The following is a 60,948-nucleotide window of genomic DNA, read 5'->3' as shown; positions in this document are numbered from 1 at the left end:
TTATCTTATGATAAAATTCATTTGCAAGCAAAACATTGTCATGAATACTTCTCTTGGGTAAGAAGGCAGTCTGAAACGGACCAATAATTCTCTGAAGGATAGGCCTCAATCGATTGACAATAATCTTGGAGATAATTTTGTAAACCACATTTGTCAAACTGATTGGTCAAAAATGTTTCGAGAGTGAAGGATTCATGATTTTTGGAATTAAGGCAATGAAGGAATGATTTAGCTGCAGGGAGAAAGAGCCAGAGAGGAAAAAAGACTTGACTGTTGCACTTACTTGATCCCCCACCAAATTCCAGAAATGCTGGAAAAAAATTGATTGATATCCATCCGGTCCTGGAGATTTAAAGGGCTTCATATGCTTCAGAGCAGTGACAATCTCGTCATTATCAACTCCTCTAACCAAATTGAATTTTTCACCTTCATTAAGACATGGAGCTTGAACATTGAAAATCTGTGACATAAGATCAGGTTCCGAAGTAGTCATTGTCTCCTCAAAAAATTCACTGAGCCTATCACCTATCTGTCTCCTTTCAGTTAAAATTCCACCATTTCTATCTCTGATTGAGTGTATATAATTTCTTTGTCTTCAACAGTTTACCATGTTATGGTAGAACCTTGTATTATGCTCTCCAAACTGGAACCAATCTAGACAAGCTTTCTGCCCCCAATGATTTGCTTGTTGTACCAGGATATCATTATGTTCCAGTATCAATTCATTCTCCACCCTGAATAACTCCTCTGTCTCATTGTCATTCTCTATTAAACTTTGAATCTCTCTCGGCCTCGTAAAAACACATTCCAACTTATGTTCAACCTCGCCAAACACATGCTTATTCCACCATTTTAAATTTTTTGACAGGGTTTGAAGCTTCTTACATAAGACAAAAAGAAGGAGAACCCAACAACTCATTTTGAAAAGCATCTTTTATCTGTTCCTGACAGCCACCATGTTGCGCCCACATTATTTCAAACCTGAAAGGCCGTCTAATAGTTACCCTGTCTTGTATCAACTTTAAAATCAAAACTTATGATCAGAACTAGTGGCCAACTCATGATGAACTCTACAATTAGAGAATCTTGAACGCCAACCTTCATTTGCCATCATTCTATCAATTCGTTCCCATATTCTGTGACGCCCATTCTGTCGATTTGTCCAGGTGTAAATACTACCCACAAAACCCAAATCAAACAACTCACAATCATCAATCATATCCAAGAAAATCCTAACTTTGGAATAATTGAAAAGTTTTCCTCCACATTTTTCTTCGGGACATGTTATTTCATTAAAATCTCCCATGAGCAACCATGATTCATCATTTGTGGGTTTAAACATAGTAAGAACAGGCCAGTGTAATCTCCGAATGCAAGACTTAGAGTTTCCATAGACACATGACAAAATGAAACATTCTTGTACTCCATTCACTTTTACTGAGATTTTATAGTGAATGAACCAATTGTGGTCGGACATCATTACTTCAACAACCACACTTCTTTCCCAAAAGATCCACAACCACCAGACAAACCTTGGCTTGGGACTACAAAAGACTTGAAATCCCCTAATATTTTAATTAAACTGACTCCTTTATTTACAGAACACTTAGTTTCCATAACAAACATAAATATAGGCCTGACATCCTTGATTTTTTGTTTCAGCTCCTCCATCATCGAAGGCTGGCCACTCCCTCGACTATTCCATGCTAGTAGACTCATGGAATCCTTGGGGTCTGCTTACGGCTAGAACCCTTAACCGACTGATGTTTTTTTCCTTTCCCAGCTGAATTCTTCTGCAGTATATTAGGAAGCACAGCAGCCACCTCAACTTCATTATGAACAGGAGTTTTTCTTCTAGCTTCTCGATTTTCCTGAAAGAAACTTTCGACCATTTCATTGACATTCTCCCTGTCTTGTTTCATCGCATCTTTGGCTGCTACCCCTGCGATATTTCTTGCCTTTTATAAGAGTATTCCTCCTACTGAACAGCCTGATCATGTAGTTGAGACAAATCAATGAAATGGAGCTTCTTAGGATCAGTTGAGATCTGTGCAAATCCAGGCGGGCATTCTAGTTCATGTAAGGGATGAAAATTTTGAAAATCCATTTGAGTTGAGAACCCCAGCTGTCCAGTGTTGTGCGCTTCCACTGTTAGAGGTAGGTGATCGTGTGGATTTTGCCATCCAAGGTCATTGCTAGGTCCAGCAGTCGCATGCAGTTGAGGTGATGAAATGTCAATGATCATGGGTCCTTTTAAAGGTTCAGCAGATGTGTTCATGCGCTTTGAATTTACCGAAGAATCAGCCATATTTGTAATCATCGGAAGAAGTGGTTGGTTGAGATCAGTGCCAAACAACAAAGAGAATCCAAATACAATTTGGTCTCCAATGGGTTTTGGAACAATGTGAGTTTTGGAAGAATAGAACTGAAACCTTTGTCCTCCTGGTGAAACTCTAACTTCATTCCCATGACTTGCTTCAGTTACATTACAAGCTGCAAAATGATGTCCAATGAAGCCACACTTAAAACAGAAAATTGGCAGATACTCAAAAACAAAAGATATCCAGTCTACTCCATCAATGGATTCCGGTATGAGAAAGCCAGGTGGAATTGGTTCATGAACATCAAGCAACACTTTAACTCGAACACAACTAGGTTGTGTTTCTGTCTTAGGATAAAACTCCAGAAATTTGAGATCAGACATATCAAAATAACCAGATTCAACCAAGTTCCCCTCAATAATCTCCTTGTCCAAATAAACCTCAGGATAGTTATGTAAATGCATCCACACATAAAACTTTGAGAAATTTAACTCCTTGGTTTCATAATATTCCATCCATGGTATAATCTGAAAAATGTGTTGAGCTACAATCCAAGGCTGCCCCAGCAGAAGTGCAGCTACCTGTTCCTGAGACTCCATCTTGATTTGAAATATTTCACCTTTGTACAAAACCATGTCTTCAATCTTAAAAGGGTACCATGCTTTTTCAAGAGCTAATTTGATAGTGCTCATATTCAGCCTTCCATCCAGAACACGACCAAACAGAGTCATCTTATTATAGCCCACGTATTTACTCTTCATTTTCTCAGAACTGGTTATCATTGGAGGATCTGTATAAGGCATCTTCATCTTGGCAAAGCAAAATCCATAGCAAGCGGTTCAATGTAATTTGGGTTTTGGAGGAACGGAGAACCTTGTTTGTGTTAGGGCTCATGTAAAGAAAGAATTGAAAAAACTCGGTTTGAAGAACTGTGAAGAACCACTAAGCTGCCAATAACATTTTATACAGCCCAAACTCACCAGCATTCCAACCATATTCAAGTAGTCTTAACTCAACCTCATTTCTTACCCATTCATACAAGTCCATCTGTTTGCAAAAAACCCCATAATCTATCCATAATCTCCTTGGTATAGAACTAATCCGCCAAATGGCTACCTCTTCACTCAGACCATCATTGCCCAACATCACTCTCTCACTAAGGTCCAAAGTTAGGAACACGATTTAGTAATTGTTAGAGTTGAGTTCTTAGGGGTTTTGGTGCTTATATTTCCCATGCGGCACATGCAAAACATGATTACATGACGGCCAAAAAGTGTACACCTTTAATAGCAAAGATGACACAAACACCACTAGCCAAACAGTTTGGGATGTCATCTGATACACATTACCGTATTAATGTTGAATATAACTTGTATTGGGCGAATAGGATATTGTACTCCTCTGCCAAACACAACCTATAAATTTATCAAGTTGGAATTACTAATTTTTTACTATATAGCTTTTCTTTTATGTTTTGTACTCTAGAAAAAAGGCTCAATCAGTTTAAAAGCAAAACAACTCTTGCACAATCTTGATGCAGCTTAAATCTTGTTCTAGATTTTTTGAAACAGATTAATCTTTCGAAGTATCTTCAAATATTTGGTCAAGAGAACGTATGCCATCTCTGTACTTGTATCTCCATTTTACCCAGTTCTGTGCTTGTATCTCCAGTTACCATAATCTTGGTTGTTATTGTAGATTGATTAATTGTCGTGCTCTTTTGCAGATTAATATGGTTGGTCTAATGTACTTTAGGGATGTGGATTTCAATGCTCTAAATATCCCATTGGTAAAGCTTTCATAAATTTATTGTTGTGCCGATGTTTACTGTTTCACTTACTTCTGTTGTCATTATCTACGGTACATTAGTACCAAACCATGCTTGCTTGTGTTACCTATCAGAAAAAACATGTAGTTTTTTTAGAAACCAATAGTTATTTGATGTTCAATTTGTGCAGTCATAGGTAAGAGTGTAAAAAAAAACCGTTGACCCATCATCCAATAGGGTACCCGGTCTTCACCCGCCATCCAAACCCGCACCGACCCGAAAATAGACCCGCCCTGCCCCACCACCGTTTTTACGCGGTCGGACTATGGATGTACGTTTTTCGCAACAACTTCTTGCCGTGAGTGATTTTTTATCTCTACTAGTAGTATCTCCTATAACTAACATAGACTCTTAAATTCATCCGGATATTTTTGTTACCCATAATATCCCTAGACGAATAATTAAATCAAATACTTAGATATTTATTAATGAGGACTACTTGCTCTTTATTAAATTAAAATGTTGTTTCACATATTTGAATGAATAATCGGTCCTTTCAGTGAATTAAAAAACCAATTCCACGCCATATTGAATTGTACACCCCCACTAACTATAAATGACATTTAATTAGCAATAATTGGATAATTTAATTAGACGTTAAAGAAAATGAAAAGTCGAGGGAGAGAATACGAAGGGATGGAAACTCAAATATTCATTTCTTCTCGCCGTCCCTTATAAACCCAAAATCTCCCCACTCTTCCGACTCCTTAGGGGCTATTTGTTTTTTTGGGTTAAGTTATAAGAGGGTCTTATAAGACCATGTGTTATAAGAGGGTCTTATAAGATGGTCTTATAAAGTGGTTTGTTTTTAATTTTAAGTTCCTCTTATAAGCACTTGTAAAAATAGAAAAAACAAATACATGACATCTTATAGATGGTTATTTGACAAATATAACCCTACTTTACATCACATTTAACTTGAATATATTAATTTGAAATAAACGTATAGTTTGATTTTCGGTTTCAAATCAATTTTGATAATTAGAATATCAATTTTAGGAAACTACCTTAATTGGCGGTGGTAGTGGTAGTGGTCTTAATAGCACGGTGGTGGTGGTAGTGGAAGTGATGATATTGGTTTTAATAGCATGGTGATGGTGGTGGTAGTAGAAGTGGTGGATGTCTTAATAGCACGGTGGTGGTGGTGGTGATAGTTTTAATAGTACGGTGGTGGTGGTAGTGGAGGTGATGATATTGGTCTTAATAGTACGGTGGTAGTGGTGGTGGTGGTGGTTTTAATAGCACAGTGGTGGTGGTGATAGTCTTAATAGTTCGATGGTAGTGGTGGTGGTGGTAGTGGTGGTGGTGGTGGCAGTGGCGGCAGTGGTGGTGGTGGTGGTGGTAGTCGATGGTGGTTAGGGTAATGGAGTTATTTGGAAAATAAGATAATGAAAATGGAAGAAGAGATAAATGAGAAATTTGGGGTATATGGACGGGGTGTTTGAGTCATTTTTCAAGTTATAAGACTTATAGAATTGAAGTAGATCTAATTTTGGTACTTATAGAATTGGAGCCTCTTATAAGACATTTCTAGTAGAATGCCTCTTATAAGAGGTAAAAAACAAACCAAAAAAATGTCCAAAATCACTGGGCCACATCTTATAAGAGGTTATAACTTATAAGACCTCAAGGTCTTATAAGAGGCAAAAACAAATGGCCCCTTCCAATTCTATAAGTACCAAAATTGGATCTATTTCAATTCTATAAGTCTTATAACTTGAAAAATGACTCAAACACCCCTGTCCATATACCCCTAACCTCATTTATCTCTTCTTTCCTTTTCATTATCTTCTTCTCCAAATAACTCCATTGCCCTAGCCACCACCGGCTACCACCACCACCACCACCACTACCACCACCATCATCACCACCACCACCAAACTATTAAAACCACCACCACCATCATCACCACCACCACCAAACTATTAAAACCACCACCACCACTGCCGCCACTACCACTACCATCATCACCTCTACCACCACTATCACCGCATCTTATTAAGACTATCACCACCACCACCACCACCACGTCTTTATTAAAACCACCACCACCACCATCACTATCACCGCTTTATTAAGACCAATATCATCACCTCCACTACCACTACCATCACCGCCACTACTACCAGTAATATTAAGACTATCACCACCACCACCACCGTCTTTATTAAGATATCCACCATTTCTACTACTACTACTACCACTACCACCACCACCGTGTTATTAAGACCCAATATCATCACTTCCACTACCACCACCACCGTCTTTATTAAGACCACTACTACCACCACCGCCAATTAAAGTAGTTTCCTAAAATTGATATTCTAATTATCAAAATTGATTTGAAATCGAAAATCAAACTATATTTTTGTTTCAAATTAATCTATTCATGTTAAATGTGATGTAAAATAGGGTTATATTTGTCAAATAACCATCTATAAGATGTTATGTATTTGTTTTTTTTATTTTTTACAAGTCTTATAGAGTTAACTTAAAATGAAAAACAAACCACTTTATAAGACCATCTTATAAGACCCTTTTATAACACATGGTCTTATAAGACCCTCTTATAACTTAACTCAAAAAAACAAATAGCCCCTTAATCTCTCCATCGAAACGCAACTATTATTTGTTCATTAAAGTTTCTTGACTCTATAAGATCTTTTCGTATCCATCACTCCATGGAGGAGGTGAGATATTGTTATATTTGTATTCATATATTTGTCTTCATCTCTTTCAGATCCCTCTTCCAGTTGTTTAGTGAATTTGAAATCCAATTATTTGTCAAGTAAATTCTTAGAAAGTTATTTGTAGTCAGATTATTTGTTTATATTTAATATGTTGATTGAAGGGTCCAAAGAAAGAAAATAACTATATAATATCTTCTCTAATATGACATGCATGCTTATGAAGTGATTTTCTTCTTCCCCAAAGCTCTGAATACTTCACATTTTTTTCTTCTTCTTATAATGCTTTCATAAACTACGTCTCTATGCTGATTTCGTCATTAGGGTTTAAACCATTGGTTGAGCACGTGATTTACAGTTCCTTCCTTAAACAAGAGAAATGGGCCCCTGCAATCTCTTGCTATCCTTTGAATCTTCTTAATGGTAAATCAGCTTAATAAGGGGTAGTTAATTAGCTCAATTGTGTGACTTTGAAGTTGTTTGAATTTGTCATTTACAGATAATAATCAGTTCCAGTTAGATTTATACTTGCCCAAGTATGCAGTGGTGTTCATTTTTTTGTCAATGGCCTAGGTTTCCCTTTTTGCATTTCTTTTCGGTGTATGACGGGCTGACGGTCTTATGGGAAGCATTTAATGTATTTTGGCTACAAGAGATTTAAGAAATGATGCGTCAAAGACAATATGAAGTACATATGATGGTATTATTTCTGTCGATGGTGTTTGTTATGGAACAAATGATGGTGTGGACTAACTTATATATAGTGTTAAGTACTTATGGATTAATGGGGAGCAAACTATTGGGAGAGAATGGGTCTATCGGTTCAGAGCGTACATAATGTTGCTGGCAGTTGTAGTAGCAATAGCATTATTTATTTATTTTATTTTTGATAAATTAGTAGCATCGGGTTTGTCTGGCTTCGTACCCTACAAGGGAGGAGCGGAACCAGCCCAAACATGATCCTTCTCCTCCTACTCATGTGATCTCCCCCACCCCCTCCTACCCCCTTACTACATACGTATTCCTACTGTAAGGGTAGCACCTGTTGTTTCATATATGAATATGATAGGTATTGCATTCCATGGGGATGATGTGGACTTGGAAGTGCTACATGCTGTGCTGGTCACAATAGCTGTTGTGCGCATGCATATCCCTTGAAAGCTGGGACTTACCAAATAGTATCTGATTACACATTCTTACTCTCTGGAAACTTTCTAAGATATATTACTTTGATTTTTCAATTTTGCCACTTGGAATAGATCAAAATAAGATTTGGTAATTGCTTACAGGTTTGATAATATTTGCTGGAGGAAGATCCAAATGACTATTAATTCAGGATCTCAATGGAGTTAGGACGAAAGTAATATCTCGAGGTATGTGCAATTAATCCACTAGACTCATTGGAATTCAATTTCAATGGTTGAAATTGCAGGCTTAGGTAGAATCATTTGTTCAATGCAATCTAATTTCACGTGTTCCACAGTTTACTTCATTCGGCATACAAGTTATTATTATTATTATTAAAAGCCTCATATCTATTAGATTAGCTTGAGCCAAGCTTCTAAACCTACAATTCATATCCTAATTGAGATTTGTCCATAGATGGGTAAATTAGGATTGATGAGGTAGGTACCGATCGACGCAGTTACGGCACTGACCGAGTTTATTTAGAAATTGGAGATAAGAGACTGAGGTAATCATGGTGGCAATGGATTAGTTGTGTGGATATTCTTAAGAAATAACTTATTATTTGTTGAAGCATGGTATAGACATTGCTGTTGTGTGGAAAAAGATTCTCCGACTTTCGCGAATTGGGATTGAAAGGGTAGTCAAATACCCTACTCACCTTGCAAGTTTTTGCCAGTGTATGTATACTTCAAGAGTTCAAGAGGTGTTGCAAGTTGGAATTGTGTCCCAGTTTCTTTTGGTACTTCAGATGGACCATAAATAAGTATCAATTTAACTTGAAGAACAATTTATTCGGTTGTTTATATTTGTAATTTTATTATATTATTTATATTCAATAGCGTATGGCTATGCAGAAGTTTATTGTTCATGATATCCGTATTATCACTTAAAATTATAACCAGCAAAAGAGGGTGAATATTTAGAATATTCTAAAAACTTTTCTATTTTATCATTCCCATGTGAATGCTTAGAAGATGGTACAGTTAGGAGGCACCATGCAATTACAAATAAGTTGCATACTCACATTGTACAAACGCAACCTTAAATCAATTTGACGCCGATAGGGCGTGCACATGCTAAACATATATTGATTGGTTCAATTCTTTTGTGCAGGTCCAAAATAGGAGCCAACAGATGAGCGACAAGGCACTTGTAATATCGCAGTCTTTTCAACGAACTTCTTATGTTCCAATGTCTAAACCATTTTTTCACATTCCAATTTATACTGAATTTTGTGTCCCAGGTGTGCTGTGAGTATAGCATGGCTAATTTCAGCATTGGAAATCGTATGAGAAAGCCAAAGGGTGACATATATATTTTCTTTTCCTCTTTTTTTATATGATTTCTGTTGTTAACATAGTTTAGCATACCTTTCAAATCCTAAATGCTAAACATGCACTTACGAAAGACAAAGCACACAAAATTTCAGGCAGTAAAATAGGCATAAATAAAAGAAAAATATTTACCATCCAGATAAACGATATGTTTTCATTAGTTACCTCAATGTGATTTCTTATATCCAATTTGCTATGAGTTTAAGAGGCCTTCAGGAGATACCATAAATGATTTTATTAGTTAAAAGTTAAAACTTTAAATCTATTGTTATTTTTTAAAGAGCTTCTTCTCTCTCAGTGGGTTAGATGACCTCCAACCCACAATTTATTTAAGGTAGAGTATGTACTAACCACCAACTTCCCCACCCACCCAGCGCCCGCCCCCCCCCCCACAGATCTGGAACTGGTGTTTTGGTATTGTTAGTGAGTGAAGGGTAGTTCTTGAAAGTGGGATCCATGGATGATGAGGATTTTTTCCTGGCATCTGAAGTTGTTAAACTCATCCTTAGTGCCATGTGGGGTTATCATATGCTGTGGGAAAGAGGGAAAGAGGAGAGAAATGAGTCTCTGAAGGGGAGAAGGGGAGCTCTGTGCTGAGGAGCAATGAAGGTGGGGGTGGGTTTGTTTTTTTGGTGAGTCTTAATATGTGTCCATTAATTTCTTATTATTGTTTAACTTTCTTAATACGTTATGAAGATATATTGTTTAGGAGAATTGCTGTATAATTATTTTGTATTTGAATGAACACCACCTTTTGTCCATCTCTAGCTCGATTTTTTTTTTTTTTCTAATAAATCTATACTAAGCTTGGAAGGGATTGTAGAATTAGCAGGTGACTTCCATCCAGATTGTTGCATCAGTAAAATGAATAGTTTGACTTTTGTGATGGATTTCTCAAAGATCTTTCTTTCTATGTTGGGTTTAACATATTAAATGGTGATCCAACTGGCGTCGTTGAAACTGAAAAGTGAGTGACATTTTTTATAATGTCACCGAACTGTTATAGAGCCGTAAGCTTATTATGAGAGTGCATGTGTAACTACTTTAGTCTGTGCCATCACTAAGAAAGGAACATTGGATCTGTATCCCTATGGTAAGTCTAGAACCTCCCACCCTTCAGCATCAATCTATAACCGAAAATTTATTATGTTATGAGTGCCCTAACACTACTATTATAAGTTAAGTTCTAAATAGTTCTCCTGTAAGACTAATTTGTTTAGATTTCCCTTGTATATCTGTTAGAATAACATTAATATATAATGTGTAGGTTAGAGACAATCCTTATTTTTATGTTCTTTATTTCTTATGTTACATATTCAGAATCAAGAGGAGATGAGGTGGGATTGACTTTTATAAATATAATAAAGATTATTGCAACTGAAATTGTTCGATGTCTTAGATACATGCATGAAAAATGTTGTTGAGGTCTTGCCTGTTGTACATAGCAACTTGCAGCCAAGTAACATTTGCACATGCATTCCAGCCACTAGCTTTGGCAATTTAATTTTCCCTACTATGTATTATTTTGAGTTGCGTTTTCTCATTCACTTTTACACTCTATTTTCATGGCAGTGATCTCTTTATTTGGGAGTATGTCATATATATGAAACTTTTGAATAATCTTTACAGGTAGATGTTTCACTGTCAAAAATTTAGGATCACTAGGTACATAGGGGCTGCTGATAAATGGATTTATAGTCGTAAAACTACATAACTTAATTGTCGAGCTTACATCTGTGTCTGCCATTTCAGGTAGTCCATTACTACCAGTTTTGGGCCCTTTACATTATTTATGGCTTTATCCATTTATCTCTTCCACATTTATAAGTGAGTAGTTATTCATATTAGCTTAATTTATTGCTATCTCATTTCAGGGATCTGTCATACAACAGTTTCACTGGGGATCTCCTTATCTCATTTCAATATTTTACGTATCTCATTGGCTTGGGAGTCATATACTTATACCAATAACTTACGTCATTTAATGAGGCACTATTGTAGTGTTTGTATGTCTGGTTCTTATTGTGGACAATATTGCAGGTACTTGCAGGATAACGAATTCACTGGCTCAGTTATTTCCTAGCGAACCTCCAGCTTATTGGTATGTATATAATGTATAGTATGTACTACACTGAATTATGCTGCATTTTACTACCCACTGTTGATGCTTCTATTAAATTTATGATTCAAAATGTGTTGGATTTGTCAGTAACAATGTGGAAGGTGAAGGCAATTTGTTACCCGTCAATACAACGTATGGTAGGTGTTCCAACCATTTCTCTATTATAAATTCTTTTCATTGTATACAGTTTCCTGGTTGGCCGGTCACTGTATGTTTATTGGATTGTTAGTTAATACCATTTACCTGCTTTGCCGGAATACCTGATAAGTCAAAGGATTTTTGGAACATGACCTTGATTCTGTACCATTCTATAATAATCTAATGTTTTGGTATTTTATTCACGTTCAGAAGATGTCCCCCTTCCAGGAATCACAATTGATGAAAAGATGATTGTATCATCATCAACTGGGGCTCTATCTTTACAGGAAATCCCCAAGAAACTTGTTGTTGTTGGTGCCGATTACATTAGCCTGGAGATGGGTTCAGTGTGCGGATGGCTTGGATCAGAGGCAACTGTTGTTGAGTTTGGGCCAGACATTGTCCCAACTATGGACAGAGAAATTCGTAAGCAATTTCAGCGTACCCTTGAGAAGCAAAAGGTGAAGTTCATGCCAAAGACTAAAGTAGTTGGAGTAGACTCCTCTGGTGAAGGTGTCAAGCTGACTTTGGAACCATCAGCTGGTGGTGAGCAGACTACACTAGAAGCTGATGTTGTTCTTATCTCAGCTGGAAGGAATCCATTCACAGCCGGGCTTGATCTTGACCAGATTGGTGTAAACACCGATAATGTTGGTCGTATCCCGGTGAATGAGCGCTTTGCCACAAACGTTCCCGGTGTCTATGCTATTAGTGATGTCATTCCTGGTCCCATGCTAGCTCACAAGGCAGAAGAGGATGGTGTTGCTTGTGGAGTTTATAGCAGGAAAGGAGGGTCATGTTGATTACGACATGGTACCTGGGGTTGTACACACTCACCTTGAGGTGGTATCTGTTGGAAAGACTGAGGAACAGGTGCAGACTCTTGGTGTTGAGTACCGTGTGGGCAAGTTCCCTTTCCTGGCACATAGTAGGGCCAAAGCTATTGATGATGCAGAAGGGTTGGTGAAAAAATTGCTGAGAAAGAGTCTGACAAGATATTGGGGGTCCACATCATGTCTCCTAATGTTGGGGAGCTCATTCATGAGGCAGTGCTGGCCATGCAGTATGGAGCTTCAAGCGAGGATATTGCTAGGACATGCCATGCACATCCAACAATGAGTGAAGCCTTCAAGGAAGCTGCAATGGCCACTTACGACAAGGCCATTCATATCTAATACTGGTTTTGTCTAAATTTTATATAGCTCTTGGGAATGATTTCGGATAAGTTTCTTTGCACGACACTTGGTTGTTTTTGCACACTGAAATCAATTGTTCCTGTTATTACATACTAATATTTCTTTTTGTGTTTGTCAATGCGCGAGTGAAATTGTAAGAGAACCATATCTTTCCTGATTTACTGTAAATGGGGAAGCAATTAACGATTGATACTCTGTTCATATTGTTCTATGCCATCTTTTCTACTTAAAATAGAATTATGAGCGGACTTCCTTCTGTTATAACCCCAATTTGTTTGAAAAGAAAATTCTATACGATGTGTTTGTCTTTTGTAAATAATAGTTGTGTTCTTGACAACGGCCATTTGACCTTCTTTTCTCAATAGTATATACCTAGTACAAAACATTACAGATGTTCTCTTACTTCTATCGCTTCTTCGGTTTATGACAGATTATGCTTTCACATTCCAGACAATATTCCGGAAAGCTTGCCTAATGTCTCCTCACATGCTTGCTCCAAGGAGTCCACCCTCTCTATTCACCATTGCACAGTTGTAAACTCTATTAAAAAAAGAATAAGTTCTACAAGGAGAGGCAGAAACCCAGTGTATGCTAAAACTTACACCGTCGCAGAGCTGCAATCAACTACAAGCAGTTTCAGCGAGTATCACCTTCTTGGAGAGGGATCACTCGGTTCTGTTTAAGACGACTCACCATTTAATTAGCTTATCTGATTTTTTACCGTTGAACTTATAATGAGATTTTACATACTTACAATGCTTTATGTAAAGGAAGACGAGTGTATATAATGACTGCATTTTATGATATTTATGTTATACATGATTGGCGTTCAACTTGTTGGTGTGCTACTTTTATGCAAAAAGAAATGTAGGAGGGGTGCTTTATATATGTGATTAACTGAGTGGGTGTTCGAATGTCAGATATTGCATCAATGATATGGGATGTCCTAGGGATGAAATAATATGTAGCTATTTCTTTGGTTTTGCATTGGAAGTTGAACACGTTTATATTGATATATACAATGGGATCTAAATATTATTGAAAGAAATATTACTGTTGCATTTTCAAAAAATATATTTTTTATTATTTTATATTTTGGTTATAGGGCCAATTTCAGAGGCTGTGAACAGAAGTACATTTGTTATTCATATTTTCCTAGCATGATTAAAGGAGAGATGCCAATATTTTGGATTTGGTAAAAAGGGTGCCAATCCCAAAAAATAGAGTGTAAATACCGCGACCCCTAAATTTTTGCCTTCTCACAACTGATACAGACTGTCCTCTCCCAAATGTTCGCCACGTTTCAATTATTTCATAAGCCCCACCCCAGTGGCCCAGAATATACAACATGCAACTAGCATACGAGGATCACTGGGCATTAGCATTCTCCGTAGTCCGTACAATGGGAAATTTGGTATTGATGGTAGAGTCAGGGCCGACCCTAGGCCAATGTTGATTAAGGTCTTGCATAGGCCCAATATAAATCAAAACAAAAAGGCCCACTAAGCTATAAAAATCCCACTGTAGGGTTTAAAACCCACACAAAAAGTCCATTATCTGATAAAGAAATAAAGGCTTTATTTTGCTTAGGCCCATTCAAACGTAGGGCCGGCCCTAGGTAGAGTTGACACCAAAACCCAACTCAGGTTAAATTCATGAGAGACCCGACTCTGCTCAGGCTCGGAACATGAGCCTCAGGTCTCAAAACCCTACCCAACCCAGCTGACTCGTACCCCAACTCTGTCGAGGGTTAGCTGTGAGCGGAGATGAATGAAACCAAGTTAGAACACTCACGTGGTGTAATTATGCCTAAAGTTATAAAAAGAGAACATGTTTAGTTTGTAAGAGTATAAATTGACCGAAGAGTGCCAGGCCCCTCCAACAGTCCTAATTGCAAATTTGCAAGGACTTGCGTACACTGCATATACTTCTGTTTTTAAATGAGATCTCCACTCAAATGCAGACTCAAACGCCATTAAAGTTCTTTGCTGATAAGCAGCTCAAAGTCGAGGGCCACTGGCGTGTACAGTAAGCTAACTCCAAGAGATATTGGGTACCTCTCTCATTTTCTCCATTTAATTATTCCAAACAAAAAATGTAAGAACCAATCCAATCCATGATGTACCGGCTCATAAAAACCTGCATAGGCTAGGTTTAGGACCTGTAATCACAAGAATCATTTGAGACTACCATTTTTGCCGTCTAATAAGCGCAAAATGAAACACCATCTCTGCTGAAATAATCAACAACCTTGTCAGTGAGATGTCAAATCAACAGGCTAAACCATGTAAGCAATAACTGAACATTTTACTATTCCGGAAACCCAAGTGGATTTTCCTCCATTCAAGAACTCAAATAATGTATACACGAGACAAAACATGCAAATGAAAATTAAACAATTATCAGAAAATTTCAAGCAAGATGTAGACCTGTGCAAAGATAGTTAGAATGTCACTACATGTAGGAAATGTGAACAATTCCCCCACATGAATTTTTTATCATAAACAAATCAAAGAAACTAATCTGAAGAAACAGAACGTAGGCCAGATTACAACAGATCAAAAGCCATCTATCAATTCATTCTAACATGGAAACAAACAAACTCTCAAGATTCTGAACTAAGTGTTGGTAGCTCTAGTGTAGATCTGCTGGCTAGCATGAGAAGATATCATCCTGATGGAACCTTTAGACATCAAATCTTTGATAGCACGTCGAGCCAGTGATCCATTCACCTGGGGAAAAATAAAGGGCCCTTCAGTCATTTTGTGTGGACAAGTCTAAATTCATGGACTATATATGCATTCATAAATAATAAGAAAAGCTAATGGCCATGATTAATCAAGCAGACGACAATTAGAGAAAATGCAACTGAAATCCAATTCCCATCACTATGTTTAGTTCATTTCTGCACTTGTGTTTCAAAAACAATCACACTCTAGAAAAGTTATAAAGTTTCCCAGATGATTGCATAATTCCATGGACAATTTGCATTGTAAGAGCTATGGCCGCGATTACGTAACTGTGAAAGAGAATGTAACTGAAAACCAATTTCCATCAATATATTTGATTCATTTCCCCAATCGTGTTACAGAAACAAAATCACAACACATACAGAAGTGCAAGCGCACAAGTTTGCCACCCTTAACAGTCAAAAAACAAAATTTCGAATCAAGGATAGGGAAAGTCATGACAGGATTTTGTAAAAGTAACCTCCTGAGAACATATTCCATAAGCCTCTTTACCGATTCTTTTTTCAATGGTTGATGATTAGTAATTAATTTACCTACCGAACTACTATGTTAGACACAAACAAGGATTGTCTTCCTTTGTTCAACCAAATGGAGAGGATAAAGACAGTGGATAAATAAATCTACTTTATGATAAAGAACAGTACTAATTGGAAGACATTAATAAGCTTTGACTGCCAATACGCATGACAAGTCTTTAAGTAAACTGTTCCTTTTTTGAAAGGATTATCATTACAGTAGATAGCTACATCAAGAAGTAGACCTCAACTAGTACTACCTCCCCTTTTTCAATCAAAAGGATAGGCATGAAAGACAAGATGCATAAATGAGTCTAGCTCATGATAAACTTATAAAGTTAGGGACTAACATAAAGATGTCTAATCAGCACTTGACCGTAATATGCATTATAAGGCTCCAAGTGATGAAGTTTTGTTTTCTCGATCGATTAGTATTGATTGATCATGGATTGTCTCTCCTTGTTCAACTATAAAAGGAGACGCATGAAAGACGAGATGGATAAATAGATCTAGCCTATGATAAAGTTAAGTGCTGATGTAAAGATGTCTAATCAGCACTTGACCGTCAATAAGCATGGTAAGGTGAGTGATGAATTTTTCCTTCTTTTTGATTGATTAGTCATTTACCTAGCTAGCTACAAATAAGCCAAAATAATAATCGTCTCTGTTCAATGAAAAACAGAGCCATGAGAGACACAGTGAATAAATGACACTAGCTCACAATAAAGTTAAGTGCTGGGGGAAGACATCTGATCAGCTCTTGACCGTCAATAGGCACGATAAGACTTCTTAAGATAGAACACCAAATAAAGAGACAGACTTTTAATAATCATTACTCTAAATAGCAACATCAATATAAGCCACAAAATCAACCGTCTCCCTTCATCCAAAAAGAGAGGCATGAAAGACAATGCGGATAAATTAATCTAGCTTACGATAAAGTTAAGTGCTAACGGTATGATGTCTAATGAGCACTTGACTGTCGATAAGCATGATAAGACATCTAACAATATAATACCAACTTAAAGAGACAGGCTATTTATACTAAATTACTCAACATAGCAACATCAATAAAAACCACAGAAACAATTGTTTCCCTTCATCAGAAAAGAGATGCATTAAAGACAATGGACAAATAAATCTATATTATGACATAGAGGACAAATAAATCTAGATTACTCTAAAATAATTATGTCAAATTCAATAAATAATAAGGGTTGTGTTTTTTAAACCAGAATGGATCATATATGTAAAATGTGATATATCACCAGCATTTTCCGCACATATTCACTTTCAAAAACAGTATCGTAAATTGCCTTGTGTGTCGTAGTGAAATGTTATAAAACCTTGAATGAAGCTTTCTGAAAAGAAAATCATTCTTCAACCATCATAAGCATTCCCAGTTCAGTTTATGTTAAGATTCAGAACGACTAGTGCATGATTGTACATACAATTGAAGCTACATTTGGGTCACAGAATTTCGATTGCTGGAAAGTTGAGAGGGAGATGGATATCTCCATCATTTGAAAATTTGAGGAAAGCAGCTTCCTCTTTATTTAAAAGGGATTGTTTACAATTAAAATTTCAGGGAATTTGCAATGTTCATCTCCTCTTTGCATTTCCTCCTACGAAATTGAGCTACATCAACTTTCTAATAAATAAAATTCCTAGACATAGCCTAATCACGAAAATATGGCCAAACACCGATCTAAGGGAGTTGCCCTTATGACTTAAAAATCAAAATGTCAAATTATTATATAAATATGACATTATGACAACCAAAAGTAAACATTCCACTCGATTGCCTCATAGAATACAACAAAACACTATGGTTGATTGTTGGATAAACTAACCTAACCTGGGTTACAAATATGAAATTCATCTCAACTAAAATTTCAGTCCAAACCACATCACGATACGAAAATTAAGAAGAGAGTAGAGAAGTATTACCCTCAAACGATCAGACAGGATGGAGGGAGTAATGAGCTTATACTTGGGTACTTCAGAGAGTAGCTTATCATAACTGGCTTGATCAAACAAAACCATATTGTTCACCTTCTCCTTTTGCTTTCCCTTGCTCCATTTCTACATACACAAACAAACAAACAAACAACCCCTTTTAATAGATCTGTCAAAACAAAAAACAAATTTAAAAAAAAAAAAAAAACAAATCCGTTACCTTCTTTTTCTGCTTTCCTCCACCAGACTTCACTGGCTTTGATGATGGGGGTGCAGCTTTCTCTTTCTTTGGCGCCTGTTATATTTGAACAACAAATAATTAAGAGTGATAATATTTGTACAAAATAAAATAATGAAGAGAAAAGATTTGAGGTCGTTACCATTTTGTTGTGTTGGGATTTTGGGTGGAAGCTGAGAAAGAGGCTTTGGTTTTGAGGAAGGGGGTAGAACTTTATAAGAGAGGCTAGGGTTTTGTGGGGAAATGATTTGGTGGTGCGAAGGTGTATCGAAAGTTAATTTGTTTTATTTTATTTTTTTCGATATTAATTAATTTGTTTTAGATCATCTCAATTCTCAAGGTTACAAAAGTATATGACTGATGTCATTATCAACCAAGACTATAGTAGCCTGGAAACAAAAACAAAACTTAGGGATGTAAACCTAAAACCAAATAAAAAATTGGGGTGAGTAGGTTATTGTCATTGAAAAATAACAAAACTTATTATATAGTTTTTTTTTATATATGATCTACTCACCATAAATATCATTTCTATAAAAATTAAACTTGTTATATTCTCATTATTTGTTGGTGACCAGTGCGAGATTTGTGAAAATAGCAACTCCTCCTCCCAAAATCCAACCCCAACCCCCATATCAGGCATAACATCCATATTGTGCCCATCGATGGTTCAAGGGGGTTGGCATCACATACTTACTACCGCCACAATAACTGTCCTTAGCATGGGGTGGGAAAGTCAATCTGATGGGAGCAGCCACTAGGAGATTTGATGTAGGGAGTGTAGAAGAAGCATAGATGGTTACTTTAGAAGTTGCTGCAAAACTAGCTAGGAGCACTAGAGAGACCTTTATTTTGTTTGGAGGTGACTATAAAACAGTAATACATGATTTACAAAACACTCTAGAGTTGAACTCTTCTAACAGGCGGTTAGAGCATATTAGATCTATGATACTTGGTTTGTATAAGCCTTTTACTTTTTGTCAATTTAATTGGATTAGTAGATTGTCTAATGTAGAAGCTCATGATCTCGCAAATTGGGTTGTCCATAACCAAGATGTGAACTTACTACCTACTCATCTACTAGCATATAGTACTATTCCGTTATGTTTTAAATGATATAAGACATGTTTCTACCGAAAAAATAAAATAAAATAAAAATTAAACTTGTTTGAATAATTGATAATATTGGCAAAAGATGATTGCAAAAAACTCGACATTTATGGGTCGTTAGGTTTTTTTGTGAGTTGGCAACATATTTTATCTAGGTTAGTAGAGGATATCAAACGAGGTGAATCTTTGTAAAAATGATCTTTATGGTCAGTAGATTATATCCACATAAATACTATGTTATAAAGTGTTGTGTGTATTAAGTGCTAATCTTGTTTTGTGTAGGCATGTTTGGCAATGCTTTTCATGCATGAATGATTTGTTGTTTTGATGTACCAAGAGAGAAAGTTCACATAGTATTCCATTGATTACATATTTTTATATGCATTTTTCTAGTCTCTTTCATTTCAATCATTTTTTTTTTTATCAAATTGTTGTTGTGTGTGTGATACATGAATATGTGATTGTGCGTTTGTGGTAACTAAATTTGTTTTCATAGAAACAAGTGATTATTAAACACAATGGAGAATATAGTTGAGAATGGTGAAGAAATCAAGATGATGAAATAGTTTGATGAAATAACACAACAACAGAGATAAACCTCTCTTAGAAGTGACAGTAAGAAATTGAAGCCGACTAAAATATTTAAAATTCAGTAGATGTGTATAAACAAATGCCATAGAAAATTTAGAACATTGTCGTACTGTCCTTGTATAATAGATTTGAAATATTTTCATCAGGAGAAATGTGTTGTTGTTGTAAACTATTTATCAAGATCATTGTTTTTGAGTTGGTTGTGAACATTTTTTTTTAACAAAAAGACATTGCCCAAGAGAAAATGCAACAAAATCAAGATGCATGTTTCACTTGGATAGGCTATGGTAGTAAGATTTTATTTTATTTATCTATTTTCTATTTTATAGTATTTAATAATTATGCAATTCATTACTACAAGTACTACCATTAATATTGACTCAGAGTTTCAGATGGTTTATGATTTATTATTTTTCAAGTTTTTATTCTTTTTACTTGAACTACATGATATAAAATCTTTCGGAAATACACCATCTTTGTGTTTTTTGTTTGTTTTTTTTTATTTGTCAAATTAACATTTTATTAGTATATAAACAAATTACACTAGGAGAGGCTTAGGCCATTTAAATTTGCAAAATGCGTGGAACATAATGGCCTGTGTTGGACTATTTTTCATTATTTTAGGGGAATGTCGTTTTTTCTTCTGTGAATGATGCCACTTGCAACGTCTTCCTTGCTTTAGCCACGGGACGTATGTGCCATGACCTCATCAGGTTGCACCTTACACCCCATCCGACCAAGTGGCGCTTAACAGGTTAGCATCCCGTAGATGATAAATGGCGGCAAGCTTGGCAAATTATAATGGCATGGCAGGATGCGAAGGAACCTCACTTCTTTATAGAAGAGAAGGATGACGAGTAAACGCTGGAATGGAGGTAAATTTTTAGTTTCAGTTAGTGTCTGCTTATGTCCCAAACAATTTAATTATGTTACCCCATAATGGGTGGAACTCTTATAGAGTTGCGTCAGTTTTTTTATTTTCTATATTAGTATGTTCTAACCTTGTTTTGAAGATGTTCCAGAATTTCACGCGTTTCCATGATATTTTTCTACCCTCTTTATTTAAATGCTTTGAGGACAAAGCATGCTTCACCGATCTTGAAAAGAAGAAGTTTCAAATTGTGGAGGTCACGAAGGCATCTGAGAATGAGAGAACCAAAAAGATCATGATGGCAAAAGGTTTTGGGGACATAGAAATACGTGTAATTAAGGCATCTGTTAGGATATAGATATGTATAATATGCATTTGTTTTCAAGTTAAAAATTTCAAAAATATAAATAAATAAGTTTATGCTATACACTTAGGAATATTGGTATTGTTTTTTTTCTATGCTCTTAACAATGTAGAAGTCTCCGTAGCTTTTGCATCGAATAATTGTTAGAAACTTAGGTTAATATGTAGGTAATAATCTTTGCATCTATCTATAAATATATTACATGAGTATCTATGATTGTGGAATTTGAGTATAAGCAGAAGGATGAAATTTAGGCTAGAGTACTTATTCTACAAATCCTATGAGAATATAGCCTAAAAAGCCTTATATGAAGTTGAAACATTTGAGAAATGACACAAGAGGGATAAGTAAAATCGGAAAGGATAGAGAAATCACACGCCCACTTGCTTGATCACTATGCCATATCCTAGCGAGAATTTTAGGCCCTCTTTTGGATCGATATATAAAAATTCAAACCTATGAATTATTTTCAAGAAGTGGATTATCTCGCTTTAGTAAGCCCCTAAAGAATTGTATTGGGATGGAAGAAAAAGGATATTGACGAGCCTTTCTTTAGCCTTCCATAAACCACAATTCCTTTACCGTTACAAAAACAAAACAAACTAAAAATTCAACTTACCCAATCTAGAATAAGTAGAATGAGAATAGAATGAGTGAAGAAAGAAGAAGAAAAAACATGTGTAAACAAAAATTAGTTAGTTGCTTGAGGAAAAGAAAAGAAGTTTCCATCCAAGGAAAAGAAAAAAATAGAAATAAATAAAAACTCTAAAAATAGAATAAAAAGGAGTCAAAAAAGCCAAAGAAAAAAAAGAAAAATATGGCTAAGGATGGAAACAAAGTATATAAAAGAAAAGAAAATAACAAGGTTTTCTAAGTTACATAATATGAAAACTCTATTATCTCGATTTGTCGCTTTGAATATCCATTTCCTTACTTCTTAAAAAACCATCTCCTAATCCTCGCGAACACCTAATAAAAAGACCTCTAGCTTAATTAGGAATAGGTTAGTGTGATAGTAAGTGGCGATGATGTGTTTGATCGACTCGGCTTCCTTGTTTGTCATTGAGATTGTAAGGTAAAGTGTGCCCTACACACTATGGATAAATTTTATTTTATTTAAAATAAACTTGAGCGGAAAAATCGAGTGGTTTTGTCTTGACATTTTATGTGAGGACCTACTTAAGGACGCTTATTCCAAGTTTTCATAAACGAACTGCTAGGCATTTTCATAGTATTACTCATAGTATATATATTTGTATCATAGATGATTGATTATTATGCATATATTAGTTTATGTTTTTGACTTGGTTATTCTTATTCAATTGCTAGTGAGATGTATAGATAGTTGAGACATGAATGAGAAAACAATAGTTTTATTTCTTAGTCGTTGTAGTATAGATGAAGTTTGTGAGTACCTTCACTGGAAAACTCTCACGAGGGTTATAACTCATCCACTTTATAGGGAATTCCTAGTGGTTTAAGGCCTGAAATTGTTGCATATGGTCAATGCAATCGCGATGATTTTGTCCCAAAAATGAAAGTAGATAGAACTCATTTTTGGTCACTTATTCTAATTTTCATCTTTGCTGGGAGGACAAGCAAAATGTTAAACAAGGATTATATTTATGTAAAATAAAATTTCCATTTAGGAAAAAAAAATAAATAAATAAATGCAATTCAAATAGAATTTGTTTTGGTTTGATAAGAGCCAAAACTGTAGTTTTAACCCCTTAACAATCATACTTTTAGACCAATTATGTGAGTAATAATTAAGAGTTAATATCGATTACGTGTTTTATGTATTTCGAGCTTTCAAAGTCTATATATGCGTAAATGTGCCACTTTAGTGAGATAAAGGAGCAAAGGTCGGTTCCTAAGGAGTTACGTGAATAAAGGCCAAGATTCAAGGAGACAAAAGCCTTTGTAAAGCCCGGGCAAAAGTCGAAAAGTCAACACCCGCGTAAAATGCAGGACGAAGTCATTTGAGAAGCCCCAAAGAAGGCGTATTAGGATTTGGACTCGGGTTTTTCAAGAATTGGGAGTATCTTATGTCAAAACGAATCGCTCCGGAAAGAGATTTCCAATGGTCCAAGCCTTGGCCCAATCGAGAGGAGAAGGAAGTGGACTAAAACATCTGTCGAAGCCAACATGAGAATTTGAAGAGCCCATTTTGGACTAAAGAAATTGGGTTTTGGGCCCGATTTTCCGGCCCAAAACATGGCTCCAAGCCCATGCACGATTTTTGGATCTGAAAGTATAAAAACAAAATAATATATAGTAATAATTAATTAATAGGGCCAATTTTAATTAACTAAAAATGACCAAAATAATAATTCATATAGTAATGGTAAATCTATACCCCAAAAATGGAAATGAATCAACTAGTAATATTTATATAATAAAAAGCAATGGTGTGGGGCCCGTAGGGCCTCCATCCAGTGGTTGTCATTGTCTTTTAGTAAGTTGTGACATAACAATGACAACGTGTCGAGATTTTGCAGGCCGTAGGCAGGGGCATACCCTAGTATTCAAACAAAATCTATATATATTTTTTGTCTCACATGACAGGTGTCCTTTCCAAATAATATGAGTGAAATTATTAGGACATTTTAGAGTTTTATTATCGAAATATGGAGCGAAATGAATATTTCATACCATTAGTGGTTGTTTTGGAAAAGGCGGTGGGCATGGCGGGAAGAATGGGAGCGAGATATTTGGGTCGAACTCGAAGACTGTATTCAAAATTAGTGAGTGAAGAAGAGAAAGCTACTGAAAATATTCACATCAAGGTTCAGTACTCACTCCTCTCTATTATTCTACACCAGGGTTTGATAGGTTTAAAAAAAAAACTGTTGCTTAGTCTGCACTATAGGTATATATAAAGCAATGGGAGAATGGATACCTGCAAAACTCTGTTTTATTTTATTTTATTTCTGATTGGATTATGAAGGTTCTCGTTGTTTTATTCTCCTGCAAGAGAAAACTTACATTGCTTATTCTTAGAGAATCAGTAGAGTTTGTTACAAATACAGCTCAGACACAGTTGTACACGCATGAAACACAGGGTTTAGAGATAGTGTCATAGCACTCGAATTGTCACCCTACAGCATTGGTGGATCTGACAGATACACTTTTAACAAGGTCCTTAGCCATGTCATTTCTGCAGATCTATACTCTGCTTCTATAGAGGATCTTGATACAGTTCGCTGCTGCTTCTTTGAACCGAAAAAGAATCAGAAACCACTGGTTGACCTTCTACCATAAGGACACCCTGCCCAGTCAGCACCAGCATATGCAATGACTTTGTCTTTGTCCTTTCTTTAACCTTATACCAAGTGAGACAACCCTTTAAATATCTCAGAATTCTCTTAACAGCTGCAAGATGTGTGCTTCTTGGTTGATGCATGAACCGACAAACTTGATTTACTGAACCTAAGATCACGTCTTATCCAAATATTATATTGGAGTGTTCCTACAAGAGATTTGTTGGATCTCTTAGAATTTCACCTGTTGTGGGTTGTCTAATTTCAAACTTGTGGAGCATGGTGTTGAACATTTTTAGCTCCTTCTATGTTTACTTCCTGAGTACTTCCAGTGCATATTTGGATTGTGTTAAGAACATTTCTTCTTCATGTTTAGAAACCTATGATCCCAAAAAATGATATAACGTCTCTAAATCTTTCATGGCTAACTTTGTACTGAGTTCTCCAATGAGTGAGTTACAGAAAGACATTTAGCATCCAGTCACTATAATATCATTACATAAACGAGAAATTTAACTCCCTGTGCATTTGACATGATTAGAAAAGTTTTGATAGTTTAAGTCCAATTTCGAGCAAAGAGTTCACTAGAGCTTCATGCCAAGCTCCAGGAGCTTGCTTTAAGCATAAGGACATGTGTAACTTCCAGACAAAGTTTGGCTTTAATGGATCAGAATCCTCTTATAGAATCCTCTTTGAGTTTTCCATGGAGAAAAGCATTAGTGACATAAAGTTGTTTTACTTCCCAATCCATTTGAACTGTTAGAGAGAGTAGTTTAGAAAAACACACTGAGGCTTAAGCCTCAAGGCTCGCCTTAAGCCTTTTATGGGTTTAGCACCTGGAGGTTTAAGCCTTACATGTTTCTACTTTGTTTATATTTTTTTCTCAATCTTCTTGATAATGTTACTCCTCATAAGTTGTTTAAAGATTAAAACCACCTATTCGGTTATGTTTCAGCATCAAAACACCTCATTCTATTAAAAATAACAAACTTCCATCATCACCTACTTTTCCCCATTCTCTCCCTTTCTTTCTTTTTTTTCATTGAGGCTTAAGCCCCAAGCGCCTCTGAGGCTCGCCTCAATTCTCACCAAGGGAGAGAGCCTTGATGCGTTTTTTTAAACACTTGTAGGCTTAGCAACTGGACTGAATGTGTCGTTGTAGTCTACCCCTAATTGCTGGTGATCTTGGCAACCAACCTACCTTTGTATCTTTCTATGCTTCCATCTGCATTTTCTTTGACCTTGAATACCCATTTGCACCCTACAATATGCTGTCTTGGATGATGAGGTGCTAATGACCATGTTTGAGTATGGAGAAGACTAGAAGAGCATTAGATTCAAGTCACATTACTTCTCTCCAATGTTGGTGTTTTACTGCTTGACTGTAGGCACTAGGAACTTGAAGTCTTGAACACTAGCTTCTAGTTGGGTGAGTAGGGCAAAAAGAATTGGATGTTTGGAAGATTTATAAACTTTAGGTTTGAAAGTTCCATCTCTAGACCTTGTAGTCATGCCATGTTTGTTTGTGTCTTGTGGTGCAGAAGCTTGAATTTGTAATTGTGATTGTTTGTGATTGTGGTGGTGTTGAAAGGTTTGTATGAGTTGTTTGAGTAGATGACAGTGGTGTAGGAGGTATAAGAGTTGATATAATAGAAGGTGTATGAGGAGATGTCAGACAAGTCAATCAGAGAAGGCATTTGACAATTGGTCAGAGGATGCATTTGTTAGAGTGATTGTGATGTAGTATTAGGAAGTTGATTTTGAGATGATGAAAATGATGATATTATTTGTGTTTGAACTTTTAAGGTATGTTTTTGAAGAGTTGGCTGTGACACTTCTGTTGATGATGGAATATATGAAGGTAAGAAAGTTGGAGTTGAATTGAGAGAAGGAACATAGACTGAAGTTTTTGTTGTAGAAGGACTACATGGAATAGAGACTAAATGAGAAGATTTATATGGAAAATGGGCCTCATTAAAGACAACATGTCTTGAGGTATATCTCCTGCCACTAGTTGGACCATAGCACTTGTATCCTTTGTGGGACTGTATCCTATAAAGATACATTCAGTACTTCTAGGCTTCTAGCTTCTAGTTTGGATGAAGTATATGGTTTTAATATGGGAAACATGCACAGCCAATTTTTTTTAGAAAACTATATCTGGAGCTCTTTTGAACAACTTTTCATAAGGAAAAACCAGACTAGCGCTAGGAGAAGCTCTATTTATTAGATAAACAGAGGTTTGGAATATGTCCACCCAAAATTTTGGTGGTACATTGCTATGTGCAGTGAGAGCTCTAGACATTTCAGCTATATGTGTATGTTTTCTCTCTGCAGGCCCATTTGTTGCCGACTGTGAGGACACGAGTATTGTAGGTCAATACCACTTTGTTGTAGGATAATCTTGAACTTGTCACTTTTATATCCTCCACATTCATCACATCTTAACATTTTTATTTTGATATCGAATTGATTTTCAACATATTTTTGAAAGATTTGAAAAACAATTAGAAAGTCACACTTTTTGGTGTAGTGGAAAAATGCAAGTATACTTTGACCAATCATCTATGGAAGAAGCATAATATAAGAAACCATAATCAACTTTAGAGAAATAAGGAAAGGAATATATGATTACCTTGACTTGATTCTGTTCTTCTTACATTGCTTAATAATCAAATAGAGTTTGTTACAACTTACAAAGACAGCTCAGACAGTTGTAGGTTGTTAGACAGTTATAGAAAATGATGACCTGGAACTCTAGTACACGTGTCATTTGCTGAGTGTGGCAGTTGTATTCTCACTAGTACGACCTTAGTTGTCAAACATAAATTGTGATTAAGATTGTAGGAGTATTTGAATCAAGTGGCGTGTTTGTTACTTGGTAGAATCATTGATTTTGGCGTATTTGCGGTAGGCTTATTGAAACTAATTGTCACAATTTATTTGTGAGTTGCTAGTCTCTTAATATGTGGAAATTGGACTAACACATGATAATTGTGTTTTTAGGACCCCAAACCCAAAGAAAAGTCAACTACAAGCTCAGGGAGCTCTGCAACTGATGCCAAGCCAAGTGGAGCAGCATCTTCTACCTCAGGTGTATCAACTGACAAGAGGAAAAACTATGGTCTATATGCTGGAGTGGTACTTGCTAGCGGGGCTTTGGGATGGTATCTTAGATCAATCACATAGAAGCCTGAGAACCATTATTGCGGTTTGGCTTATATGGGAGGAGGAACAACTAGGATAAGTTCTCTGAAGGTACAATTATTATGTTTCTGTTTGGGCAGAGAAGGATGAAAAATATTAGAGTTCGATACTAACTTACAGTATATCATTAAGGTTTATGAAATTTTTTGTATTGCAAATGAAAATGCACACCCACCACACATGTTTTTATACTTAAAAATAAGGTTTATGAGTGCAGTTGTTACATAAGTTTTTACTAATGTTACATACATTTATTTGTTAGGTTGTCTTTATATTAACACTAACGAAAGCATTAGACATGTGCTGATGGTTGATACCATTTCATTATGTATGATTTTCTATTGAAGAGGCTATCTCAAAACATGTGTGGCCTAATAATTTCTGATTTGTCACCTGTTTACTTTTTATCCAAATCGAGATTTTTGGGGTACTTATAGTAGTTAGATAGTTTCTTGATGGCCCAGATGCCTTAGGTTGTGAATAGTCTGACTGTAAATGTGAATTTTACATCATCTTTTGGCACTGTCCTTGTCCTAAATCATGGTAGGGGTATTCGTCAGTGTTCATTTACCTCACACCTCAGTTTCTAGTTGCCCCAAGCCGCCAGAATGGTTGTGCTTTATGAACAGACTGAAAAGGGTGGAGGGTTGGTGTTGTTTTTTAATTGTTGAAGAATTTGGGTCTAACAAAGAGTTCCACTATCATTGGCGCCAAAAGGATTCCCCAGTAGTACTGATTTGTTCACCTTACTGTAAAATTTTAAATTCTCCATCTCTAGTAATATGCAGGTATCATCTTAGTATTAAGTAGCTTCAGCTGGTAACTTTTTGTGCAGTCGCTGTCTGACTAGGTATTAGGCATTTATTTTGCTGAAAGTTTACAGTTCAGTATCTCTATCTTTATTGCTGAAGTAGGGATTTGGGAGTGAGTAGAGACTGTGAAACTTATCTCCTTTCTCTTTTCAATTTTTTGTAAAAGAAAAATAAAAAAAAAAAAAAATAAAATCAATGGATGCATACAGGGGTTCTTTAATCATTCAGTAGTTCATTGGGCCTCTCCCTATGCTTGTATTGGGCCGCCTCCCGAGTTCTGATATTTTATCACTCTTTAATTTCACCAATTTCATCATTTTACATGAAGTTATGTAACAATAAAATATACAGAAGCAAGCAGCATTGTTTTAAAAAGGCGTATTTTCACCGTTTTAGGAGATCTATACAACTTTAAATCAGGTAGTGCCACTGAACAACGTCATTATCTTTGACAGCAAAGGCGATTCATCTACAAGATTGCAGTGCAAATTTGAAGTAAATACGTCGCCCAGTTGGTAGTGTTTTATTTGGTCAACCAGTCCTTACATAAAAAATTGGTTGTAATGAAATTGGAATTGGGCTCTTCAGCCCATAATTTTCAAGTAATTGCAAATACCCTTCTAAATTTTAAGATGAACAATTGCGAGGTGTTTGATAATGACCAAAGCAAGTTGTTTGGAGAGGGAAAAATCAAGTCAATGTTGATCACCTTAGCGCAACTTTTGTCAATTTATCCATCCAAAGTTTCAGTTCAGTCCAGTGCTGTTTTAAAGTTTCCCCACTTAAAAGGCCCTAGGGCCCAATAAACAACATTGTTGTATAAACCTTCGGGCTTAGATCTTTGCATGTCGGGCCGTTGGTAGAACTTTGACAACTAGTCCATCAGTCCATGTGACAAATTCTTCGTTCTCAAAACTTCCACACAGCAAATCAAATGTAACAAGTCATAAAAATGGATCCCTCAAAACCTGAACCGATGGAAATCCACCAACTAGAAGATCAAAAAGCCACAACTCACCATCACCACTACACAAACACAAACACCAACTGCTGTGTTTCATGTGGTGAACCAGCAAACATAACTCCACCAACATCATGGTCCGGTATTTCCCCACCAAATTACCGACCCATCCGTTCCCCAGCCATAAACTTCCCACCCAGCAACACCCAACAATCCATAATCCTAACCCCAGTCCCAAAATCCCAAACCGTCACACTAATTTCCCTCCCTCACAATTTCCAACACCCTTCCAAAAAAATTCACTCCCCTAACGACATATCTCATTTCTCCAACTCCCCATCAGGTCTAAATTTCCTCGGCTTTATAGTCTCATTAAGCGACTCCATCCGTGGACATAAAATATCAGACCCATGCCTCATTTCCGAAACTGTAAATGCCATTATCTCCATTCTCGACACACTTATCAAATATATCGACGATATCCCACCAGCTCAACAGTCATCTCGGTATGGGAACTACTCATATCGACTTTGGCATGAACGACTTACTCAAAATTCCCAAACATTTATGTTATCATTACTACCGGAGGAATTACGCTGTGCGGTGCTAGAGATAGTGCCTTATTTTCTAGATAGTTTTGGGAATGCTACTCGTATAGATTACGGTACGGGTCATGAAACTAATTTTGTTGCATGGTTATATTGTTTAGCTAGAATGAATGTTGCTAGTCAACGTGATTACCATGCAATTGTTTCTAGAGTGTTTGTTAAGTATCTTGAATTAATGAGGAAGTTGCAAATGATTTATTGTCTTGAACCCGCGGGTTCGCATGGTGTTTGGGGTTTAGATGATTATCATTTCTTTCCATTTATATTTGGTTCGTCGCAGTTAATTGATCATAAGTATATGAAGCCCAAGTCGATACATAATCAAGATATAGTCGAGAATTTTTCTGGGGAGTATATGTATCTTTCTTGTATTGAGTTTGTTAAAAAAGTGAAGAAGGGTTTGTTTGCGGAGCATTCACCGTTGTTAGATGATATTAGTGGTGTGGCGAATTGGAATAAGGTGAATGGTGGTTTACTTAAAATGTACAAGGCTGAGGTTCTGGGGAAGGTTCCTATCATGCAGCATTTCCTATTTGGCTCGTTGATAAACTGGTATGTTGTTTATTTCACTTGTTAAATAGTAGCTTAGGCTTTTATTGGTTGAAGTTAAGATTGTTGTGCATTCTAAAAGAGTAAAAGTTAATGATGTTTGTGTGTGTGTGTGTATATACAGTCAAAGACGCCCTAAAATAGAACGGTTTTGTGATATGTTGCCACAATTCCTTAGCATGTTTAAATTAAATCTCTTAAATGATGCATTTCACATTTGAGGCTTTCTAGCTTCTAAGCCCATGGATTAATGGGCTGTATTTGCTATTAAGTATGAACTTGGTTCCTAGTCTTCCATAACTTTACATACCTCTGTGGTGAATGAAACTTTAAGAAAGTATAACAATTTACTTGACATTCTTCTGTAGAGGTGCAAACCTGATTGGAAAAAACCAAAACTCAACTGTTAGGAAAGATCCTTTATATTGTTTACCTACATGACTTTATGTCGAGAACTTATAGTGTGTTTTTATAGCAATCTACCATGTTTCATAGGTTTGAAACGGCAGTGCCTGTAGTTTGGAAGAGTTGGGGTGTTTTTTATTCATTTTTTTCCGGCTGTGCACTGAGCCAAAGGTTAGGGGAGAGGTAAAGAAAGAGAAATACAGAAGATATTGTGAGTGACTGAGAGCTACTCTGTTTAGGCAGTGACTAGAGGGCTGAATGTGAGTGAGACTATGTGTCCATTGGCACAAAGTGCAAGGGTATGCTGCTAGCCTAGGGGATGGATCTAGTTGGAGCCTTTGACTTGTTTGCGCAAGAAATCGAAGGCAACTGAAGTTTTCTCTCCAAAACATCAGGGGAATCTTGGACCTATCGTGAATGATCTCTTATGATTCTTTTATTTCTCTCTCTTCCTGCCTCTTGTGAATGATCTCTTATTAGGTTAAGATTTAGAATGCAGCACATCAAATGATGATGATTCTTATTGAGGAAGAGATTTGAGGTAGGATGGACTGGTATTAGGGGTAGAAGCTTGATAGGAATCACTGAGAGTAGAGGGGCTTACAGAACGAAAGGGTTCCTAACAAAGGAGATGACTCTGTGGGTTGCTGACAGATTCCACTCTTTCGCTGCAAATGAGAGTGTAAAGGATGGGTGTGCCAATTACAGGAGAAGGGATGCTCAGTTTGTAGTAATCGTTGGAATAAAAACCAATGAGAATGGTAGGTATGTGCGAATCTTTATTAGCCCACGCTCCAGCAAAGGTCGTTCTGTTATTCTCGGTGTACCGGAAGTCAAGAATGAAGGATGGATACAATTTGCTACATCACTTAAAGGCTTCACAGAAGGTTCTACAACAACCTTACGTCAAGGGAATGGGAATGTTAATCCAACAGGGACACTCGGTCTTAACTCGAGAAGCAATGGCGAACAGGAGAGATCGAAGACAGGTTCTTATCTTCATGCTTTGCTCCATTGTGGAGGTCAACAAGTTGCTGGGATAGAATATGGTGCTCGGGAAAACAATTTGGAGGGTCAGGGTGAGATGGGAGAAGATGAGGCAGAAGGGGGAAGTGAGACACATAGCCTGGAGAATGAAGAAGATGAAGAACCAATAATAGCTGAAGTTGAGGTGAGGGTTGTTAATGATAATCCATCTTGGGATAGCGTGTTAAAGAAAATCAAGCTTTGTAAGGAGTTGATCTTGAAGGAGAAAGGAAGAGGGACGGATAGGGAGAAAAAGAAAGATGGTGTCTGGGTGTCAGTAAAATGGAGGAAATACTGTATCGATGATTTCGGAGAGGCCACTGCAAATGGGTCAGTGGCTGGTACGGCAAGGGAAGAAGCAGGAAACAAATCCAGTGAAAGTGGAAAGGTTGGTGGTGATGAGAGAGCCATAGAAACTTCCTCCTGCAGTAGCAGAAGTCCACTTGAGAATGTTTCAGCAGTGGTCGGAGAGATCTCGATGGTAGAGGAGATGCAGTCACGTGTAAAATTTTTGAATTTGAACTTGCCTCACCCTTTGAGAGCTGTGAGTCCAACACGTGATGGAGGTCACACAGTGGAGGAGTATGCGAACATAAATGAAAACGTGGACGGAACAGACGTGGTGGAGGAAGTTGAGAATAATATAACTTTTTGCACTGGAATAGACAGAGTTAGCAGACAATCAATGGGTCTTGTTGATGGAGGGCTGACAATCAATGCTCTAATTCCTTGGGGCAAGCAGTATCTCCATTGGGCAAGGTCAATGGTATTGGAAGTCAGGTTTTCAGATCTGTGGACCAAATAGATCGACCGTTAGACCATGTGGGTAGTTCGGGCACAATCGAACACAGGGCTACCACAAGAGGTACTTCACTATTATCTGATTTATCAAGGGAAAGCGCAACTACTGAAGAAAGGAGATGTATGAAGATGTGGGCGAACCAGGTGAATCAATCTCTTATGGATAAATTGGATTTTGTGTTAAATAAGGTCCAAAGTTCCCACTCAAGCCCAAGGGTCTCGAGACTTAAAAGGGCGATCCGAGCATCCAAAAGGAAACAAGTTATGAGTGCACTGGAGAGTGTAGAAAGACTTTGTAGGAGTTTGCAGAACGACAATGGTGGTCCTGTAGCCATTCCTATGGCCTTGTAGGTATGTGTATCAGAGAATATTGGAGAAATTGCATTTCCACAAGTGGTAGTTGTGACGGATTGTGTCAATGGGGGAGGATCTGTATACAATCAAGAGGTGGTTGTGAGGAGGGAGAAGGAAGGGGACCCTTTACTGCAAGAAACAAGTCAGCTACATTTCACGGCTGAAAGTGTTGTTCAACAAAGCTCGTCTCAAACTTTTAAGAGGGCTAGAGAAGAGGAGCAACCAACAACTAGAGAGGAAGATGGGTGTGCTGGTTCCACGGGTCCTAGTGGAAATTTGACTACTTGGGAAGACAATGTTCTAGGTAGGAAAGGTGATGATGGCAATGATGCAAGAAGTTATGATGGGTATTGGGGTAGAAGAATTTATTTCCACGTCTGTATTGGTTATTGATAAATCGGGTAAAGTGCCTACTGAAGGTGTGGGCGTGACTGAGCCATGTGGTGAGGCTGATCATGTCGACGTATCATGAGGGGATGGTGCCGAATTATCTAGGAGCAGTAATGTAGGGGAAATGTTGGCTCAAATAACAACGTGGTGGTGGATGATTGCCCTCGGAGGTTGCATAATGAAAATCTTAATGAAGGTAATGCTGGGGAAATTGCAAGTAGAATATACAATTGTCGAAATGATGACAACTCTCGGGATTGGATCAAATACATGGTCATGCCATTAGCGGCCAATTTGGGGATATCATCTAGTTTGGGAAGTACCGGTCTTGAAAAACTATTTGGGGAATTACATAGAAATAATAGAAAGGAGAGTGAGATTGGGCAAACAATGGGGGCTTGAATCGACAATAATCAGGGACATGATGAAAATTATGTAGACTAACTATAGGGATGAAAATTGGGATCTCTTGTCTAACTTTGGATGTAGTTACTTGAGATCTTGAGTATGGGATAGAGCTGAGGGGTCGTTATAGGGGTTAATCATAGTATGGGCATTACGTTCTTGGGAGGTGTCTTTCTTTCCAATGCGTAACTGTTGGTACTTGTAAGTGGGTTTCTCTCTCACAGTTGTAATCTTTTTACATCTTAATCAGTAAATTTTACTTATCAAAAAAAAAAAAAAATCTCTTATCATCCATCTTGTATTTCTCTCTCTTGTATTGCTATGCACCAACCTTCAAGGTTGTTAAACGGTTCCAGCATTCCTTACATGGAGTTTACTAGGTTTTCTATTTGTTCATGATGCGTGTCAACTTGTTAATTGTTGTTCTTTTTTGGAAACAAATGGTTATGGCTTCAAGACATCACATTTTTTAAAGTTATGTTCTTGAAAGTTTTTATATTATTGATTATTAGTTATTTTGCTTCAGTGGTATTTAGACACTAGACAGTTGTTTATCATGTGTTGGAGATTATGTAGATAAGTTCAATGCCGTTGAGGCAAATGAATAAATGACCCTTTTTCAACCTAGGCAAGATTAAGTTTCAAAGAATTTGGTGAATTGGTAGAAAGTTAAACACCATTATCAGTTTGATCGCTCTTTTTGTTTCAATTGTTTAAGCACCATTAGAATGTATTGTCCCACTTGTGACTTGTTTATTAAAAGTAAAATTACACACTCTGTAAATATGGTTGTCTTGCTTTTTATAGAGTTAATGCAGTAGAAAAAAAAAGCTAACAGCTATTTGAAGCTGTACTTGGAATCTAATTTCCTAAACCTACTACATTGTTACTTATTTTCTTCATTTTGTCAGCTTTCTAATCCCCACTTATTACGTCGGTATTCCCAGTTAGCAACTCCGATTACGACACTGGATATATTATAGATACTTTTGGGACACTTCCTATCCTACTCACTTATATTTAATGCACTAGTGTCGTAATTTGTGTTGTCAAAAGAAGCTGCTACAATTATCATTTTAGGCAAGGGCGCAATTCTAAATGTTATTTTAGATGTGAATTAATTGCAGCTCCGAACTAACTTTGATACCTAACATAAAATGCTAAAAATAACACATAGTCTTGGCATAATAATTACAATAGTCATTGCCGTATCCGTTTCTTAGATTTTTTTTATTATAAAATCTTGTATCCTGCTTCAATACCAGTGTTTCTCCATAACTGCATCCCTATGCGGCCATTGTAGCTCCTGACAAATAAATTGCTATAACAATCATTTATCAACTCTCTCTTTCTTTTTCTTGTTCCATCTTTCTTTTAAGTAACTTTTCTTCCTGTCTTATCTGAATTTTTAATACGTTTTTAATAATATATTGGATGGGAATACCTGTAAATGCATATAACATTCCAGAACTTGTGTTTGCTCTGTTACTTTTTTACAATCGTATATCAACTCTTTCTTTTTCTTGTTCCATCTTTCATCTAGGTACCTTTTCTTCCTGTCTTAATTGAGCTTTTAATTTGATAAGATTCATTCGTAACATGTAAATACACACAACATTCCAGAGCTTGTGTTGGTTCAGGTGGTAACTGTTGTTCCTTTGGTTTTCTGGTGTGACCTTGTCATTCACATTGCAGCCTTTTGTTTTTAATTAGTCTTTGAGACCAATTTTGGTAATTGACTTATCAAATGAAAACATCTGTCTTTTTTTTTTTGCTTTCTGCAGGGACTAGGTGAAATTGGTCTTCAAGTCACTTTTGGCAACTCTAGAAACAAAGGCAACCATGGTTTTCTGATCAATTGACCGAAGAGTATATTTTCCTTGGTATAACTTCAGCAAGTGCTCTATTGATTCTCGAGATTCTGATTGGCAGTGCACAACTAGTCTCGCAGGAGCATTTTTTTTTGTTATGGATAGTTGAAATTGTAATTTGAAACTTTTGGGTTTGTTTCTTTAATTATCGATAGGTTGAATGTATACAAGTGTTTGTCCTACTTGTTTGAAGTTGTGCATGCCGTTAGGTCTTTTAATACCAAAAAATCCATCCGCAGAAGAATTAATTGAACCATGCCTTATGTGTGGTACATGAGTTACATTGTTAGCTCAGTGCAGTTACAGCTCTAAGAATCTGCTACTCCTGTCTGAATGTCTTCTGTCTTATTGTGTTGAACATGTGTTTTGATAACTAGGCACCAGTTTCTTAGTGCATTTGTAAGAAACATCGCTCTTGCAAGTTTGTGAAATCCATTAAGCTGCACAAGGCTTTCAGATTTTGTCAGTCATACGTCAAGTGAAGGGTATAAGGTCAGTCGAGCAATAACAAGCATTACCTGATACCGCATGAGGTAGTAGCTCACACTTTGTTATAACTTGATCATTTTGTTTTAGTTTGCCAGATAACAGAGTGAGCTAAGCCTCGTTTGGTTAGTTATTCTGATGGATATAACGGAGTCCTATCTTTGAGCTGATTGGGAAAATTGAAACAGTCCTTTGAGATCATTTTTTAGCTATAGGTTTGATATTATTGGAACGAGGACATTCTAGTATTATTCTACACTAGGGTTTGATAGGTTTAATAGGTTTTTCTGTTTTTTCGCTTAGCAATTATATCCAACCAATAAACTATGTTTGTACCTCATGCTTGTCTGCTGCTGGAACTAGCACCTTTGTTATTTTCATTGCTTGTGCACTTGTACGTCTTCCCTGAGGATTCACAGTGCTAAGTTGGACCATATTTCCAGTACCAGGACCCATTTGGCTTCCTCTGTCATCGTCAACAATTTGGATAATTAGTAGTTCCCTTACGATATCATACTTCCCCCTCCTCCCCCTAATGTCGGGATTTACATTTTAAAGGATGAAAGCGTAAAAAAGACAAAGATCAAAGAAATACTACATTTTGGCGATTGAGAGGGCATAATATCTCTGACAAGTGAGTCTTGCTATTGCTAATGAATGAGGAATGGTGTTAGATGCATCGTACACAAAGAAATAGTGTGTTTGTGTAAATACAAATAGATGGAATGCATAAGGTCTAATAAAAAATAAAAAAAACTGTTGCTTTGTCTGCACTATAGGTATAAAGCAATGGGAGAATGGATACCTGCAAAACTCTGTTTTATTTTATTTCTGATTGGTTTATGAAGGTTCTCGTTGTTTTCCCTTGTGCCATTGTACTGAAATTGTTTTATTCTCCTGCAGCAGAAAACCGAGCACGCATGGTATGTTGTACTTTACAAGTCCTTTTCGTCTGGAGTCTTGTGTCGTATAAGATTCAGGTCCCACATATTCTTAGAGATACACTTTTAACAAGGTCCTTAGCCATGTCATTTCTGCAGATCTATACTCTGCTTCTATAGAGGATCTTGATACAGTTCGCTGCTGCTTCTTTGAACCGAAAGAGAATCAGAAACCACTGGTTGACCTTCTACCATAAGGACACCCTGCCCAGTCAGCACCAGTCTTTGTCCTTTCTTTAACCTTATACCAAGTGAGACAACCCTTTAAATATCTCAGAATTCTCTTAACAGCTGCAAGATGTGTGCTTCTTGGTTGATGCATGAACCGACAAACTTGATTTACTGAACCTAAGATCACGTCTTATCCAAATATTATATTGGACTGTTCCTACAAGAGATTTGTTGGATCTCTTAGAATTTCACCTGTTGTGGGTTGTCTAATTTCAAACTTGTGGAGCATGGTGTTGAACATTTTTAGCTCCTTCTATGTTTACTTCCTGAGTACTTCCAGTGCATATTTGGATTGTGTTAAGAACATTTCTTCTTCATGTTTAGAAACCTATGATCCCAAAAAACGATATAACGTCTCTAAATCTTTCATGGCTAACTTTGTACTGAGTTCTTCAATGAGTGAGTTACATACTAATGGCCATGTTTGAGAATGTAGAACACTAGAAGAGCATTAGATTCAAGTCACATTACTTCTCTCCAATGTTGGTGTTTTACTGCTTGACTGTAGCCAGTAGGAACTTGAAGTCTTGAACACTAGCTTCTAGTTGGGTGAGTAGGGGAAAAAGAATTGAATGTTTGGAAGATTTATAAACTTTAGGTTTGAAAGTTCCATCTCTAGACCTTGTAGTCATGCCATGTTTGTTTGTGTCTTGTGGTGCAGAAGCTTGAATTTGTAATTGTGATTGTTTGTGATTGTGGTGGTGTTGAAAGGTTTGTATGAGTTGTTTGAGTAGATGACAGTGGTGTAGGAGGTATAAGAATTGATATAATAGAAGGTGTATGAGGAGATGTCAGACAAGTCAATTAGAGAAGGCATTTGACAATTGGTCAGAGGATGCATTTGTTAGAGTGATTGTGATGTAGTATTAGGAAGTTGATTTTGAGATGATGAAAATGATGATATTATTTGTGTTTGAACTTTTAAGGTATATATGTTTTTGAAGAGTTGGCTGTGACACTTCTGTTGATGATGGAATATATGAAGGTAAGAAAGTTAGAGTTGAATTGAGAGAAGGAGCATAGACTGAAGGTTTTTTTGTAGAAGGACTACATGGAATAGAGACTAAATGAGAAGATTTATATGGAGAATGGGCCTCATTAAAGACAACATGTCTTGAGGTATATCTCCTGCCACTAGTTGGATCATAGCACTTGTATCCTTTGTGGGACTGTATCCTATAAAGATACATTCAGTACTTTTAGGCTTCTAGCTTCTAGTTTGGATGAAGTATATGGTTTTAATATGGGAAATATGCACAGCCAAAACGGTGCATGTTTAAATTCTCCATCTCTAGTAATATGCAGGTATCATCTTAGCATTAAGTCCGGACTGTAAATTCTGACATTCAAATAATAAATTGGCAAAAAAAATAAAATCTTCAGAGTTTCAGAGCTCATACTTCTCACTGTATCATATCAAAACCAGTTGCAGTCATTCTGCTGAAAGAAAAAGAACAAACCAGAAATACAGAACCACCTAATTCACCAAATTTTGGTTTCTGGAATTTATTTCTCTCTTAAGTTCTTGGTTATAGCAAAGATAGCTCCAACCACATCAACAATTGCTCATGATTGCGGATTTGAGTTTTTGTGTTGCATCTTTCCTTTTGTTGCCTCTCTTTCTCGGCTTGGGCTTCCTACTGTAAGGAAATATCTCGAAAATGTTATTGGCCAAATCGTCATTATATGCACATTTGGGCGTGTTTATAATTTTGTTGCACCGGACAGCTGATCTGAAACCTCTAAAAAGCAGGAGGCTGAGGACTGCGTAAGGTAGGCAGAGTGGATGCTAATCCTCTGAATCATTTAGCTAGGAAGAAATAGCAGGAGCTTGGAGGAACACGATATACTCAGCTTTTTTCTTCTTCTTTTTCTTTGTTTGATAAACAAGATATGCTCAACTGATGATGGAGATATGGTATAAGATTTTGGTTTATCATTTTCATGTGATATTGTTATGAAAAGTCCAGTTTAATTTCCGAGTTGTTTAACCTTACGTACAAGTGTTGTTGTGAATAATTAACTGCGGAAACAACGTTACCCACACCAAACGGATCAATCCTACACAAAGATTGATCTTTCTCAATAGACAAGACTTCAACACCCTCCAAGCAATATCCCAACACTTCTCAATATCAAATAACAAGCATATGAAATAAAACAATCAATGTAAAAAAGAGGAACAAACCACAAGACGAGATATATCGTGGTTCGCAATTTGCCTACATCCACACCGCGAAGTTCCAAGCTTTAATAGATGTCCGGAGTAACAGATTACAAGTCTCTCTCAATTCACTCACAAAGAATGAACACTCAACTCACAAAGAATTGTTCTCTTGTAATCACTCTTTCTTGGTTTTGGAAAAGTTAGGTTTTCCAAAACCGATTTTGTTTTTATACCAAAACCAAAAATCGCGGCATTCTTGAAGCGAGGCCCTTAAAAAAGACTTGGCTGGCCTTTTCATGTGTTAAATCCATGAGCGCTGGCGCCTTTCTTTTGAGGCGCCGCTTAAAACACCGGAGTAGTGAGCGAAGTCGCTTCACTCCTGGAAGCTGGCTTCTGGACCGTGAGAAACGTAATTTTTCTACATTCTCCACCTCGGTGAGGTTTTAACACATAAAACCAAGCCGAACACATCCAAAGAAGATCACATCCAAGAGGGAACACCTCAAAGAAAGGAAGACTTCGCGAAATAACCGCCCGAAGGGCTATGCCCACACAGGGCTCTTTCAAACATGTAGGATTTGGAGCAAGTCCAAACGGTGTTGGAACTTAACTCCGTGACAACTTTCACAAGATATCGCCAGGGTTGTCATGGGTGTCTACTTTCTCAAGTGCTACATCACCATCCTCAACGACATCCCAGATAAAGTGATATCGGACATCAATATGCTTGGTCCGACCATGATGAACTTGGTTCTTCGCCAAATGAATAGCACTCGACTATCACAATACACAAAGAACACCGTTCGCTTCAATACCCAAATCATCTAGAAGACCTCGGCCATAGTGCCTCTTTTCTTTCGCCTCGCCCATCGCCATATACTCGCCTCAAGTGGTAGATAGAGCAATCAGTAGCACTGAAAGCATAGACCTCCAACTAACCGATTGCACCATGCATCATAAACACATAACCGGTGAGTCGATCGCCGCCTATCTAGATCACCGCATAATCGAATCCACAAACCCATCGACATAACAAGTGCCTCCACCATAAGCTAATCCCACATCCAAAGTACCTTCAAGTACCTTAGTACCCATTTCATCTTTCTCCCAATGCCGCTTCCGTGATTTGCATATATACTGCCACAACACTAATCACTGCGGAAATGTCCGGGCTTGTGCACACCATAGCATACATCAAACTACCCACGGCACTTGCATAAGGAACATTAGCCATATGCTTTTGTTCCTCCACCGAACTAGGAGAGAACTTAGTCGAAAAAGCCTAAAATGCCCAAATTTAAAGGAGTAGAAACCGACTTTGCATTCTCCATACCAAATCGAGAAATTACTTTCTGAATGTATTTCTTCTGAGATACAACTATCCGTCGCTTCTTCCTATCTCTGTCAATCTCCATGCCCAGTATCTTCTTGGCTCCACCTAAGTCTTTCATCTCAAACTCAGAGCTAAGTTGAGATTTCAACTTGTCTATCTCCACCATGCTTTTGGAAGCAATAAGCATGTCATCCACATAAAGCAGGAGATAGATGAAGTCATTACCACGAAGCCTTCTAAAGTAGACACATAACAGTCATACTTACTTCGGGTGTACTCATGTTGCATCATGAATGTGTCAAAGCGGCTTGTACCATTGCCGGGCGATTGCTTTAACCCGCATATTGGACCGATTCAATTTGCATACATAATCTTTTTTTCAAGAACGACAAACCCTTCGGGTTGTCTCATATAGATCTCTTCTTCCAAGTCCCCATGCAAGAAAGCGGTTTACATCAAGTTGCTCTAACTCCCGGTTTAAGTGAGCAACTAAACTTAATAACACACGAATGGATTTTATGTTTGACCACCGGGAAAATACCTCATTGTAGTCAACTCCTTCCTTCCGTGAAAACCCTTTGCTACCACTCTTTTGCCTTGTACCCGAGATTGTCGGACTCGGGAAGGACCTCTTTCTTTCTCGAACACCCATTTCGCGCCGATAGTCCTTTTGCCCTTTGGCAATAAAACTAGGTCCCATGTGTGATTTGGCGCGCATAGCTACCAACCAATCTCTCAGAATGAGCATCTCTAACGGCTTCCTTGAAGCTATCCGCTCATCATCTTCGATATTCGGTGCATATGCCACTAAATCCACCGACCATAGTGTTTCACCGGCTTCCGTGCCCATACTTGTGCACTTCTTTAACTTGTCTCGTGGCCTGTGGTCACCACTACAAGTTGCGGATGCTCTTGCTCTTCTTCCCCTGTTGTGGTGGTTCCATGATTTGGTACCTCATCATGATCTAACGGTCATCCGGCGCATCGGACAACTCAAGCTCAAGTAGCTTGAACTTCTATAGACTTCACCATTCTCGCTACTGCCTACTTTTTTAAAGATAACACTAAGTCTCATCAAAAGTAACATCTCTGACGCCGACCCGGGAACTTGTGGGCTTCTAGACACCACAATCTGTATCCCTTTACCCCATTTTGCGAAGCCTAAGAATATGGCCTTCTTAGCTCTAGGATCTAGCTTGCCGTCCCTCACATGGTAGTAAGTGTCGTCGATCCAAACACTCGCAAGATACTATAATCACTGGTTGGGGACCACACCTCATAAGGTGTCCCGCAATCTATAGCCGGTGCGGTGACCTATTATCAGGGTAACATGCCATGGACACCGTGATCCGCCAATACTCTTTGCCTAGGCGGCATTAGACAATAAACATCTTGCTCTTTCAAGCAAAGTTCTATTCATCCCTCTGCCATTCCATTTCTGGCGTGGCGTGCAGTAATTAATGCGGCAATTCCATTAACTCTTGGAAAGGTCCATAGGTATACTCGATTACCATTGTCGGACCAGTAATGTCTTTACCTTCCTATCGTCGCGATTCTCAACCCTTGCCTTCCACTTCTTAAATGTCTCAAACACTTCATCTTTCGATTTCATCATATACACCCACACATGGCGAGTATGATCATCAATGAATGAGACATAATAGCGGTTACCTCCTTGGAAGCCACCACGGAGGGTCCCCAAACATCTGTATGCACATAATCAAGGATGCTGTTGTGCGTGTGCTTGCTTGACTTGAACTTGACTCTGATTGCTTCCCATAGACTTAATGCTCACGAACCCCATACTTGGCTTCTTCAAGTTCTTCAAGAACCCTCGCTTGCATAACTCGGACAAACCCTTTTCACTCATATGCCCTAAACGATATGCCACATCTTAGTGCACTTTCGGAATCATTACTACATGCACCCATCGCTACATCGCTTTATCACCGCAATTTACTACCAATCCGAGTATACAAGGTTCCATATTTTTGACCCTTCATAACAACGAAGAGCCATGAACAATATTTAGGACTCCACCTTCACAAACTTGTGGCCTTTGGAATCCAAGGTACCAAGAGAAATAAGACTTTTCTTTAGCTTTCGGGAACATGTCTACATCGGTTAGAGTCCTCACTACACCATCATACATCTTGACCCGTATAGTTCCAATTCCTACCGCCTTACAAGCAACGCCATTACCCATTAAAACGGAACCGCCATCAATGCTCTCTCATAAAAGTAAACCACTTTCTATTAGGGCACATATGATAGGAACATCCGAATCAAGAATCCACCTCTCCGATCATATAGTCTTGTGTGGACACACAGAGACTGAACTCATCCTCTTCAGAGCCTGAAGCATAATTTGCCTCAAATTTTGCCTTACCTTTCTTCTGACCATCTCTCTTGTTCTCTTTCTTCGGGTGAGGACAATTACTTGCGTAATGTCCTTTTTCATTGCAATTGTAGCACTGTACATGTTTTAAAGGCTTCTTTGACTTGGACCTAGAATTATCATTACTTGAATAATTACGTTGCATTTTAATTTCCTCTTGCCACTAGCCCCCGACTTGCATCAATGCTATTCTCTACGCGTCTTCTTCATCAACTCATAAGAAAGAAGTGCACTCACGAACTTCATCAAGATCGGCGACTTTTCTGTTCATGAATGTAGTCATTAGATGCTCATAACTTTTCGGCAAGGAGAATATCAAACATGCTTGATCCTCATCATCCATCTTCATACCAACATTCAAATAATCCGCTAGGCGCCGACGGAACTCACTAGCGTGCTCTTTGCATCGTTGAACCATCGACCATCATGTACCGATAAAGACGCTTCTTAAGGTACATCTTGTTAGATCATGCTCTTTGTCATATACATAGACTCTAGTTTGAGCCAAATACCGGCGGTATTTTCTCCCATCACACTATACATGACCTCATTAGCAAGACATAACCGGATTGATGAACAAGCCCGAAGATCGAACTCTTCCCAATCATCATTGCTTTCATACTTTCGCGCTTTAGATTTAATCCCCTTCAAGGCCTCTCAGGCAAACCTTGTTGGATAAGGATGTCCTTTACTTGGACTTGCCAAATCCCAAAGTTATTCTTCCCATTAAACTTTCTACTTCAAACCTTGCGTTTGACATCTTGGGAGCCATCTTTCAAGTTACACACAATAACCCAAAAGAAACAATTTCACCTCGAATTTAATCGAACACCTTGTCTACACAAATTTTTAGTACTAAACTCAAAATCCTAGGTCGTGTATACCTAAGCTCGATACCAATTGTTGTGAATAATTAATCTGCGGAAACAACGTTACCCACACCAAGCGGATCAATCCTACACAAAGATTGATCTTTCTCAATAGACAAGACTTCAACACCTCCAAGCAATATCCCAACACTTCTCAATATCAAATAACAAGCATATGAAATAAAACAATCAATGTAAAGAGGAACAAACCACAAGGCGAGATATATCGTGGTTCGACAATTTGCCTACATCCACATTTGCGAGTTCCAAGCTTTAATAGATGTCCGGAGTAACAGATTACAAGTCTCTCTCAATTCACTCACAAAGAATGAACACTTCAACTCACAAAGAATTGTTCTCTTGTAATCACTCTCTTTCTTGGTTTTGGAAAAGTTAGGTTTTCAAAAACCGATTTTGTTTTTATACCAAAAACCAAAAATCGCGATTCTTGTGGCGAGCCCATAAAGTCGGGCGCTTCTACTTTGTGTTAAATCCATGGCTGGCGCTTTGGATTTTTGGCGGGGCTTAAAACATCTGGAGTAGTGAGCGAAGTCGCTTCTCTCTCGGCCGTTTTTTCTACAAGTGTTAATATGTACTTCTGCAATTTTGGTGAAACGGTGAAACCAGTGTTATAGTCTTTCCTAGTTGCTGACTTGCTGCTGTGAAGGTATCAGCTGGTAACATCTTAGATATTAGCTTCAGGCATATATAGGGAAGTAAATGGGGCAGCAAACTATCTTGCTGGCCTCACAAACTCTCTAGAACAAGATTATATTTGTAACTTACCACGTCTAGAACTCAGACTCAATGATATTGTCACAATGATGTAAGAGGAAAGGTTTATATTAGATCTTAATGCCAGGTAAGGGTCTGCCTAACTCTACTAGATAACTGCTAATTAAGCAGTGGGAGAGTGAGCGGAGGGTGGAGAAGAGAGAGGGAGAGATAGGTTGTGGGTGGGAGAGAGAGTTAGGATTTGGTTGAGAGGGAGATCGTTCGCTCAGCTCAATTGATTAACCCTTTTTTCATTTATATTATATCATAATTTACAATTATCTATGCAGCATGCAAGTAGAAATGTAGAATGAGTTACCTCATGTTCCTTAGATTGAGCTACTTCAGAGGAAATCGAATCCACAGTAAAATCCATTATGGTGGCCGGAGTTAATTCTCCCTAAATTTGTTAAAATGATTGAAAAAACAGTGACAAAAGAAGAACTACAAAGACAGATAGAGATGAAGGTGCCTTCAACAATCTAAATTCGGTTAGTGCTATGGGTGCAAAGGTCCCAACAGGTCACACGTCGCAATCTGTTTCGGAGCTTCCGTGATATATGGCTTCTGGATCCTTGACTTCGTTTTTACTTTAAACTGCATATACGAAAATATGTAGGAAAATCAACCAATTCAAACAAACACATTGTGTGGACCTAAATACTGTTGATGAAGTTGGTTCGGGGGCCGAATGCGTTTCGAATGCCCACACATGTTAAAAGCATTTATGGGTCATTTTTAAGAATTTAGAGAATCTTTTAAGAGAGCAACCAAAAAATCACTAAAATTTTGAACCAAACCAAACAAAAAAAAATACAAACTATTTTTAGGAGCAATATCGACATCAAATGACGTGGTTTTGGATAAACTGCATCATATAGCCCACGCGGTTTTTCCAACACCGCCGGTGAAGCCCATCTTAAAAGCTCAAGCCCACGCAGTTTTTCAAAAACTGTCCGATCAACTTTCTTATTTTTTTTCTTTCCCAATCTCTCACGCAGTTTTAAAAAAAAACAGTTTGATTAATCTAAAATCTAAGCCCATCGGTGTTGGCAAAACCGTGCGGTTTTAGACGTGAGTGATTTGATACAACACTAAAACTAGAACCAAATATTGGCCGATTTGGTATTTGGTTTGGTATTTTCATCAACATGTGACTCTATGAGTGAAGTTGAAAAAACACCAAATTGTTGGAAATTTAATTTGGTGTTTGATACTAGGTTGGTATCACTCCTAATGATGCCCATAGGGACATTCACGCGTTTTATACGTACTTATGGGCAGTTATGCATGGTACGTACGTACGGATATACACCACACGAGAAAATGAGTAGATCTAGTTCGACTATTAAAACTGAATGTGGTATCATCCTTCACACTGTTGAAATGGCTTTCCCAGCATATCTGTTAAAATGGTTGGCAGAGCAACAACTAAGATATTCTTATCATCTCTTCCCATTCTCACTTCTGATCTCTTTCTTCATTTTCATCCTGCTTAGGCTGATCAATGGAGCTTGGTCGCAAAAACCAAACTTACCTCCTTTTCCACCAAAGTATCCAATTATTGGAAACCTTCACCAGCTAGGCACACTTGTACACAGGTCTCTTCGAGATCTATCGGACAAGTATGGCCCCATTATGCTCCTTCACTTAGGTGGTGTACCAACTCTTGTTGTTTCATCGAAAGAGTGGGCAAAAGAGATTCTGAAGACTCATGACATTACCTTTGCAAACAGACCTCACACAACTGCAGCTAAGCTACTTTTTTATGGTTGCATCGATGGGGCTTTCGCACCCTATGGTGAATATTGGAGACAAGTACGAAAGATTTTTGTGATTGAACTCTTGAGTATCAAGAGGGTGCAGTCCTTCAGTTTCATAAGGGAAGAAGAAATCACCAATATGATCAAAAAGATATCTCATTTGTGTTCAGAGGGAGCTACAATCAACTTAAGCGAGATGTTGCTTGGTCTGTCCAATGACATAGTCTCGAGGTGCGCTCTTGGCAGGAAACATGAAAACAAAGATGGTGAAAACAAATTTGGAGACTTGTCCCGGGAATTGGAGCAGCTCTTGGGAGCTTTTAGCTTTGGAGATTTGTTTCCATGGCTGGGATGGATGGACTCACTCACTGGCTTGATTGAGAAGATTAAGAAGGTTTCAAGAGATTTGGATACTTTCTTAGACGAAATCGTCGACGAGCATGTGAAGCAAATGAAACAGGACGGTTCAGACGACAAAAATGATTTTGTGGATATTCTACTCCATGTCCAGAAGAACAATATCCTAAACACCAAATTTACCCGAGAGCACATCAAAGCCTTACTATTGGTATCTCTGTACCCTGTTTTTCTACCTCTTTTATGCTTCTGTCAAGGTTTTTATATTATATTTCTAACATTGCATACTGTCAAATGGTCAAACCATCTAAAACTTTCTTTTTTGTTCAAATTAGGCATTACTAATAGATTTTTGGTCCTTTACAGGATATGTTTGTAGGTGGAACTGATACAACATCAACAACAATAGAATGGGCAATTGCCGAGCTAGTAAAAAATCCGAAGATAATGAAAACCGTGCAGGAGGAAGTAAGAAGAATGACAAGTAAGAAACAGAAGCTGGATGAAGAGGACATTCAACAAATGGACTACTTAAAATCTGTCGTGAAAGAGACTCTAAGACTACATCCCCCACTTCCTTTATTGGTTCCACACGAGTCCTCTGCAGCTACTAACTTGAAAGGCTACCATGTCCCCTCCAAAACAAGAGTCTATATCAACGCGTGGGCAATTCAAAGGGATCCGGAAATGTGGAACAACCCAGAGGAGTTCAGTCCAGAGAGATTTAGCAGTGATCTTAAAGGCCAAAACTACGAATACTTACCCTTTGGCTCCGGAAGAAGAGGTTGCCCTGGGATGTCATTTGGCCTGGTCGTCAGTGAGTCTGTCATTGCAAACCTTTTATACTGGTTTGATTGGGAATTGCCTGGTGGTGCCAACAACGAGGACCTAGACATGAGTGAATCTTTTGGGCTTGTTGTGACTAAAAAGATTCCTCTTCATCTTGTTCCTACATCTCATTGTTTTAGCCTTTAAGGTACGTAACTTGTTAATAATGTGCGCGCACTTTTGATCTATATTTGTATATGTACTAATGTACTGTACGTATTTGGGTTGTCTTTGTTTGTAATAGGTCACTTGATTATATGTGGGATCCCTGCGTGCATTAAACTTCTGGCTCTACATAAAGAATACAGATCATGTATCCAAAAGCATCCAAACTTTAAGCAAGCTCAAAACTACACTTACAAACTTTGGACGCTTGCTATTTCAATTCATTGAAACTAGCAGATTTGCCCGTGCGTCTAACATGATTGACGGGGCATTGTTATTGTAGCAGCGCAGTTGTAACTCTGTACTTGTTCTTATAGTTAGCAACGAATGTTCGTAGTGATACTAACGTAGACAACATCATATTGAAACTGATTATGAAATTGAAATACAAAGAAGAAGAATAGCAGATAAACCTGAAGCCAGTACAAATTCTTTTTTTCCCTAAACTTGCAAAACTTTCATCCACGCATGTTTGATGCAATAACTGAGATCCTTCACACTATATGGTTAATAGGAAGTGAACAAGCAAGTCTCCAAGTTGATGCAAGTTAACTATGATGGGAAACTTAGGAGATAGGAGGGCTAGGTGGAAGATTGGGTTTGTGTGTGGACCCTCATAAATGGTCCACATGGCATTACCTGATCCTCTTCATTTGTGGCCTCGCTGGATCGACTTGTGCAGTGAGACATCCAACTCGATAGAATGCTTTCAAAGACCAATGCCGCTTATGGACCGGTTGGGCATGATCTCGGACATGACACCCGTGATTTGGACCCTTCATATCTGAGCCTAGCCACGGTTTGTAGCGAGGGCCCAAAGATGGCATGTGGGCCAAGCCTCACTATAAGCCCGTGAATCGGATGAAAACAAGGCCGGCCCGGATCCGCATAATCACGGAGATTTGGACTCTATCCAGTGTGACTGAAAAGTAGGGATAATGATCCATATCCAGAGATTCTCTATCTAATGTAACTAAAAACTAATGATAAGAATCCATATACAAAGATTCTCTATCCAATGTAACTGAAAACTAAGGATAATAATCTATATACAGAGATTCTCTATCCAATGTATTTGAAAACTAGGGATAAGGATCCATATCCAGGGATTCTCTAGTTTTCCGGACTGTTACATAATGAAGAGTTTTCAGCAACAGAACTACATTGAAAAACTCTACACTCCGGAGATTTTCAGAGACTTGATCCTTCTGGGGTATGTAGGTAGCCACTGAACTAAAAAGTGGTTTAGTCTCAACAACTAAAACATTTTTTTTATGCAACAAGTTCAACAAGGTGCGCGAGTTCTAAAATTGTTTTGTAGTAGCGGTGATACTCTCGCAGGTGGTGATATTCAAAAGGTGGTGATATTCAGAAGGTGGTGATATTAAGAAGGTCAGTTTTTGTTTTAAGAGTGTCTGGGTAGATCTATTTTGCTTCAGTTTTTGCCCCGACATCTTTTGGCGCCGTCTGTGGGGACTTAACCCACGACTACATTTTTCTCTTTTATTATATTGAATATCACGATCAGTGGCTGCTGGTAGACCCAAAAGAAATCAAAAGGTGGCTGACACTAGTTAGGCTCCAAAAATTGCACAAAACCTGCCTCCTAATGCTGAGATAGCACAACACATAGTTGATGACGAGGTTCATGCTCAACAGAAGAAGTATACGCGTCAGATTCCCCCACAAAATCTGGATGCCCAGCATGAAGAAGAAGATTTGGTGGAGACCCTGCAAATTACTGTTCCAGCAGGGGAACAAGATGCAATTAGGGATACTCGAGTCGTCACACACAGAGATGGATTTGCATCTGCTGGGGCAAGACCATCAATGCTGCCTCAGCGTTTGCAGCAACACCTTGGGCCTAGGTCGGGTGCTATTTCCACCAAATCTGGACCATCCATATTGCCTAGGCGTTTGCAAGGCCGCCTTGGGCCTGGATCGGGTCCTCAGGATCTAAGCCACAATGTTCACCCATCTGATAAAGAAACTCTAATGTCTATGTTGTTTAAGCTGACCAGAGAAAACAATCAGCTTAGGAGAAATGACGACAAAAGGCCTAGGGAAAAAAACTCTCAGCAGGAATCTTCCGTACCAAAGGAGAGCAGGTCTTAAAAGAGGAGGCATCATCCAAGGAGCCACGCCTCCAGTCGCACCCAAAACCACAGAACTCCAATTGTGGAGCATTTAGGTGGTGCTGATGCTGTACTAGGATGGGTTCGTAGCTCACAGCGTCACCGAAGCAGATCAGTGTCAAGACGTTCCCAGTACCCTAAGGAACAATCAATGTCAGTTTTCGGATATTCCTCTGTGGCTCAAATCGATATGGAGCGTGACATGCAACACTCTCGCAGTCCGGTACTACAAAGAGGACAATACAAACCAGCTCGAGGTAACAGAAGATTTGATTGTAGTCCTGGAGGTTCAGATTCCTCAGAATCCGGATACAATGGTTCGAGGAACACTCGCCGGAGGATTAATAGAGGTTATCATATGGTTGGAGATAGAAGAGGTAGCCAATAGTGGGCCAGAAGCAAATATCAGGCAACATAGGCAAGACTCTCTTGAGCCAGGCTGGATCCCTGAAAGGAGAAACCGTACCCACAAAGTCGGCATGAACAATGTCGCTTTGCAGGAAAATAGTGACAACTTGAATGAGCAGGGAGTCCAAGAACTCATTAGAAATGCCATGGATTCCAAAGCTACTCGGAAAGATAAACGACATAAACTGGCAATCAAAGGACCTGAAGAATCTCCTTTTATAGATGAAATCAGAGGTTACATTTCCCCTGCTTCTTTCAAACCACCTTCAGTCCCAACCTACGATGATGTAGATGGTTGTCCAGATGAGCACTTGATGAAGTACAGATCGTCTATGGCTCTTTTTAATAACAATGATGCGTTGATGTGCATAATGTTCTAAGCTACCCTTAGCGGAGAAGCTTTGACATGGTTTAACGAGCTCCATTCTCGTTCAATCCATACATTTGCGGCTTCGCCCGACAAGTTCTCAAAACATTATCGCTACAACGGGAAGACCATAAAAGGTTCGGAACTCTTTTCAACCTCCACATGGAGAAAGGAGAAAGCATTCTAGACCTTTGTCGAAAACTCGAGTGCTGCTTCAAGGAGGTCAACAATGTCCCGGATGGCGTTGTTTGCGCAAGCTTTCAAAAATGCTCTTCCTTTTGATAAGTCCGGTTCCAGATAACTCACTAACTCGAAGCCTCCGTAAAACTTGATTCGGGATTTGCTAGTCGCGGCGAAAGGTATGCTCTTTGCTCGGGAAGATTCAAAGTACAAGCACCAAAAGGATTTTTCAAGTGATAGAGGAAAGCAGGAACAACAACAGCGTGACAAAGACAGAAAGAAACATAACAAAGATGCCAAAACTGGCGTCTCACAGAGTCAGAAACAAGATGGCCACCCAAGCAAAGATCTTACTCTTCCAAAGCTCAGCGTCAGTCTCTCATAATTGTATGACAAGCTCAAAGGAAAACTCTCCAAGCCGTTCCCTATGAAACCTGATACTGAGGGAAGGAGAGATAAGTCAAAGAAATGCAAGTATCACAATGATTTCGGCCATACTTTGAATGATTGTTATGCATTCAAGAAGGAGATCTCCAGAATGGCAGATAGGGGACAATTGAAGGAGTATCTAAAGGGTAGTCAGAAGCTGGCTCATGTAAATCTGATCGAGCATGATGTGATAGTTGTATGTCATGCTCAGCGAGCTGTTTTCTCATCTAACCGTGAAAGAACATGGAGCATGAAGTGTAAGATTAAAAAAATTGGTAGTTGGAATCACTTAAACAATATCAACTTTAAATCTGGGTTCTATGCTGAGACTATTGTAGAAGGAGGACTAACTTTTACTGAAGAAGATGAGCGAGGAGTCTACTATCCTCATAATGATGCTATGGTGATTACAACATGGGTTGGCATTCGCAGAGTCCAAAGAATTCTGATAGACACCGGCAGCTTTGCATATATCCTATTCTCTGAATGCTATTCTATCATGAATCTCGACGATGATCTTATTCAGGAAGATGATACTCCAATTATCGGTTTTAATGGTGCTCCAGCTAAAAAGGTTGGTAAAATTAATTTGTCAGTCACAATATGCCTAAGGTTGTAGGAGTTGACTTTGTTCTGGTAAACTGCCCATCCACATATAATGTCATTATAGGTAGAGATTGGCTTCATGCAATGCATGTAGTGGTGTCCACTTATCACCAAGCTGTTAAGTTTCCAATAGCAAAGGGAACTTGTAAGATCCGAAGTGACCAAATTGCATCCCTGAAATGCCATGGGAATGCGATGGATGATTATAAAAAGTCTGAGGTCAGAGGACACACCATTCTCAAAACTGAGCAGAAATAGCAATTACAGCAGGGCTGGACCAGAGCACCAATGAGGGCAACCAAAGCACCTCGGGAGGCACCAACCAAAGGACCTCCAACAGTCGATAAGCTGAAAGAAGTGCAGATAGGAGAAGAAGAAAGTCAGACCACCTTCATCTCTGAAGAACTTTCTGAAACAGAGAAAGAGGCTTTGGTGGCCTTATTGAAAAGTAACATAGTTATCTTTGCTTGGAATCCAACAGATATGGCCAGAATTGACCCCAGCGTCGCTTGTCACAGATTAAACATCGACTCAAAAGTCAAACCGGTAAGGCAGAAACCACGGAGAATGGCCATAGACAAGAAACTCTTAGTGAACAAGGAGATTGACAAGTTATTGGAGGCTGGATTTATTCGACCAGTTGAATACCCAACTTGGGTTTCCAACATTGTAGCAGTACCAAAGAAGAATGGGAAGCTCAGAATTTGTGTCGACTTCACAGACATGAATGAAGCTTGCCCCCATCCTGATCCTTATCCTATACCCAGAATTTCAGATATGGTGGATGCGACATATGGCTTCAATAAACTATCTTTTATGGATGCAAGCTCAGGATATTATCATATTGTACTGCACTATGATAACCAGGAGTATACAACATTCATCACAGACAGAGGCCTATATTGCTATGTTGTTATGCCATTCGGCCTAAAGAATGCTGGGGACACATACCAAAAGCTTGTTAATACTATCTTTGCTGATCTTGTTGGGGTTATTATGGAGGTTTATATTGAAGACATGTTTGTGAAGTCAAGCGAAGAATGCGGTCATCTTGCTGACCTACATAAAATATTTGATCGACTAAAGAAATACAAAATAAGGCTTAACCCTACCAAATGTTCATTTGGCCTATCTTCAGGCAAATTCTTAGGGTTCATGATGACCCACAGGGGAATTGAAGCTAACCTGGAGCAAATTCGAGCTATTCTCGACATGCTACCCCTACCTGCAGAAAGGAAGTACAGAGGCTCTTAGGTCGTCTTGCGGCTCTCGGTCATTTCATATCTCGATACTCTGATAAATGTAAGCCGTTCTTTCAGATTCTAAAAGGTACATCAACCTGGAATGAAGATTATGAAAAGGCTTTCTCTGAAGTCAAAGCCTACCTTACCTCTCCCCCAATTTTGGTTAGTCCAAAGGCTGGAGAACCTGTAGGAATTTATCTTGCTACAACTGACTCTGCAGCCACCGCTTGATCATTTTGTTGATGATTCAAGAAAAGCGGTTCATTTTGTTAGCAAAACACTAACCGCAGAGAAAGTCGCATCTAAAATTGAGAAAGTCGCATTGGCCTTAGTACATGCAGCTCGACGGTTGAAGCCGTATTTTCAGGGGAGAACGGTGAGGGTTTATACTGAGTATCCTTTACGAAAGGGAGGAATCAAATAGGCTGATTGAATGGTCCAGTTACCTCAACGCATATAATATTATTTATGAGCCAAGGACTGCAGAAAAGGGGCATGCTCTAGCCTCTCTTATGGCAGATTTTCCTGTGGATGACATCCAACTGAGTCCAGAATTAGCAGAAATAGAACAACTTCCTGATCATTCTGTTCAGCTCCCTGCACAAACTAAGGAATTCTCACCCAGTACATCCGATTCTGGGGGCGAGCGCATTCTTGACAGTAATCAAGCTCTCTGGACCATCTTCACCGATGGTTCAAAAAATGCATCTGGATCTGGTCTAGGTTGTGTACTTATCAGCTCGGAAGGATAGAAAATTGAAAGGTCAGTCAGACTAGGCTTTTCGGCCTCTAATAATGAAGCCGAATATGAAGTTGTTATCTATGGTATGAATGCCGCACTTAAGCTGGGAGCAAAGAACATTCAAATGCTAATAGATTCTCGATTGGTGGCTAATCAATTTGGTGGTACTTTTCAAGCAAAAGATGAAAGGATGGCAACATATTTGACAGTCATCCACTAATTGGCTATGCAATTTGACAAAATCTCCATCAGTCAAAGGCCAAGGAATGAAATCAGGCACGTTGATGCACTAGCTTACCTCTCTGCAGCAATCCAGCTAGATGAACCAAGAGAAATCCAGATTTATTTCCAGCAAGAGTCGAGCATCAATCTAAAACCAATGAGACTTCATAAGGCATATGTTATAGAGTGTAATGCATTGCAAGTCTGTGTTGTTAACACTCAACGAAGAAAAAGAGAACAGGCGGATCATGCATCTTTAGAATCTAAAGATCTAGTTGATGCTGAGGATCACCAGACTTTGGCATCCTTACGCAAACAACTCAAAAGAAAGCATCCCACAGTCAATAATTCAGATCAAGGAATGAACCCTGGTAACCTTGGCAGTGTTGGAGGCGACCATGAAAATACCGGGGGCGACATCATCCCCACTGAAAATGAAAAGTCTGAGTCTGAAGCAGAATTTGAAGAGGAAACTCTTGATGATTTAGAGATAAAGGACTTAGAAATCTTGGCACTAGAAAAATCTGATTAGAGGCTACCCTTCATTGAGTATCTGAACTCAGGGAATCTACCCATAGAGAAAGCTTTATGTCAGAAGGTTAAGCGAGAGGCATGGAAATTTGCAATATTGTTCACTAAAGAAAGAGTCGCTCGACTTTACAAAAGGCCAATGGGGTTTGGGCCATAGTTAAGATGTCTTACCCCAGAGCAAGGCGAAATGATACTTAAAGAAATTCATGTTGGTGTTTGTGGGAATCACTCGGGAGGTCACAGTCTTGCCCACAAGGCTTTAACACAGGGTTATTGGTGGCCGTACATGCAAAGAGACGCAAAACAAATCACTCAAATTTGTGTGCCGTGCCAGAAACATGCAAAAGTTAGAAAACTACCAGCCACAGAATTACACCAAATTCTCAGCCCACGGCCTTTCTCAAAATGGGGGCTTGACTTCGTGGGACCTTTGCCTAGGGCACCTGGGAGAGTTCGTTTTTTGTTGGTGGCTACTGACTACTTTACAAAGTGGGTCAAAGCCACAGCTTTGGCTTCAATAACTACTGCAGATGTAAAGCAATTTCTATGGCATGATATTATCTGCAGGTTTGGAGTACCTTCAGAATTAGTATTAGATAACGGTTCCCAGTTTGGCTCCATAGAGATGCAACAATTCTGTGGGTCTATGAGCATAAAGCACAACTTTTCTGCTCCTTACCATCCTGAAGCAAACGGCCAAGCGGAGGCTACTAATTGGGTAATCTTAGATACGTACCCTTAAGAAAAGGATTACTGAAGCTAAAGGCAACTGGGTTCGTCAGCTACCTGCTGTCCTATGGGCATATAGGACTACTCCTAGAAGGTCCACAGGTTTTTCACCATACTCTTTAGCATATGGTGCAGAAGCAGTACTCCCAACAGAAATCATGGCGCGAACAGCCAGAACTGAAGCAGTAAAATCCGGAGTTGAAAATGAAGTCTTAGCTTATGACAAAGCTCTTATTGATGAACGCCGAGATACAGCTCTTCAACATTTAGTCAAATATCAAGAAAACATGAAGCGTAGTCATGATAGGAAGCTCAGAGAACGTGTCTTCAAACCTGGTGACTGGGTCCTCAGAAAAGCTAGGAATTTTGATAACCTGAGCGCGGGTAAGTTTTCTGAAAATTGGGAGGGGCCATTCATTGTGGATAGGTTGGCATCTAAAGGTTCTTATTACTTAAAATCTTTAGCCGGCGATGTCATGAGTAAAGCATGGAATGCTTCTCATCTTAGGAAGTTTTTTAGATAAATGATGCACTGAAGTTATTTAATAATGCCGTGAAAATCTTTAGCTAGCGATGTCACGAATATCATGGCTTATCATCTTAGCAAGCTTTTCTTTATATCATGTACATAGTCATTGAATAACCACTGAGTCAAATGATCATTTGCTATCCTTCATTATTTGCCTCATCAGAAGTTAATGTAATACTCTTGTTAACATTGCTATGAATTTGGAGCACAACAACACTACAGAAATCCAGGTTCAAGCGCACAGCACCTGGTCAAGTTCGGACTGGTGGTTAACCCCTCCAACTAGACACTCTGCAGGTTCCAACCTAAGAGAACCAAGCTGGTATAGAAGACTTTGTGATCAAATCTCTATCAGCTTTACATAACCAGGTTCAAATGCTCAGCATGCCTGGTCAAGTGAAAAAGCATCATTTTTACTTGCAAAAATTTAAAGCTACAACATGTTTGCACTTGGAAGTGCAGGAAATATTAAATTCACACTCTGAAGCCCAGCTGAATGGCATCAATGATCTAGCTTGGTACAAACTAGAGCGTCCTTCTTGCCTATTAAAATCCTTATAATTGACTGAGGCCGATGATAAGGCAAGTGCTGCGAGTGCGTCAGGCTTGAAAAATGTCTCGTACGACTAAAGTATCGAGTCCAGGTATATGGCTTTGACCCTCTTGCCTGGCTTCAGCGTGAAACACAAATCCCCAAAGTTCAAAAAGCCAACATACAGAAGCGCACTGTGCATTGGTTCGAGTGAATGACATTGACCCTCTGGCTCGGTCCTATTTGTGAACTGGGTAACTCCGAATTTTAGGATTTTAAAAACCCAAGTGTTGGATGCAATCTATCCCTTGGAGGTGCCGCCATGTTTGGATAGAGAACATCGCTTGGTACGGTTGAATGACATTGATCCTCTAAACCGAAGCAAATATGCATAGAATTAGACTCTGCGCGTTAACGTCATCTCTGAGCTTCATAGCAAAAGAAGAGAAGCTCAGCCCAACTACGCTTCAGGTTAGTTGGGATAATCTTTTTTTGAAACTGTTCGAGATAACACCTTCAAAGGTTCAACTATATGGACTTATTTATATCTGAGCAGTACTACAAAATTGCTCAGTTCGATTACGCTTCAATCGGGTTATTCTACAAAATTGTCATTCGATATGTATTCTGAGTATGGCAACATACTCAGCCCGGTTGTATTTGATCAACCGAGTTATTCTACAATGGAATTCTATTAATTGGTGAATTGCCAAACATCAATTCCTTATCAATTCTATTTCTTTTCACATTATGCTGGTGAAAATACCCAATTTTACCAGTATACACAGTAACTTTCTTATTCAACACTACACGTGAATCGTATCCACATGTAGTGTTGGGGGGCGATAGTATATAGCTTTGCAAATCAGATGGTCCACACATATTCAGGCCAATACTTTTCAAGTTCTATTTTATTGACAAGCCGCTACTGAAGATTTTTCATTTCAGAAAAGTCCATGGCTTCAAAATATCCTTACAAGCCACATCAAGGTGATTCAAAATAACTAAAGTGCAGGAGCCTTCAAAATATCCGAACTACAAACGGAAGATATACAATAAAAGCAAAATGTCAAGCTAGCTAGTCTGTAACACGATTCTTGAGCAGGCGTAACTCCTCAACTAGATGCCAGTTTTCCTGCACTACACGACCTGTATTCTCCTCACTAAGACGACGATCACTTTCCATAGCTTGTACTACATTCTGGGGCTCCATGAGCTTATCAACTAAAGTAATCAGTTCTAAGTCTTTAGACGCAATCATCTCATCATGAGTAGACAATGTTTCTCTAATTCAATGACATTCCTTTAACAAAGTGGTAATGTGGTCTCATGAACGTTGAAGTTCTAACTCAGTCTCGGCACAAGCCTTACGAAAAAGGGTGGAGGACTTAATCAAGACCTCCTCGGCATGCTGAAAAGATAGTGAAAATGGTACCGAACCGAACATGGGTCTGTTCTAACTCTTTTAAAAGAGCAATTATCTGCAGAATTGTCTTTCACTCTGTGGTTCCCGGAGTGACTAGAGACATGGACAGAGTGAGCCGACTATACATCATCCACATCATCAGAAATAACATAACGAGTACCCCCTCCATTCACATTGGCACTAACATGGTTCTGCTCAGCGACGACACCAGAGGCGGTGACCTCAACAACACCCTCAGCATGTGGATGTTCTCTAGAGCCTCATATAACAACTGGAGAAGGCAAAATAGAAGTAGACTTGGAAATGGTGGCTCGTGGAGAATGCAAACCTGAGCTGCGGGATCTCAAGCTAGGATCAGGATGCCACGTGGTAATCAGTGGAGCATCATCTTCGTCAGAAGAATAATAGATGTAACACTGACGCCGTGCAGGATTCTCTACCCTATCACCTATGTCAGAATTCTGAGCGTCATCACCCAATGAGCCAGGGAGGATAATATCTGAAGGAGCAAACGTGGAAGCCTCCTCGATGCCATAGGTTTAACACATACTTCATTTCCCTTTCCTGAAGCTCCAGCAGTGTCAGGCATCACAGACTGAAGAGGATGAACAAGGTATGCGGCATCCCATGCAACGATTGTATCAGGGTTACTCAAGTCCCTAATAATCTCTGGGAGACCAAACAAAGTTTGAAGGTTATGCTGAACCACATTCTCATCAAGTTCACTCACCACAACATCAAAAATTCAGGTATCTATTAAAGAAAGAACTAAATTGAGTTGCAAAACAAAGAAAACTGTGGACGAAGAAGATAGTTTCTTAAGGAACTCACCTGAGAAATTATTTGGAACATCCATTCCGTGGCCTACCCAGCCCTGAACTCTATAGGTTGGTGTATGCCATGTTAAGTAATAAGTAGGGGGATGGGTGAACTTCCTATCTGAAGAAACAAAGTCAACGGTGAAGAAAGGAATGTCCTTCAAAATCCTTTTCTTAGGCTTAAGTATAAGATACATCTCTATTGTTCCAAGTCTGATGCCATAGGATTGATGGATGTAGCAGACTCGGCTCATTACCAAATAAAACAGGATCATCATCTGCCCAGGTGCAAGCCCCCACCAATTCAGCAATCTAGACATCACCTTCCCCAAGGGAAGTTTCAGATCGTATTGTAGTTGAGCATAAGAAACGGCTATTTCATTTTCGGCAACCAGGAGTGCCAAGTCATCATGCTTATGTATAACAACACTCTCGGGTATACCAAAACTCTTGTAAAGGCGTTCAGGATGGAACAGTGAAGGACCCCAATTGAGTGGTAAATTGCTTCCAGCAATCCACCTAAGCATAGGCATAATGTTGCCAGCAGTGGCTTGCTTAGTGTTAGCTTCAGCATCATCATCATCATCACCGTTATCATCAAAATTAATATCGATGGATGGAGCCCTACAAGCAAACATGTCATCGCTTAGAGTGAACATATTCTCAGCAAAAGCAAATACCATGTGCTCTCTAAGTCTATGAGAATCTCCCAAAAAAAAAAAAAAGTTGACTGGTCAAAGTCAACACTAATGGGTCAAAGTTAGACCGACTGGTCAAGGTCAGACATGGGAAGACCGTCCAGCCTCAATATGGAGCAGCACCAAATCATTTGTCTAAAGGAAGGTTAAGTGGTCCATCCATGACTAGGGTGGGTACACTATCATTCTTCATCTAGATTACATGCTTATCTAGAAGCAAATCTGATGGTAGATGGTTCAAGCCAGACCGTATGGCATCAGTAAGGAAAAGCATGGAATCATTATTTCTTATTTCTACTAACGGAATGAAAAAGCAAAGGGACGAAGAAGTAGGTGCTGGAAATGAATTTCCGACCCTATACCTTGTATTTTCAGCCACACCATGGCCTCTATTGGTCCTTCTTAGACGCCGAGACTTCCGACGAGGTAGATCTATTATATCATGTCCGCCATGCCACTCACCACCACCATCAATCCTTTTACCTTTATCTCCATTAACACCACCACTTCCTCCATTAACATCCCCATTTCTAATCATTTTATTTTCACCCTCATCACCTTTCATGGCCCTTGGGATTTCCATTGTGTTTATCATGGAAGTCTAAGCCTTTGTGAAGAGATGAACATACCTGAGAATCTTTTTTGACTTTGGCTTTTGTTAAGTGAAAGTCTTCACTCCAAGTAACCATTGGACAACTCCATTAGATGGATATGGATATCATTTCCATCTTCTAAAAATAGAAATATTCTTTATGACTATTTTTAGTTATGATAGGGATATATTTTGAGCATTGACCTTTATCCATCGGACAAAAACTTATCGGATATATTACGGGTATATCAGCATTGGAATGCTTGTTCGAAAGAAACGTTATCGGATTCTTTTTCTTTTCTCTACCACGTGGCTGCTCCACGTGACAGAGATGGGGCGATGTGTGGACCTCATAAATGGTCCACATGGCATTACCTGATCCTTTTCATTTGTGGCCTCGCTGGATCAACTTGTGTAGTGAGACATCTAACTCGACAGAATGCTCAGCAGCACAATGCCGCTATGGACCAGTTGGGCATGATCTCTGGACATGACACCCAGACTGGACCCTTCATATCTGCAGGTCTAGCCCTGGTTCATAGCCAAGGCCCAGCATGGCATGTGGGCCAAGCCTCACTATAAGC

General features: G+C 38.5%; 5 protein-coding genes, 2 long non-coding RNA genes and 1 pseudogene across 9 annotated transcripts; 5 read left to right on the top strand and 3 right to left on the bottom strand.

Annotated features, from left to right (window-relative positions):
* Positions 1–1,027: 1,027 nt before the first annotated feature.
* LOC147482920 (uncharacterized) lies at positions 1,028–1,477 on the bottom strand. Its single transcript, XM_086579451.1, has one exon. It carries the CDS (start codon positions 1,475–1,477, stop codon positions 1,028–1,030), a length of 450 nt encoding a protein of 149 aa, XP_086435577.1.
* Positions 1,478–6,683: 5,206 nt separating this feature from the next.
* On the top strand, positions 6,684–13,009 carry LOC147482919 (dihydrolipoyl dehydrogenase, mitochondrial-like; annotated as a pseudogene). Its single transcript, XR_015204715.1, has 8 exons — positions 6,684–6,839; positions 8,126–8,209; positions 9,138–9,176; positions 9,268–9,328; positions 11,111–11,185; positions 11,399–11,459; positions 11,568–11,617; positions 11,829–13,009. The product of XR_015204715.1 is annotated as a dihydrolipoyl dehydrogenase, mitochondrial-like (transcript).
* A 2,245-nt stretch (positions 13,010–15,254) lies between these two features.
* Positions 15,255–18,593, bottom strand: LOC147482918 (small ribosomal subunit protein eS25-like). Its single transcript, XM_086578206.1, has 4 exons — positions 18,419–18,593; positions 18,259–18,333; positions 18,030–18,164; positions 15,255–15,546 (listed from the first exon to the last, which is right to left on the bottom strand). The coding sequence occupies exons 1-4, from the start codon at positions 18,419–18,421 to the stop codon at positions 15,433–15,435; spliced, it is 327 nt and encodes a 108-aa protein (XP_086434332.1). The 5' UTR covers positions 18,422–18,593; the 3' UTR covers positions 15,255–15,432.
* Positions 18,594–23,698: 5,105 nt separating this feature from the next.
* Positions 23,699–28,069, top strand: LOC147482917 (uncharacterized). Its single transcript, XR_015203976.1, has 2 exons — positions 23,699–24,001; positions 27,482–28,069. It is a non-coding gene; the product is annotated as an uncharacterized LOC147482917 (long non-coding RNA).
* A 1,276-nt stretch (positions 28,070–29,345) lies between these two features.
* On the top strand, positions 29,346–36,179 carry LOC147482916 (uncharacterized). Its single transcript, XM_086576408.1, has 2 exons — positions 29,346–30,615; positions 35,778–36,179. The coding sequence occupies exons 1-2, from the start codon at positions 29,447–29,449 to the stop codon at positions 35,782–35,784; spliced, it is 1,176 nt and encodes a 391-aa protein (XP_086432534.1). The 5' UTR covers positions 29,346–29,446; the 3' UTR covers positions 35,785–36,179.
* Positions 36,180–38,898: 2,719 nt separating this feature from the next.
* Positions 38,899–45,646, bottom strand: LOC147482915 (uncharacterized). The gene is made up of 2 exons (XR_015203975.1): positions 45,383–45,646; positions 38,899–39,162 (listed from the first exon to the last, which is right to left on the bottom strand). It is a non-coding gene; the product is annotated as an uncharacterized LOC147482915 (long non-coding RNA).
* Positions 45,647–46,428: 782 nt separating this feature from the next.
* LOC147482914 (cytochrome P450 71A1-like) lies at positions 46,429–48,518 on the top strand. Of its 2 annotated transcripts, XM_086580743.1 has the most exons (3): positions 46,429–47,394; positions 47,550–48,159; positions 48,256–48,518. In XM_086580743.1, the coding sequence occupies exons 1-2, from the start codon at positions 46,450–46,452 to the stop codon at positions 48,156–48,158; spliced, it is 1,554 nt and encodes a 517-aa protein (XP_086436869.1). In that variant the 5' UTR covers positions 46,429–46,449; the 3' UTR covers position 48,159; positions 48,256–48,518. The 2 variants fall into 2 exon arrangements, with proteins under 2 accessions (XP_086436869.1, XP_086436868.1); XM_086580742.1 differs by having other exon boundaries at positions 47,550–48,334.
* A 3,175-nt stretch (positions 48,519–51,693) lies between these two features.
* Positions 51,694–52,559, top strand: LOC147482913 (uncharacterized). The gene is made up of 2 exons (XM_086579450.1): positions 51,694–52,273; positions 52,366–52,559. The coding sequence occupies exons 1-2, from the start codon at positions 51,694–51,696 to the stop codon at positions 52,557–52,559; spliced, it is 774 nt and encodes a 257-aa protein (XP_086435576.1).
* Positions 52,560–60,948: the final 8,389 nt, after the last annotated feature.

Source organism: Coptis chinensis, chromosome 8, assembly GCF_015680905.1.
Source record: "Coptis chinensis isolate HL-2020 chromosome 8, ASM1568090v1, whole genome shotgun sequence".
Lineage (NCBI taxonomy): Eukaryota > Viridiplantae > Streptophyta > Magnoliopsida > Ranunculales > Ranunculaceae > Coptis > Coptis chinensis.
Note: the sequence above shows the minus strand (reverse complement) of the source record. Positions and strands in the feature narration are given on the sequence as shown.

What these genes read in the sequence shown, in the direction of transcription:
- LOC147482913 (XM_086579450.1), top strand. Translation starts at nt 51,694, where the DNA reads ATGAAACCTGATACTGAGGGAAGGAGAGATAAGTCAAAGAAATGCAAG. An exon ending in TGCTCCAGCTAAAAAGGTTG is followed by an intron (nt 52,274 to 52,365) that starts GTAAAATTAATT and finishes ATGTCATTATAG; the next exon opens with GTAGAGATTGGCTTCATGCA.
- LOC147482920 (XM_086579451.1), bottom strand. Translation starts at nt 1,477, where the DNA reads ATGTCCGACCACAATTGGTTCATTCACTATAAAATCTCAGTAAAAGTG.
- LOC147482918 (XM_086578206.1), bottom strand. An exon ending in GAGGAAAGCAGAAAAAGAAG is followed by an intron (nt 18,165 to 18,258) that starts GTAACGGATTTG and finishes TTGTGTATGTAG; the next exon opens with AAATGGAGCAAGGGAAAGCA. An exon ending in TCCTGTCTGATCGTTTGAGG is followed by an intron (nt 15,547 to 18,029) that starts GTAATACTTCTC and finishes ATTTTTCCCCAG; the next exon opens with GTGAATGGATCACTGGCTCG.
- LOC147482914 (XM_086580743.1), top strand. Translation starts at nt 46,450, where the DNA reads ATGGCTTTCCCAGCATATCTGTTAAAATGGTTGGCAGAGCAACAACTA. An exon ending in ACATCAAAGCCTTACTATTG is followed by an intron (nt 47,395 to 47,549) that starts GTATCTCTGTAC and finishes GGTCCTTTACAG; the next exon opens with GATATGTTTGTAGGTGGAAC.
- LOC147482916 (XM_086576408.1), top strand. Translation starts at nt 29,447, where the DNA reads ATGGATCCCTCAAAACCTGAACCGATGGAAATCCACCAACTAGAAGAT.